Raw genomic sequence first — 72,089 nt, 5'->3', positions numbered from 1 at the left:
ACTGGAGTTATGTCTTCCGTCCCTAAGGGACTTATAGGAAATGCTCTCAAAACATTTTTTTTTCTGGTTGTATGAGGAGGGTCAACTGTTTTCCAAAATGATAAAATAACACTATTTTAAACATACGTTTTCTTACTCCTTCTGGCAAATAAAGAATATTTCTTACTAATGGTACTTTCACAGATATAGGGAATGACATACCTTTAAATACTTTATGCCCCTTAAAAATTCCCATGGCTACATCACCTACTCTGTTTCAAATGTGTACTTACTGAAAGACCCTAAGGCTTTAGGCTAAAAGCTATACTAATTTAAAAAAGAGTTTTCCATTTTTTTCATGAATAAAAAAATGTTTATGAGAAAGCACTGACTAAATTTGTGCTTAAAAAGAACTGTATATTAATTATGAAAAATTGGTACTGTATATAACCTAAATGTTTCTTTCAGCTCATTGTAAGTATTAGCCCCTTCTCCCTTCATATCTACTTTCCCACAGGTACATCCACAGACACTGGAAATTGAATTTGGTTCCCTGGCGATGTTAAATAGATCCAACAATGACATGGTTCAGGTTATCTAAGGAAGTAACATGTGAAGTAATAAAACCCCAATGAGTAACTTTCTCCATTAAAAATATTGCTTTTAATGTAAATAAAATTGCTACATTTTGAAATTAAAGTTTGTCTCAGAAAAACAGTAATATAGTCAGTTCTTGATTCACTGGGGTAATGGCTATAAGGGGGAGGTGGAATAAGAAGGTATAAGAAGGTAGGTATAAGACCAAATCAGAGTTAAAATCTGAACAGATTTAATGTAAATACATTTGGTTAAAATGACATATATCATTTCAAAATGCCTTTACAGCTCTATAAACATTACACCAAAAAATAAAAATAACATGGAAGTTTAAGTACACTCATTAACACAGAAATTATTTAAAAAATGGCCAAAAGCTGACTACCTTGTCACAACTATTCTGTCACCATTTTTTACTTTTTAGCTTTCTTTTTTTCCTTATGGGTCCTCCTTTGGTCCCAGGCAAAGTACCTTTCCTCAGCCCTTTCTCCAGAGCCTAATTCCCCTGTCCTGACTCTGTAGTGTTTGTATGCACAAAAACACAAGCTCTCCTTTGCCTTGAACACGCACTCAGTTCCAGGGTCTCCCAAAGATGGTGTTGGCCCAGAGCGGAAGCTGCTCAGCAGCTACTAATTTGGCCAGAGAATGACAAGTCTGTGCTGCGGTAAACATAATGTGGCATCTGTTGATCACTCTGTAGTCCCAAGCAACAGATACATCTTCAGTTATTGATGATTTGGGGTCTTAATTTTAAATGATGTGTCCCCAGATCATTGGAATTAAACCCCAAATAGTGCATTCCATTAATTCATTCATATGTTCATTCGGCATTTACTGAAGGCCTATCACACGCCAATCACTGACTTCAATGACTTCATAGGTAAATAAGAGACTCACACATGAATACTGATCATTTTAGGTAATGTAGTTTGAGCATCATATTTAAGGGTTTTTTGGTTTTGGTTTTGGTTGCAGAATAATGGCAATCAATTTCAGATAGCTCAAGCAGAAAAAAAAAGTGGTGGGAATTGATTGGAAGCATAATGAAGTGGCTCATAAAATTAAAAAAAACAATCTTGAACAAATAAGCTTAAGAAAGTAGAGAAACCGGAATATCCCAGTAATCAGCAGAAGTGTACAGATGTCCCTTTGAGTCAGCAACCTCTGCCTCTCATAGTTCAAAATATCCCATTTCCAGGAGAGAGAGGCTGATTATCTTCCTTGAGTGGACAAGGTCAGGTTGTACAAGCACAGCTGTTAAAAACTCATCTGGAGGACCTGGTTGTATCTGGCCATGATCCCTAAATGCAAAGTAGACACTTTAAGATCAGAGCTAGCCCTGGACAAAAATCAATACACAGAGAAAAGCCACAAACAACTCAGTCTGGGAGTAGGGGCTGGGGGCAGAGGAATTGGTTAGTAAAACCACTGAGTTTAGAAACACCACTGGTTGAGTAGTAGTTTGCTAGATGGTTCATGACATAAAAAAAAAAAAAAAAGCATTGAGAAAATGAAAAAGATAGCACTTCTGGAAAAACTTGGTTCATTGTATCTACATGGAAGAGTACTTGCTGAAAAAGTTGGGAGATCCTTAGGATGGATCATCATTAGGATGGAAGGATTCTGAATGCTATGAAGAAAGTCTAAATTATATTTGCACATCCTAGTGCATTTGCCCAGAATATACTTGAAACAATCCTCGAACCCATCCTCTTGGCAAACTTCAGCTAATCTTTGAAACCCAGCTGGAAATCCTAGAACTGTGTACTGGCTTCACAGATAAGCTATGTGCTACCTATATATATTATTCATTCATACCTTTTATTGCACTTATTTTGTTTTATTGTTATAATTTTGTTTATATGTCAGAGTGAACTATGGATATGTGAATGGCCCAGCATCCAACTTAATTTCTTGTATACAGAGGTACTCACCTAAAACTTTCTATAAATGAACTGCAGACAAATGAGAAATCAAAGGATTTTGAGCTGGGTCTGACAGTCAGATTTGTGTGATGTTCTGTAATCATAGATTAGAGCAGGGTAAGACTAAAGACATACAGGTTAGCGGGAGAGGCTGCATAAAAACGCTACAAGCAGCTATGAATGCAGTGGAGAAGGGTGAATTGTGAATAAATCATATTAAAACTTAAGAGGTAAAGAAATGCAGGCTTGAAGATGAGTTTCAGATTTCAGAATTGGTGAGTGGATAAAAATGGCAGTAACAATGTTTAAAGTAGCAAATATAAGTAAGGGGGAATGTTGATGGGGAAAGTAATAGGTTCCATTTAGGAAATGTTGTATGTGGGATATAACTGGGACATCATAGTAGATTCAAACCCAGACCGACTGGCTCCAGAGGGGGTGTTTATAACCCCTAAACTGTGCAGTTTAACTCCTAAGGGATGTTGTGAGCATTAAATGTGCTAACAGTTATAAAGGACTTAGTATAGAGTTAAGGAATTGCTTATTGAATTTGCTGTCATTGATCTTGAGTGGGAGGCTGTAAATCTTCACCAAAAATATCAAGATTGTGTTTCCACTGCTCAAAGCCAGCTTTTGACGACTTTGATCAACAAAGGGCATGATGGGACTTCTTTAAAATCTGGCCCCAGCATACAGCTCAAAAATGCTTTCTCTTTTACATTAAGTTAGATCCATCTTCAAGGACAATGAAAAGTTTATCAGGTCAGAAGTTGTGACCAGAAAAAGAAACTGTAGAAATGATGAAGTTATTTTTATAAAACTTTTCCTTACATGATATTTCTATTATATTCTAGAAACAGGAGTATTAAGCATTTAAGCATAAACATTCAAATATAAGATCTGGGAATGTGGCTCAACTAAAATTTTCAAACTTTTATGATCATTAGTTTGTACTGAGCTTCTATTTCACATTTATAAAATTCAATGACGAAAAACAAAATGAATGATTCAGTCAATCTTTCCTTGGAAGCAAGGCTTGTGTGTTATTCATATTAGTAATTCTAGTGTTGTTACATGGCTATCACATAGTAGGTACTCAAAAAATTGTTTTTGAATTAAATTAATAGTATAAATTAGAAATATTTGTGAAAAATCCTTTAAAAGTATATTTAGTTAGCTAATTTGTATGCCGTGCTTTTATTGAAATTTTCTCTGAAAAGTATAAAAGTTCAAATAATTTAAACACATAATAACTAATAGTATAACTTTGTTTGGCAACCTGCTAAAAATTATCTAGTTAACAGGCGACTCAGACAAATTCATGTCCTCCTGCCATTGCTGTGGCGCTCACATAAGAATAAATAAAAACAGGCAAAGAAATACTAAAAACTAATAAATGATAAATATAATAGGCCATGTCCAGTTTGGTCTGACATTGATCACAAAAAGAAAGAAATTTCTTTGATTTTGCTCTCTTCTTGCCCCACAGATATTAATAAAAGAAAAAGACGGTTAATCAAACTGGGTTGGCTTGATATAAAGGAGGGAGCTGAAAGCTATAGCCTTCTGCTGGGTCATATAAGGAAATGAGTTCAAAATCTACATTTGCAATTAATAGCTCTAGCAATTATTCATGAAACCTGAGTTCTGAACCACCTGAACCAAAGCCGGCACCAAAAAAGAAATAATCCATAAAATGTGATAAACAGGATTAATCTATTTTATTCAGCATAATAATTCTCTGAAGCATTTTTATTGACTTGCTAAGCAATAGGAAAAAAAAAAACTATTTACATCATTTCTAAAAAACCCTGATGTACAGTCCTAGTGATAGAGTCTGTCCACTCTGATGACCCAGATTTTCAGATCTGCAAATCTTAACTACAAGCTTCTGAGTTTCTTCAAAATGCAACTAAAATTTAAATAAACATGTAGAAATATGCCCTTTTGCTTTTCACTTTCTGCAAAGCACTGTGGTATGAACAGTCTAATATTCAATGCGCATTCATTTCACAATCTAAAATAGCCAAATGCAATTAACTCTAATATGTTTGGTGAAGTGTTTTCCCAAGAGAAACAAATATCATCCTACAGATTAAGGGATATAAAATGAACCACCAACCCTACACAGAAATATGCTGATTTGATTTTTTTTAAAGTTTAATGGCATTTTATTGCAACACTAATCCTTGTTCCTTTTATTACCTTTAAATATTTAACTGTCTCCCATCATGAGCTCTCCAATTTCTTTGAGCTTGGCCTCAGCACAGCTGGGCCACTCAAAGAGCTCCCAGTTGTATAACTAATGAGTAAAAACCATAGGAACAATGATCTCGAGAGTATGTTGGGCTGCTGAATAAAGGAAATAGTCTCAGGCTCTCTAAGTACCTATCTCCCTTCCATAGTACTTTCTGGACTGTTATGTAAGGAAGAAATTTAGGTTTAGAACATGGAGTTCAAAGGAATCCAGGCCAGGCCACTGTCTCAAAAAACCCTGCACTTCGTATTTGCCTATATGTATTTCTATCTCATGTCATCATCTCTCTATCCGTAGAACTACTCTACCACCAGTGTTTCAATATTTGACACATTCTGGGACAATGCCTATTATACAGACAGACAGGTATTAGGTAGATACTAAGGTAAATAAGATAGTCCCTGCCATACATGGTCAGTGTTTAATGTGGAAAACTCATGTAAAAAAAGTCACAATACTCTACAGGATGTAAATATAGCCTTTATTGTGTCCCAAAGGTATCCATCTTTCTTCTCATCCTAGAAAAACAAAACAAAACTAAACTAAACTAAACTAAACTAATATCATCTACAAAGTCTTCCTCATGAAAGAAAAAGTAAAAGTTCTCCCTAATCTAGTGACGGATCCACCTCTCACCAAGATTTTAATCACTCAACTAAACACATTGATATTCATGGCTTTATTAATTCAGCTCTTGGTTGTTTGGTTCTGTGTATTCTTTTACTCTGTAGGCTTTTTGGTCTTATTTCATAGTTGCTCACTGTGCATGTGGCAAATACATGTAGCATGACAGTTAAAAACTGAGTCTCTGAAGCTTTCCTCTCTGGTTTGAAACCCAGCTTAACCATTTACTGTGTTCCCTTAGGAAAGTGACAGCATTTCCATGGGTCCATGCTCATCTGAAAGTGTGTATAACAGCAATTCCTACCTCATGAGGCTGTGTGTTAATCGTATTCTAGAAAACATTTTCTGTATTTTATACTTTGACATCTTGGGACCTTGGGGACCCAGGAGGGGACTGACTCTTCTAAGGTTAGCTAATTCTCTGAGAGCAAACAACTTGCCTGAGAGCACAACTTTGATATGCAAACCAGCAAATCACAAATCCGTACCTCCACCCACCTCCTTTGATCAGGCTCCTGCAGTCCAGGGCACTATCTGCCTGCCTTAAAACACCACAGGGCCAGGTCCTGAACAACTAGGAATCACCCCTAGAGCCCAGAGCCTACAGAAATTATTCAAACTCTCCAATCCTAAACCTGCTCGGTCTGTTTTACCTTGCCTCGCCGATTCCTTCCTGTGAAAACCATGATAAAAGCTGTTGTTCATGCTTTCCTTGCACCCCTCTGCCTCCTCACTGACCTTTGTACCATCTCATATGGCCCTAAGTGGCATGTGTGTCCCTTCTTCCTGGGAACTGTGGGTAACCAGTTATATTATCAATGACAGTCTTCTGATCTGTTGGCTTCACAATACCTGAATAATGATAAAACCCACATTTTAAGTAAGTTGTTACAAATATTCAATTATATATTATATTCATTGCATATAAACGTCTTAGGACAGTGCCTCACATTATAAACACTCTAATATCAATTATTTTGTTTGGTCTTATTTCTATAGAAGTACACGCATATAGACATTAAATAGCCAGCACTTACTTCCATTTATTCAACTTACATTAATTCAACATTTCCTATTGCCAGAAATTATGTTAGACATCGAGGCAAAACATTGAACACAGAGTATGGTCCTTATCCACATGCTTACAATCTTGTTAACAAACGTAATACTCTATGCTGTTTCCTCTTGTTCTTCAGGAGTAATTACAACTGTTGGGTTGATAGCCTATGCTTAAAAACTTTTTTAAAAATCAAATCAACTTTAAGGCTTACATCTTTCTAAATCTTCTTCTTCGCATTATTCTAAGTACAGTTAGATTAATTTCTGTATTAATTTTCTGTTATTCATTTCTACATTGGTCTTTTCTCTTTTATCATTTGATGATAAGGAGAGGAGCCTAGAACATTATGGCAAATGATGACCATGGGAAGTAGTTACATAACATCCTCCCATTCACATATTTCAGACATTGAAATTTCAAACGGCGGCATTATACCACTGACTCACAGCTAGTCATTGAATAAAATCCAAATAATTTCAAGCCCTCATTTTTGCATGGTCAGTCAGTCTCCATCTGTATAGTTTGCTTTTTGTTCTTAAATGTCTGCTACATATCTGTGAACTTCTCAGCTCCTCCTATCTGGTTACCAACATGTTAAGTATACTTGAGAGTATCTGCCATTCCATTCCCAATGTCACTAAGTCTCCTGAGCGACTGTCACTCCTGCTGAGTAAGCCTCACACCCAGTAACCCTGACACCTCCATCAGCAGATACAAAAACATAATGCAAGAGTAACCAAATCAGAACCTTTCTCTTCTCTCTCCCTCGGTCTCACACATACAAAGACTACAGCCCGTTGGTTTTGGGTAATAATGGTGTGTAGCCCCTAGGCTGGTAACCATGTTCATTTATTCAAAAAGATTTACTGAGCGCATAAAGCAACAAACACATGAGCCATCCAAAAGCCTTCCTGGTGAAGGAGTGTGATCATAAGGAAAGAACTGCATGAGGAATTATTTCCAAATCTAGACAAGGCTTTCCTTTTCTATGACCTAGCACTGGAGAAGACTAAGAAGGGATGTAAAAGGACTGGACGTGGGATATGTTCTGCATTCATGCCTGTGTGTTTTGAGGGAAGGAACTATAGAGAAGGGGTCCCTCAAAGAAGTAACTCCAAGCTGCAACTTGAAAAATAATTAGTTGGCCATGCAAAGGCGGAGGGAATAAACAGTTTAGGCAGGAGGCACCAGATGTGTAAAACCTCTGAGATAGGAAGGAATTTGCAACAGGAGTAAAATGGAAGACCAGGAGGCTGGACCCTGGTGAGGAATGGGAAGAGTAGGGTGGACCAAGCCTTGAAGGCAGACAGGGGCCGGATCACGACCAACCTTATAAGCTATCATAAGGAACTGGAACAATGTATAAATAAAATGAATCAGTAGAAAGAGAACAAGGAAGAATGAAGCAAACGTAAGAGACCATGGGGCCCCCGAGCCATGCCCAGCTTCAGTTCCCTGCAACCTCTCTCCTCTTCAATCTACGCTCCATGCTACCACTACTGTGATCTTTGTTAATACACATTGTTTTCTTTTAAGATTTTATTTATTTATTTATTTGTCAGAGAGAGGGAGCACAAGCAGGGGGAACGGCAGGCAGAGGGAGATGCAGGCTCCCCGCTGAGCAAGGAGCCTGATTCAGGACTCAATCCCAGGACTCTGGGATCATGACCCAAGCCTAAGGCAGACGCTTAACTGACTGAGCCACCCAGGCATCCCTGTAAATATACATCTTGTTTTACCACTTTCCTGTTTAAAAAAGTATGATGACTGTCCATGTCTTAAGGATATAATCCCAGTATACAATATACTTCTCTAGAATCATCTTCTGCCATTTCATCCCATATACCCTGCACTTTAATCATACCAGTCTATTCATTGTTACTTAAAGATGGCATTATATCTCCTCATTTTTGCTTATGCCCCTTCACTTGTATGTCTTGTCTGCTTTGGAAATTATCTGCAAGGTTCAGATGGCCTCTCATCCGTGAAGTCTTCTCAGACTATATTTTCTGTACTCCAATAGCATTTTATCCATGTTATTTATATGAAATATAGCATTTTAATTTTTATTTGTGCATTCTACCCTCAAACTATGAGTATTGTATGTGTATTTCATGTTGATTTTTCACTGTACCTAGTAACTAATACATAGTACTCAAAATGCTTAATGAATGAATACAGATATTATGTTTTGGCTAAAACCAAGATATTTTATTGCACTCCCAAACTGAATTTTACATATAATTATGATTAATGGTCTTTTTTCCACTGAGTCATCCAGTCACTAGACATTAAGATGCAATAGAATAAAGAGAGCTCCAAATTATATATTACAAATACATAATTTTTACTAGTTATAGATTTTTCTTACCTAAACTATATGGCTACATTGAAACTATTTATATACTTAAAAAGATGAGGTAATATATGAAAACGTTAATGAATCCTTTTCTCTAAAATAAGTGGTTCAAGGAAAGTAGTGAAGCAGAAGACAGGTAAGAGATAAAGAAAATCATTTTCCTTTTACATTTAAGTGACAGAAACAACAGACTATCCTAGGAAACTTTAAAGACAATAAAAAGCTACCTGTCCAAAATAATCTTAGGAAACTTCTACTAATGGGAAATAAAATGAAATAAATAACCTTTAAGGAGTCCTAGCAGGCCTCTGATACTCAGATTGTGATCCCTTACAGAAATCAAATACTGGGGCGCCTGAGTGGCTCAGCTCTTTAAGCATCCGACTCTTGATTTCAGCTCAGGTCATGACCTCAGGGTCGCGGGATCATACCCTATGTTGAGCACCACGATGAGCCCCATGTTGGGCTCCTTGCTCAGCAGGGAGTCTGCTTCTCCTCTCCCTCTTCCCCTTCACACCTATCCCCCTCCCATTCGTTCTCTCTCTCTCTCTCTCTCTCGCTGAAATAAATAAATCTTGGGGGCAAAAAAGAAATCAAATACTATCAGAACCAGGAGGCCTTATTCTGGACACAGTTCTGATACATATAAACTCCTGGATCTTGGAGTTCACCCATCTTTCTTGGACCATTTGTCTATTTGCTAAATAATGAAGACAGATTACACAAAATTACTTATAGTTCTTATATAGTCTATGAGTGTACATCTCAAAGACAATATTTTTGTAAGACCCAAATATAAACTACTCTCCATTAAAATGCTGATAAAATTGACTGTAGAATATTTTGATATTGTCTTACACATATGGATGATATTGACACTACCCTTTTTTAAAATTGACCTTCTTTGGCATCATCATTCCACACTCTGCTAATGCCCACTGGTTGTAACATAAACAAACATGCTGGCACTTACAGTATGCTCGGGCAAGCTGTTTCCCTAGGAATGGCTCCTGGGAGCATTTGCGCCGGGATTATAACTCTCTTTGCAGCAAATTTTCCTTCCGGCTTAGCATCCTGCTGACCCAGTTTTCCACACAATATTGCCCGCAGCTCCAGACGGTCTGCTGAAATAATGATTGCACCTCTATCACCTTTCCCCTACTAGGCGGGGAGTTCCCTCTCTGTGAGGATGGCTGTTAATGAGAGGTAACGACCTGCACATGTGCTCCCACTTCCCGCAGCCGAGGCCGACATCTTTAGTCGATCTTTAGCAGAGAACTATACCAGACTCACAGTTCTCCTTAGCAGAGCCTTACATAGAGCCACTAATAATCAATTAGGGTTGGAATCTGAGATGGAACTTGCCACCCTAGGCCAGATGGTCTCAACATCCACCTCCTACCTTTAATCTAAAATAACCGGAGAATATATTTTAGAATCTATTCTAAAATCACTGAACAAGTTCAGAAATATGTAGAAAAAACTAAGCCTAATTTGAGCCGGTTCTCCTGGTTTCATTAAATGTGTATAATTAGAGCTTATAGGATATTAAGAAATTTTAAAAAGGACTTTCTTCTTTTCATCTTATAACCCAGACTCAGTATTAGAGGAAGATAAGATCCAATTGCCTTCATTTCCTTCTTTAATGATACTGTTATTGACTATATAACATGCGGGGTCCATAGGTCTAAGGCAGAACGTCTAAAATTTAGCAATGGCTAAGGAAAAGCTTGGCAAGTTTCTGATATCCATTAGGATCACAAAACAAATATCTCCATGACCTAATCCTAGTCATCTGGGGTATAGACAACTGATGTCAAAATTTGAAAGCGTTAAACTTAAGCTACCACTATTTTGTATTTCTTGTCGTGATTAATAACCTCTTGAGCAAACACTGTCTTCAGACAAAAAAAAAAAAAAAAAGATGACCAAAGAATCAAGGTTGCTCTCTAGCCTAGAATAATTTGCAAATACAGGCTATGCTTAAACCATTCATTTTTTTTAAGATTTATTTATATATTTATTTTAGAGCGAGAAAGAGAGAGAGCCCATGAGTGGGTGGAGGGGCGAGAGAGAATCTCAAGAAGACTCTCCCCCTGAGCAGGGAGCCTGACACAGGGCTCAATCCCAGGACCCTGAGATCATGACCTGAGTGGAAATCAAGAGCCAAAATCAAGATAATCAAATTGTCTGACTGAGGCACCCAGGGGCCCCTACATATAAACCATTTAAAAAACAAGTGAGCAACAAAAAAAAAGCCACAGGCTTTCCTAGCTGTATGCATTTTGGCTTAGTTTCTCTCAGCAAAATGGTTGAATAAAACCTTACATATACATCAAGTTGTTGACCAATGTTGTGGATAATCCCAAATATGAGATAAACTAACATCCTTTTACTTCACCATCTAACTACAATATCTGACTTCACAAAGAACTCACAGATTTGGAAATTTTGAATGAGTATGTGAAATAAGAAAGAGGAAAAATTATCATCGTCTTCTTGGCAGAGAAAAGAACCAATTTGGGGAGCTACCTATCTCTTCCTTGACTTATTCCAGCACCAGTCTAATGCTGGGCTGTCCAACATGGTAGCCACTGGCCATTTGTGGTGACTGAGTTCTTAAAATGTGGTGAGTACAAATTACATGCAGGACATATAAGATACACACTGGATTTTGAAGGCTTATTACAAAAACGAATATAAATAATGGAAAATATTTACTGAACACTTAGGTTTTAGGTTCATATGCTACATACTTGTCAGATCTTCTCAACAACCCTATAAGAGAGTGACCAGTGGTCCAAGTTTGTCTGCACTGAGGGGTTTTTAGGATGTGAAACTTCTGGTGCGAAAAACCTGAAAACATCCAGAGCAAAACAGGATGAGCTGGTCACCCTACCTATATATTAAATATCATTAACCCCATTCTACAGATGAAAACAATTGAGGTTCAGAGAGTTTCAGTAATTTGTTCAAATTCATACTACTAAAAAGTGGCAGAAAAGGGATTCATGTTGTGACTGGTCTGCATTACACAGTATAAAAAGTGTATTCTAGGGGTGCCTGGGTGGCTCAGTGGTTAAGCATCTGCCTTCGGCTCAGGTCATGATCCCGGGGTCCTAGGATCCAGCCCCATGGCGGGCTCCCTGCTCAGGGTGGAGTCTGCTTGAGATTCTCTCTCTCTCTTTCTCTGCCGCTCCCTCTCTCTCTCTCAAATAAATAAAAAAAAATTTAAAAAGTAAAGTAAATAAAAATAAAAATTGTGTTATACTCTCTTCCCATCAGAGAAGATTGTTATGTGGTTTTTTTATTCATTTCTCCAATTTACACATGTAAAACATATAATACGAAGTGTTATTTCAAAGTCTGAAGTAACAATAGCTAATGTCAGTGTCTGTTGACTTATTTACTTCTTATCAACTCTATGAGACAGGTACTGCTATTACCCCCATTTTACAGACAAGGAAATTAAGGCGCAGATAGGTTAAACAACTTTCTCATATAACCAGATTTTCAGCAACTGGACTTAACCGAGCCAGTCTGGCTTCAGTGTTGTTAAGCTGTGTTGTTAAGACGGCCCTTCTGAACAGCTTGTCAGTGAATATTGCCGGCGCTTCAGATTTCCTGGTACTGCAAAGGGATAGGAAGAGCTGGGGGAAGTACGGAGAAGTAGCATGCTAACCGGGACTCCAAATCCACCTGTAAATACTAAATTACACGGGATTAATATAGTCGGGCTCCACAAAGAGTAAGGGTCGGGCCCTAAATACTTTTCATGTAACCTTGTCATTTTTGATTTGTCTTCTGGTTCACTGATGTGTATTTTCCCGTTACTTTTAAAAATACATGGGTGATATATTTTCTGAGAATTTGCTTATGTAAAAAAAATTTTGCTGTCTTTATTCATAAAAGAATTGGTTTCCTATAAAATTTTTGAATTAAATCTTTTCCCCTCTGAGTTTTATAGAAAATTAGTACTAAGTTGGTTGTTTCATTATCTTTCTGCTAATATGTACATAGCAGAGGAGTCATCCGATGTCATCATGATTTTTTTTCTTTTTATTTAAAACCAATTAATTAACATATAGTGTATTATTAGTTTCGGAGGCAGAGTTCAGTGATTCATCAGTTACTTATAACACCCAGTGCTCATTACATCACATGCCCTCCTTAATGCCCATCACCCAGTTACCCCATCCCTCAGTTTGTTTCCTAGAGTTAAGAGTCTCTTATGGTTTGTCTCCCTCTCTGATTTTGTCTTATTTTATTTTTCCATCTCTTCCCCTATGTTCATCTGTTTTGTTTCTTAAATTCCACACATGAGTGAAACCATATATTTGTCTTTCATGATTTTCATTATTACAAAGGAGCTGCTTTTTATGACTTCAACGTTTTTGAAGTATTTTGTAAGTCTACTGGGATTTTTTTTTTTAAGTATTACCAAAATGTGCCTACCCATAGATTCCTTTGTATTGATTTTTGTCTGGAACATAGAGAACCCCTTTAACTGCCATTATCAACCCAGGACATTTTTCAAAAATTATCTTTTATGGGTGCTTCTGATCCAATTATTCTAGTCTCTAGAACATGTATTATCTTGAGACTGACTTTCCATTTTTGGCTTGTCAGATCTATTATTGCCCTCCTCATCTTTTTTTACTATTTTGCCTTTTTCTGTACATTCTGAGAGAGTTACTCATTGTTCACATTACTAATTCAATTTTCTGCAGTGTCAAATCTGTCTTTTACTGTCTCCAGTGTGAATTTTAATCCAGATATTGAATTATCATCTCAGCTTGCATATATATGAGCAGGGAGCCCGATGCGGGGCTCCATCCCGAGACCCTGAGATCATGACCTGAGCCAAAGGCAGACGCTTAACTAACAGAGTCACCCAGGTGCCCCTTTTTTCTCTGAGGTCTTTCTTTCCCAGGTAATTTTTCATAATTTCTAAGATGGATTTCTTTTTCTCTTCCGTGATTCAACACTGAGTAATTCATGCCTGTCTAGATTCTCAACATTTATTGATAGAAAACATTTAGTGATGGCAAATGAGCAAATTAACCCTTGCCCCCACCCTCAGCTCTGTCCTAATACAATCTCTCTCCTATGATCTATAATGTTATGGCAAGTAAATAAATATGTTCTTAGACCCACTCTCGGTATACTAGTAGCTTTTAATCTAGTGAGATCCCTCTGCATTGAAGTGGGACTTCCCAGTACCCATCGTGTTCACTAGTTCTCCCATCCTATTCACAGTGTTCGGACACTACAGGTCTCAGAAAAGACTGGTAGCAGGGCTCCGGGCATCCTCTCTACAGGACTTGACTTGTATGGAGCGTGGTTGCTGGAATGCAACATGGAATCTCCAGGAAATACTGTACACAACCACCATCCTCCTGCTTAATATCCCCTCCACTGCCTTTACCGCGTATGGGGGACTTGGTGGGAGACGATAAGAGCAGTGTAGTCCTGCCCCAGGTTTTTGTGGGTTCAGACCCTTTCAAGTGAGTGCATTCTTCCCCCAGAGGGAAGAAGTGACCAGGTGGCCTCAAGAAGAAAAAAAAAAAATCATTTTTCTACCCCTTTCAAGGAGATAAAATCATAGTAAAATATCATAAAAGTAGGAGTCTCTTTCCCGCACTTTAAAATCCCTTTTCGGACGCCTGGGTGGCTCAGTCGTTAAGCGTCTGCCTTCGGCTCAGGTCATGGTCCCAGGGTCCTGGGATCGAGCCCCACGTCGGGCTCCCTGCTTGGCAGGGAGTCTGCTTCTCCCTCTGACCCTCTTCTCTCTCGTGCTATCTTTCATTCTCTCTCTCTCAAAAAAATAAATAAAATCTTTAAAAAAAAAATCAGTGACTTAAGGAATCATTCTTGTTTTAAAACAACTATTTTAGGGGCTCCTGGGTGGCTCAGTCGTTAAGTGTCTGCCTTCGGCTCAGGTCATGGTCCCAATGTCCTGGGATCGAGCCCCACGTCGGGCTCCCTGCTCGGTGGGGAGCCTGCTTCTACTTCTCCTGCTCCCCCTGCTTGTGTTCCCTCTCTCACTGTCTCTCTCTCAAAAAAAAAATAAAATAAATAAAATATTAAAAATAAATAAATAAAATCCCTTTTCACCGTTCTTCGTTACCAAATCTTCCTCTCAGATTTTGGCACTAGGTTAAGTTTTGGTTTCATATTGTGGTGGCATTGTGAGAATGCCTCTTCATCTGCATCTTCACAGGGACTGAGAGTCAAGAGCATCTGCAGGGAGGATGAGCTAGAGAACTTTTAAACAAGAACAGCTTTAGTTCACCCGAGACTTTACACCTTCTATTTTTCAAGAGTTCCTGGTATTAATTATAAAATATTTTTCATTTGACTTTCTTCATGATTTTTTATTAATCTTTGAAGTTCAGTAGAATAACCAACTCACAATGCTTTTCATCTCTGATGTGGCTGTATAGTGACTCTTTGAACACGCTGAGCTAGGTAATTTACATATCAACCTAAAGAGCATCAAAGATTCGTGAAGCATTTTTGAGTGTTGTACAGGCAGTTTATGTGGTTTTGACACCTCTGCTGAGTCACCTAACAGGTAATTGGGTTACCTGAAAGCGATGATGGTGACATTTGACCCTACCACTGTGTTTCATAGGACAATCACATTCTACATTAAAGTCTTTTTCCCAACACTATTGAATTTGACCCAACAACGTTAAAGCAGTACTGTATGAACAAAGCCTTCATAAGCGGACTTCAGGAGTCTATTTTGCATTGGCAGGAGATGATGTAACAGGACATTTCCATCTCTGCCACTACAAATAAAATATTTGCATTAGCAACATTATACATGCGGATTCCAAAACAAATTCAGTTTAAAGGTTCATCATAATTGGAGACACGGTGTTATTAACTACTGTAATTTCCTGTAAATTCTCTATAATTCAGCCTAGATACTACTTCTTAAATATTGCACTTTTTCCTAATTCAGCTGTACCTCTAGCACTGCCATCCTAATGATCCTCTAATGAAATCTCTTCTTGAGAATATGTTTAAATATCTAATTCCTAGAATCAAGGTGCATTATTTAAAAATGTTTACTTTGTACTATCATTCTTATGTAGTACCTCCTTTGTGAGACCAGACAGCATTTTCTCCAACTTCTCACTTCACTAACATGAAGTTTCCATGAATTGAGATCCCAGTACCTCAACCACAAATACCAAATAAATCACGATAATAAGTCTATGATAAAGGTTTTAATTCTATTTTCTTCTAATTAATTGATTGGTATATAAATAGATTTTTGGTTTTTTGTTTTAAAGAAAAGGAGCACAGAGAAAAGCTCACAGGTTAATTGTGGTCAGTAGAGCTATAATATTTCTAATAATAAATGGAACAAAAATTCAGGTGGTTTTTGTAATATGCTTGCTGATGCATATCTGTTGCCAGTAAAAATATTATGAACATCATAAATTCAGAATTTTCCTAGCTACACTTTAGAAAATTGATAAATTTCATATGTATCACTACACTAAACAGCCTAGGAGGCTGAAGAACTAAATTTTAAACAGCATATACAATGCAAATGTCTGAATTTAGTTCAAAGACCTACTTGTTTGGAGCATTTTTCTGACTATATTTCTATTTGATATGTGGAATAAGTGTACCATTTAGAAAATCTGAAAAATAATGACAAAATGAAAAATAAAATCACCACAGGGAGATAATTATAGTACATACCTAAACTATGAATTATAACAGGTAAGACTATACAAAAAGTTCCCATTACAATAATGCACTTTTATTAACCACATATTTTATTTTATACATAGATATATCTCAGATATGTGGATCTGCATAAGGTTTTTAAATCTTCTAAATGTTTTGCAATGTTTGAAAGTCCTTTGTATGATGAACCAATAATTTACATAGGGATGAAATGGATGACTCCTGTGTGTTTATAAGTTTCAGACAAGCTTCCCACTCCTACCCAGCATGCTCCTTGCTTATCTACCTCTACTACCCAGCTGGTGGATACTTGGGAAATAAAAGTTAATTTTTAAAATTTACCTTAGCAGAGCATTATTGGAAAAAGAGATCTGCCAACAAATTCATAAAGTATGCCCAAAGAAGTTCTGAGTTACTCACTACTATTCAAATTATGTATTTCTCTCTTAATAGGTAATGTTTCCATTTTAAGACAACTGACAGCTTCTGGAGATGTAAAACATTGATTTCACATAATATTTTGAGTTTAAGTGGCTCATTTTATCAGCAAATCAAGATTATTTTTGCCATTAGACAATAAAAAAGAAGATATTTTATGGTTTATACAGTTCTTATCATTATTGTATAAACTCACCTTCTATTAAAATCTTACTTATATTTTCTTTTCAACATCTGCTTCTAGAATATGATCAAATTTTATTTTTGCCTTCATTCTACTAAGAAATTTTAGTGAAATGTAGAATATAAAAATGTTGAAGACAGTACAAGGGTATTACAGTTTTGTATTATTCTCTGGATTTTTATTTTCTGAATTTCTAGTGCTTTGACATCTTGCTGACACCGAAGGGAACTGATCTTTGAGGGTTAGCTAATTCCTAGAGATAGCAAACAATTTGCCGGAGACATGCCTTTCATATGCAAACGAACACATCCAGTGTCCACACCCTAACCACCTTCTCTATTGGCTTTCCCCAATTTTTCTGGGCCTCTATCCCCCCACCCTCACCGCAGGGGTGTCCCCTACACTTCAGGGCCCGCTAAAACCATTCAAACTAACCCATCCTAAGCCTGCTTACCTTGCCTCACTTATTCCTTCCCACAGAACCTAAAAAAGGCTCTTTATATATATATATACATATATATATATAAATTTGATTTATTTATTTGACAGAGGGAGAGAGAGAGTGAGAATGAGAGCACAAGCCTGGGGAAGGGCAGAGGGAGAGAGAGAGAGAAGCAGGCTCCCCGCTGAGCAAGGAGCCTGACACATGGGACTCATCCCAGGAAGCCGGGATTATGATCTGAGCTGAAGGCAGGCGCTTAACAGACTGAGCCACCCAGGTGCCCCATAAAAAAGGCTCTTGCCCACATTTTCCCCTTCTCCCTCTGCCTCCTGACTGACCCTGGGGCTTCCCCACGTGCCCTCTCCTCTTGGAAACTGAGTAATTATCCTTCTAATGACAACTGTCTCCTGAACTATTGGCCTGGCTATACCTGAGTAATAATAAAACATGCACAATTTGAAACACCTTTCACCTACGTGTAAGTTTTTGTCTATAAAAATTTCCTGTTAGTTAAGAAGCACAAAATGTGAAATCTGGCTCAGTCATAAGCGTCTGCCTTTGGCTCAGGTCATGGTCCCAGGGTCCTGGGATCGAGCCCCGCATCGGGCTCCCTGCTCGGCGGGAAGCCTGCTTCTCCCTCTCCCACGCCCCCTGCTTGTGTTCCCTCTCTCGCTGTGTCTCTCTCTTCTTGTCAAATAAATAAATAAAATCTTAAAAAAAAAAGATCTTCAAGGGGTCAAACATTCCCCATCTTAACTCACTGCCATCAACAAGTCTTAACATTATTTGTACTCCCTATCAAAACAGGTGATTGCCACTCTGCTGACAGCATGTCCTTACTCTAATTCAGATCTGTACACTAGAGTTTCTCAACTAGTGTGAAGCCAACGGGTTATGGTCTGGGAAGGGATCCATCTCTTTACCCCTCATGGCTCCCAGAGTGGCCAGGACTCCTATGCTGGTGACCTCTGGCTATTAACACCCTGCCCAGGCTCTCCCAGTTTGCTACATAAATATTATTATTTAATCTGTGTGTAGTGTCTTGAAAAAACTGGCAGCACTACTTTAAACTAATAATCATTAAGGAGTTTGGACTGTGGGGTCCACTTCCAGGTGATCCCCAGGCAGATTTAAAATGTAGACTCCAGGGGCGCCCCAGTGGCTCAGTCGTTGGGCGTCTGCCTTTGGCTTAGGTCATGAGCCCCACATCGGGCTCCCTGCTTGGCGGGAAGCCTGCTTCTCCCTCTCCTACTCCCCCTGCTTGTGTTCCCTCTCTCTGTGTTTCTCTCTCTGTCAGATAAATAAAATCTTTAAGAAAAGAATAAATAAATAATAAAATGTAGACTCCAGTGTATTTTCCATTTTCATTTTAAATATTGAACCACAATAATGTTTACTTACCAACACCAAAGCCCAACCAGATTTTTTATATTAGACTTAAAATCTCTCAGGATGCCTTTCCACATACAAGATAAACTAGAACTCCTTACCATGGCCCAAAAGGCCCTTCACAGCACCATCCCTGTTTCTCTTTGCAGACACCTTCCAGCAAGCCCCAGCATTTACTCTTTGCTTGACTTACACCGAACCCCTAACATTTCGTAAACATACCATGCACGCTCTTTTTGTCTTTGCTGCTCACTTCGCCTTAAATGCTCTGCTTCTTTGTTGACCTGACATTTTCCTATATATTTTTCAAGATTCAGTGTACACAGAAGTATCACTACAAAGGCTTCTTAGCAACAACTGCCCCCTCTTCCCTCCATGTACACTTCCTCTCACTTCCTATCTCCCTATTCCTAGGAAAGTTGGTTCACCTTCTCTAAGATCCCACATAACTATGTGAAAACTTCTATTATTGTACAAGCACACTGTATTAAAGGTGTCAGTTTATAAACCTGTTGTCATGAGATGTTCGGCTCCTTATAGGCCCGGAGTATGTCTAACCCACCTTTTTCTCAAAGCACAAAGCAAATGATGGAGCAGTGGTTACTTTTCGTTTCATTTGCTTCGGGCTCCCCTCCTTGAAATCAGCGGCACCACCACATTCCGCCACCATTGCTGAACTGCTTTCTTTCATTTCTCTGCTTTCGCGGCCACAAGATTTGGTTTTCGAGGACCTAAGATTCTCTTTCCTGGGATATAAATATTAGTCAATTAGAACACTTTCCTTTCTGTTTAAACTAGGAAGATAGAGTCCAGGAAGCTACTGAGAGTCATGGGTACACACACAAAGGATGGGGTAAGAGGATGAAGCATGGTCACAGAAGCAGGGATGAGAGAGGGAGAAAAAGTCCCGAGGCGCTGCAGACCCTGGTCTGGGGTCACTCAGGTCTACCATGAACCGACTTTTTTTTTTTTTTTAATCTGCCTAAGTTGGTTCAACTGGAGTTTTATCATGACCTCAAAATGCTAACTAGCAGAGAAAGAAAATCAACAAATGTGAGGTAGCTGACAGACAAAGGAGGGAGGGAAAGAAAATTAAAAAGTCAAATGTCACAGGAAATCCTTTCAACTTCACTCAACTCACTCAGTATGCAAGAGTTTTTCAAACTTCTCGTCAGAATTATTAGTGTTGGGTGGCAATCATGTGTCAAATCTCCGGGATGAAATATAAAAATCTTTGTAATAAACACAAGAATCTACTATGCAAATCATTCAGTAACAATGAGAAGAGAACTTTAAAACTCCTTGGTTTTAAGTTAAAACTTCTCTATTTATAAATTTAGAAATCTTCCAGAAAAAAAAAAAAAAGACTAATATTATGTGGTTATGTTAATTTGGCCACTAATTTCCAAAAGTTTGTGACATTATTATGAGATAAGAATAAAAGCAAAGTGCAAATTTTGCTCTCTAAATTGACCAACAATTTAAACTATTGAAAGGTTAATATAAAAGGCTTTTAGAGTCTGATGGATATTTTGCAGTTTTGAGAAAGATAATTATTCTATATTGATTTTTTAAATTTTAGAGTCTAACAAACCATGTGTAGGATTTTCAGATATAGACAAACAGCACCAACCTGTCTACACTTCCTTTAAAAAATACATATTCTTTAAATATTGGCCCATCAAATTGACAACCGATTACATTTTATCATTATGGAATATGCACTAAGAGCAATATGCTAGGTGCTGCCTAGAAGCTGCCGATCCAAAGTAATTTTTCAAATGGAAATGAATTCAGCAATCTAGGGAAATACTACCACAAAACAATGCCTTACTGAATCTCGTTAAATCAATTTGGAAAGGCATATGGGTGGAAAGGTAAAAATAAATCAACAAGATTAAAAAGGAAGTACATTGCTTTGTAACAAAGAGAGAGGAGGTATAGTATCTTGTTGCCAAGTAACAAGATTTTAAGTAGGAATTATTTGTCTTCCTTATAGAATAAGGCAATTTTGAAGATTAGAGCAAAATACTGTTTGCATATGGTCCAGTTTATACAAACGGCCTTTCCCTCAACAAGACCTACTCCATCTTTCAAGAGGGAGATGAGCTTTCACTGGAGGAACTATTGCCTAGCAACAAGATGCTAAGAAGGCGAGCTGAATCTTCTCTAGAAAGAGCTCCCTCTCTCTCCCCACTGCACTGCAATGACCTCTAGCACAGACTGGTGCCCTTGAGAGAACCACCTTAACCAGAAACCTACGGGAGAAGAGCTTTGCTAAGATCACTACAAGGTCTAAGCTGCTTCTTTTGTTTTTAAGCAGATCACACAGTGCTCATGCTTCTGTGCTTAGAGCTACACAAAGCATTTTCACAGCCATGCCTTTACTTCGTTTAAGCCCCTGGCTGTCATCGGGATTGAGGCACATGACTAACTACCTGACTAACTACAGGCCTCAGGTCTAGCCGGTCTTAGCTGACTGCCAAATGTTTGCTGAAAAGAACTGAAGGAACTCCATCATCTTTGCCAGGGGCTTGAGTGTTACACCCACAGCCCCACCCTACCAGCCCAGGGTCAGGGTTGCAAATCCTCTTTGAACCTCTTCTTCCCGGGGTGACTCGTCCTTTGCTCCTTTAACCCTTCACTCCCACATCCTTGATAACGATTTTAAGTTTTGTTTTTTTGTTTTTAAATTGGGCCCTAATAAACACACAGTGCTAGGTGCTGGAGATAAAATTAGGAACAAGACGTAGTTCGTGTGGGAGCTTATAGGATTCCATGGGCAGGCTGCCTGGAGATAATACCTCCACTGAGGAAGCTAGTGGGGCAAAAATGTGGGAGTGGCTGGAAAGTAAGGTGGAGTGGAGGTGGGGAAGAAATCGGGCGGAGAGAACAAAGGCAACAGGAAATAGGGATCCTGAAGCCAGGGGAGTATGCTACCCTCTATCCTTACCGCTCAGTATTTGTAAATTTTTAGTTACGAGTCAAATGGACTCAATAACTTCTTGCAACCTAGCCTACAACCAAAAACAGCTCACACATCTATTACAAAAGCTGTCGTATTTCGCCAGTCTCTTATTCAAATTACATTTAATCAAAATGTACATCCACATGTTTCCAAACAGGGGACAGGGCTTGGAATGCACTCAAAATAATCATTTTTAAGGCTATAGGACAGGAGAATAGAGTATTTACTTGTAAATCTTTTGTCACATTGTAAATACCTGAGAAAAATCAGGAAATGTATTCTGAGGCATCCAGGTACTACCCTTGCAAATGTCTGTATTCACATGTACTCACCTACTCCTTGATGCAGGTCTTATTTTTCTTTCAAAGGAGAAAAATAGGCATGCCAATTGGCTATGATTGTTTCAAAAATAAAACGTTTAATTTCTGAAGCAGTGTTTCTGAAAACACTACGCCCAGAATTAGAGTTTCAGGCTTCTCAGATTTGCTCTTTAGAGACGGGCGTCTACTCTGCCTCTCTGCTGCCCCCATGTGAGTTGACAGAACAAAGCAGCACAGCAAACCTTGTCTCAGAACAAACCTGCCAAGCCATAGAACTTCAAGAAAGGAGGGACGATGCGAACAACCCAAGCTTTTCTCGCAGATTCCAGGAATCTGGATTTGTTGTGACTCAATCACTGTGCAGATGGGTTTCTATTGACTAATATTTTCAAGACTTGTTTCAAAGAGAGAAGTTTTTCAATATCTGAAGACAGCTCAGGATATATATTTAAATCATATGAAGGTAAGAAAGGAGGATTTAATTGGCTAATTAAGGCTCCAACTTGTACAATTACAGAACAATTACTGCTCAGCCAAGAACTAAACTTCACTGTTTTTTTTTTCACCTTAGAAATGCTAAACCATTCCTTGCTAGTGGAATGGTATACATCAAGGAATTCATCTAGCTTTCTTATCTTGCTAAAGCTAACTATATGTATTTCCTTTAAAAATAAGCTATTTTCAGAAAGTTGTATTACATACAAAATGTGAAAGAAAATTTCTATTCTGGGGCTAAATTTCTAGAGTGCCCTTCAAATATGCCAACCCTCTCGTCTTTATTTCTATTCTGTGCCTTAGAGATTACAAGTATTCCTATACCTTCACCTATCATTCCTCAGCAGATGGTTTGCAAATGGTTCCCTAGCTTCTCTTATATACTAGAAATTAACCTTTCAATGTTTCACCCGTCTCAAATTAAAAGGATAACTTCTTCTGCCCCCAAACTTTCTTCCATACTGATTTTCCTATATTTGGGGGTTTCTTACCATCTTTCCAGTCTTAACACTCAAAATTTATTTTTGAATCCCTTTCCCCTTTCCTCTGTATTCATTTTCAACCCGTCAATGCTAGGAACCCCACCACAAGCCTGCTTACCACTAGCTGGAGGCTCCTGGTGAAAAGTAGATGCCTAATAAAGATTTATAGATGGATTTTTGATGGATGGATGGATTGATAAATGGATTGGGAAAAAAGATATTAGACAATCAAATTTTGGGTGAAAAAAGGCTGAAAAGATAGGTATGCTATAACAGGGAGATGGAATCTAATTCAAGGTACAAAAGGGATAGGTTATCATGGTGTGATTTTTAAGCTAATCTTTATAAGATAAGAAATGGTTAATCAAGTAAAAAGAAGGAGAAAAGCATTCCAGCCTGAGTGGTCTGTTCTTAACCTCTGAGGTAGGAATGAGTTTGACATCTTCATATAATTGCAACATGCACAGAGGAGAGAGGAGGGCAAGATGAAGTATCCAGAGCAGAGTGCTGGTTGAAGGTTTTTTTAATCCCCCTTTGGCATACTGATAGCTTTTTTTAGCAGGTGAATCATGCATTCATGCCAACTGCCTGTTCCTCATTTGAGATTTGAAATTTGAGATTGAAATTGGGTCTTACAGCACATGTGATTAGATTTTTATCCTAAGAGCAAAGAAAGCTGTGGAAGAGATTTAACCAGGGAAGTGACACGTTCTGACCTGAGCTTATAAAACACACTAGAACCCTTCCATAACACAGTAAGTGTGGTGCAAAATGCTCACTGCCACGAAGTGTGTTGTTGTGTTATGGTTAGGTTAATGAAGTGACCAGGATGAGCGAGCCTACTAGGACAGAGTGGGAGTCCAGAAGTGCTGTCCAAATTTCTCCAAGTCAGGGCCCACGTTCCAGCCTCATTCAGCACCACCTTGTGGCAGCTGTTCGTCTAGGTTAAATATTGGTAGGAATGATTCTGAGTGCTATAGCTGGGATTTCCAAGACAGTGGCAGTAATATCAAGAATCTCATGTCTTGCTGACACCGTGTAGGGAAACTGAACTGGAAGAAAATTGAAGACGTGAAAGTTCCTCATCTACTTCCCAAGACATGAGTTCCTGATATTTCCTCAATGGGCATTACCTTCTTTTCTTTGGGCCCCTCCACCAAAAGATGACAACTTTGGCCTCCTATTTGGGAGTGAGGGGAAGATAGAGAGTAACAACCAATCACACATTGCATTATATCCAATTTCTCTTAATTGTTGGTGGTTGTCATGGACTTTTAGGGTAACATTCCAACTGTTATATGGAAACTGGATTATAGGTGGAAAAGAGGTGGTTTGGTTAGCAGATCAGTAGGAGGCAATTGCAAAAGCTCAAATGAGAGATGAAGGTTTCTTTTATTTTAATGTTTTTGTTTTTTGTTTTTTGTTTTTTTGAGTAATCTCTATGCCCAACATGGGGCTCGAACTCAAGAGTCACGTGTCTTACCAACTGACCCAGCCAGGAGCCCTGACAGATAACAGTTTCTTAAACTAAAGTGGCAGCTGCAGAATGGAAGTAAGGGGGCACATCTGAGGTATTTAGGAAGCAGAATCAGCTGGCTTAGTGATTGATTGGATGTCAGGGAGTAGAGGAGTAAAGTGTCAAGAAAGACCTGTGATCACGCAGGTTTCCTCCATGAAAATGCAGGCAGATGGTGGCTTAGTATATCGACATACTTGGGCGGAAACATTTTCAGGAAGAGATCACAAGTTCAGTTTTGAACATATGAAGTGGATCTGTTGCTTAAGCAAATGGCTCTGCATGTCTTGATCTCAAGAACATGGGTCTGACTAGCGGTAAAAATTTGGGACCTATTGCTGTGAAGATGACAATTGATGTGATTGGAAAGAATATGATTGCATAGGGAAACAGGGTAAATTAAAAAAGAAAAAATAAAGGACTAGGACTCAAGAATGAGAAAAGTAGGGAGAATGTGGTGGTATCAAAGCCAGAAGAAGGAAAAGTCTCAAGAGGGGATGAATAGGAAACCATGCTGAAAGCTCTTTTGAGGTCAAGCAAATCAAGACAGAAAATGATCTGACCCATCGATTTGGAGAGCAGGTTGACCTTAGCAAGAAGAGTTGTGTGGAAGAAGTCAGAATAAAAACCAGACTGGAGTTGGAGTTATTTGCTAATTTATTGAGAAATTTTAAAAGGCAAAGTAGCATGTTTAATTTTTTATGATTGGGGAGGTATGAGCAGTTAGCCTAGATATTGAGAGGAAGGTGCCGATAATGATGGAGGGAGCAATGGCAGAGGACAGGGAAAAGATCCAAAATGTAAGATTCTTGAGGAAGTGAGAATGAATGGCATTGAGAATACAGGAGAGGCTGACCTTCGATTAGAGGAGGAAGAGTTCTACTGTTGCCTAGGACGGGGTTGCGGGGGGGGGGGGGGGGGGCGTGGTTTGCAGATGATGGCGTTCTCACAGATTCTGTGGTTGGAAGTTCCCACAGCCTGGGTTTACACTCTTTTGTTAACCTCCAAACCGGTCACCCTGAGTTGGACCACTTTCTACTCCACAACATTCAGCACAGTTTGGCAAATGACATATCATAAAGAACTACTTCAATAAGGTCACTTCTCCGCTTAAACATCTTCAGCCACTACAAAGAAGGATCCAAGAGAGGAGATGCTGGATGCTGAGTTAAAACCAGGTCAGTATAAAGGACCTGGCCTTAGCTCAGCTGTATATTCATGCAAATCTCTTCACTCCTCTGTCCCTGTTTTACAAACTCCTTTCTTTACATATCCTGACTTCCCTGAGTTGTTGCCACTTACATCATGACAGATCATCAATGATCAAGTCTCGGCTCCTTTTTATTTCCTCCACAACTTACACCAATGACTCTCTCGTAAGAAGCCTGAAACACTCATTTATACTAATTTATACTGCAGTTAAAATTCCCATGGCTTTACCCAAGGTTTCACAGACAGGCACCATTGGTGGTTATATCTAAGAGACACTAGCAGAGTACCTTTTGCATTTTACACACACACACACACACACACACACAGATTTGTAATATTTTGCAACAGTCATACAGAAAGGAAAACAGGAAACGAGACAAGAGGTCTTCAAGAAGTCACTTCTGCCACAGCATCATGCTAAAACCCACAGTCCCGTTTCCACACGAATGTTCAAAGCATATTCTCAATGGAAATATGCTCAAAAGAAGCCACTTCAGAAAGTCAGAAAAATTAAGTCAAGTCTAGTGCCCTAATTGTTTGACTTTGAGCAAGTCATTTCCCCTTTGGGTCACAGGGTCCTCATTTGTACAAAAAGGGGAGAGAAACCAAATAATCTCCCATTTTTCTTCTAGTTATAACATTTTATAAATCCCTTTTGAGAATGAGGCTGATTATGGGTGAATAGGCATTTTAAGATTACAGAGATAGCTGCCACAGAGTGATGATCTTACAATTCATAGTCCTTTCTTTGCATTTACTATGGAAGGAAAAAAAGTGCTGAGTGGTGTTTTCATTCTCTGAACCGCATCGTCTTTCCTAGGGAAAGCCGACTACCACATTTAGAATATGAAGTGATTAAACCATAATACTCTTCAACTGCTTGCAATTTGAGGCAATGTTTGATGATGAATGATTACACAGATAGCCCCCGGTACCACCTAATGTGAAAAATCTTCTTTTAGGTCAGACTCTAAGCATCAAACTATTCCCATAAAGAAAAACAATTCAATGTCCTTACTGTTAAACAGCAAATAATAACTCTAGCAACAGTAACAATTATTTCACCCTTGCAACTTAGAGCAATTTCTGTGTAAAATAATCAGCCTACATTTTACTGAATTTCTTGAAAAGAAGCAACACTTTCAATAAAACAGACATAACACTCAGTTTATTGATTACATGAAGGAATGGACTCTTGAATAAATACACAGAGCTAAACTCTATTCATCTATTCACTAATAAATATGTAAACAAAGATTAAGATTAGTAATTGTGTGGTTAGAAATTAAGGTCCTGGTTCAAAGAGCAATAGCACATGAAGGAGGAAGGTCATTCTTCTAGTACTGTAGGCATAATAATGGCCTTCTAAAATGCCCACATCCTAATTCCTCGAATCTGTGCCTATGTTACCTTCCATGATAAAAGGGACTTTGCAGATGTGATTAAATTTAAAATTTTGAAGTGAGGGGTGCCTGGGTGGCTCAGTCAGTTAAGTGTCTGCCTTCAGCTCAGGTCATGGTCCCAGGGTCCTGGGATCCAGCTCCAGGTCGGGCTCCCTGCTCAGTGGGGAGCCTGCTTCTCCCTCTCCCTCTGCTGTTTCCCCTGCTTAGGCTCTCTCTCTCTCTCTCTCTCTCTCTCTCTCTCTCTCTCTCTCTCTCTCCCCCTCTGTCAAATAAATAAATAAAATCTTTAAAAATTTTTTTTTGAAATGAAGAGATTATCCTGGTGGTTCCAACATATTCAAAAGGACCCTTATAAGAGCAAGGTGAGAGGGTCAGAGTCAGGAAAGGCACTGTACCAGCGGAACCAGAGGTCAGAGTGATGTGGGTGCATGAAACAATTATTTACCACAAACTGTTTTATTCTCCTTCTGTATCAATTCTGCACACAGCTTTCAAAAGATGTAAAGGAGCAAATGCAAAATTACGTGAATATATTTGTATTACTTTTTGAATGGCTCTGATAAGTCTTTTCATGGTTTACTTTTAGGTAAATATATTAATTTCCTCTTGCTGTTATCACAAATTGCCACAGACTTAGTGAATTATGAATACTGCTAAAATTTTCATGGAGTCATACTGTTTTTTACTGTGTGCGTATGTGTGCCTAAGTTAACTGAATAGAAAATACCTAAAGTTCTCACAAGTGTGGTTCAGTCCATCTCAACAAATTCTTTCATCGTTCTCATAATATCCTGAATTAAATCCTCCTCTAGATGTCGTTAAATAGAGAAAAATGAGCCATTCATATCCACTTCTCACCAATAAATAATACACAATTTTCTTCTGAATAGAAATAGTTCACAGCTATCAATTTCTGATGGGATCCCACGTTGTGGTTGGTGCTGCACACAGCACTGGGAACTCAGAGACAAGGTTGATGGCACTGCTAGTCTCCAGGAACTCAGGCCGCCCTCCCTACAGGAGGGGATGATTTCAATTGTTTTATAATTTTTTATCAGGCTAGTGTATCAGTAATATTTCAAGCTATTTCTACTCAACAACAGGTAACATTTTATCTGCCTCAAAATATCCTATGTGCCATTGTTTCAATAATACAAGTCCACTTGGACTATTTTATTTAGTATCTTTGAATAAAAGATTATAGCTCCTAATAAAGATATAATCTTTATAGAGCATTAATTTTGAAAATGCTTCTTAACAGTGCATGACTTTCTTGCATGGCTGGACATGGAACTCATGTTAAAGCCTCATTTAGTCTCCAAACTTACAGTGGAAAATATTTATTTTACTTTTTTCACTGAAACCATAAAATTAAGCATCGTTAAGTGTTAGCTGCTGAGAGATTCTTTTTACCAGATCACCCAAAGATAGGAGCTCTCTCTCATTTCCATGGAGCCAAGGGTCTTAGGGAATCCAAGAATCTGTAGAAGAGCTTCAAGGAATTTGTTAACCCCTGGAAACAGCAAGCAATGGGGTGTGTGTGTCCCTACGTACACCTGTGCACCTGTATTTTTTCAATTATAGGATCAGTAAATGTCCTCAGCACTTAAAGGGGTCTATAAAGAGAAATACTACCTCTTGGTGGGCTAACTTCAACAGGCTTCAAAAGGTTAGATATTTGCAGTTTCCATTCTTACCCCAGTTATACCACCCTCACTATACCATGGTCAAATCATTGCATCTTTCATTGCTTCACATTTTTACTTCCCAAAACAGGGCTAAAGCTGCTTCCCTTCAGCCCCATATTACTCAGGGCTCCACTTGGAGACAGAGGGAGGGAATAAATATTCAGACTTCACTCTCTTCTCCCTCTGACCTCATGCCAGACCTCTCAGCCGCTGAACCTAACTGTAAGCCAAAGTGCAAAGTTGCTTGGTGATATCCTCCTCATAGCTTACCTTTGCGCAGAAAAAAGAAGGGTGGAGATGCATAGAGAGTAGATCCTGGGGGATGAGGCATGGTGAGTAAAAGCAAGCTATCTGGCACATGCCCTCAGGTATGAAGTTCTTAAAGTGACATGCACTAAAATGTGGTTTTACACTTGCCCTTTCACCTCTTCAGGTTCTTATCATATGCCACCTCTTTGGTGAGACCTTCTCTCATCACCCTATTTGAAGTAGCAAGCTGCCTTATCCCTGCCTCTGACTCCCCATCCCCCTGTCCTGCTTGGAGTTTCATGGGAGCACTATCATCATTACACAGGCTGTGCACCTCACTTGGCCTTTTTTTTTTTTTGGTCAGCCTTTCCTCCACTAGGCCATAAGCTCCAAGAGCTTTTCCCTCACTAGGCCCTAAGCTCTGTCTCTTAGAACATTGGCTATCTTCAATGCTGGCATCAGCAATATCCTATACCCAGTAGATACTCAGTATATACTTATTAAACAAATGAAGGAAAGTATAAACCAACTTTGGAAAGAAAATCCTTATGCTGTGTTTTAAAAATGGAAACAGGCCTATTAATAATAAAACTGTTTTTCTTATTTCAAAAATCACTACATATGCCTACTGCTAGTTCTCACTATCTGAACTTGATTTCCTAAATCATTCCTTTTCCAAATTTCACTTTCTTTCTTTAATCAGTTCAGATATCCTCTTCTATGTAGTCTTTCCTGTTTTATCAAAGGTGATTGCTGTGTCTGATGAGCTGGGGAGGAGAGTATCTCTAACCTTTACAACTTTCTGCACAGTTATTTGCATGCATATCTTACCAGCATACCTGCATTCCAAGTTCTTCAAAGGGTTTGTGATTTGAGCAACGTCCATATTCTACAGCACTGAGCACAATCCGCTGCCTGCAACGTGTTGAAGTTGTTGAAGAGCATTAGCCCTGGAGTCGGGGGACCTGCATTGAACTCCTGCCTCTGGGCTCGCCGCAACACATGGCCGTTTAAGGTCTCTAAGTTATGTCATGGGGTAGCTACAAGGGTTAAATAAGATGATACATTTAAACCATTAGCCAATAAACGCTCAATAAAGCGCATCCATCATTAGCTTAGTGTGTGTTCAGTGACTGTTAAACAAATGAATGCTTATAGTAGGATGTGGAAGAATGAAATCCGTACAAGATATAACTTCCCATGGCCTTGTTTAGTGATGTATGGTGGGTCCTTTATGTGAACTAGAAAAGAAATCAGGGTCAAGAGTACAAGCTCTTGAGTCAGATTGCTCAGGATCAAATCCATCCTTACTATCTGTGTGACCATGACCAGGTATTTAACTTTTCCACCCTTGAGTTTTCTCACCTATGTAACTGATTGAGAACAGAGCCTGGAAGTAGTAAATGATCAATATCACTAATTATTATAGACACTAAAAAGGACACCACACTGAAAAAAAAAGTTTTCTTTTAATCTGACAGGCTGTTAGACATACATAAATGTTATGGATTTAGTTTACATGCTAATAAATAAAGAGTTATAATTAATCTTTTTGGAGCCTCTCATTGCCATGGTCTTTTCTTTTCAAGATAGGATTATACCATAGACATTTAAAGAGAAAATTACTTCAAAACAAGCAATGTTCCAAGGAGGTAAAATATATCTTCAAAAATCCTTTTATGTATCTGTTAAAAGTAATCCTCAAAGCAGCTGTTATTAAAACTTTCTACATTCTATCATCCAACAGGGTTATTTCATAATCATTAATAATTAATCATAGGCTTCTGATTCATTCTTGTACACTCTAAAAATAGATACCAGGAATAGGCTTAGAACCTTAGCAACAGAATATTGAGTATGCTATCAGCCTAACCTAGGTACCTACTCACATTTTGCAAACAGATCTGTCTCAGAATTGCTAAACTGGAAGGTATTTCGTGGCAAAATCAGACATGTTTTTCCTATTTGCAGTTATTTCAAACTCATCTCACTAAAAGCCTCAACATTTCTTCCGCTCTCTATTTGCCTGGCAGTAGAGAACAATGAGCTTGTGCTACCATCTTGAGACCCTGAACATGGAGCCCATCACATATGAAGCCTACTAAATCAGTACCAACCTGGCCAGTCACCTGATGGTGTTTCTGATGTCTACCACATGACAGGTATTTGAACAAGCTCTGATGAATGAGAAAATTAAATGAGAAAAAGTCATGAATACTGGTAGCATCTAATCTTTAATTAATTTTAATTTAACTTGTTCAATAAGCAGTGTAAAGCATTATTCTATATATTTCACAACTATGAGTTCATTTAACCTTCATAACAACCCCATGGGGAAACTAATACAAAAGTTAAGTATGTCTCCAAGAGTCACACTTCTAATAAATGGGAGATCCAGAATTGAAACTCAGGCAGCTTGAGTCCTGAATCCAAGAAACCTAGGCCTTCAACAGTCCAACAAACCAGTAAACTACAGGTCTGGTTAATAAATTTCTAGATAGCTCTTGGCTTAACTTCAGGACAAATATGGGGATGGATTTGGTGTGTGTTTCGTGTGAGTATATATGTGTTCCTTAACTTAGTTCCAACATGCTCAACCAACCAAGTTGGCAAAGAGTTAAACAAAGGTGGATATCATAGTCTGCTACAAAGCTGCAGAGGCAACAACTGAAAAGACTCAAAACTTTACAACAAGTAGTTCTGAGCTCACCTAAGAGTAGAAAATAGCATTTCCTCTTTTTTTCCTTATGAAAAAGTAGTCCCTTGCTCTTTCTCAGATAGATGGATAGATAGATACATACATAGATACATAGATGATAGACAAATCGATAAACAGATAGATAGATAACAGACAGAAAATCCTCACTTCCTCATGCCACCCAAATTTCTCTTCTGTTCTTTTATCTCCCCCATATAAGATAACTTCAAGCCTGAGCTCATGAATGTCTCTTTGGATACCTGCAAGTGCCCAATACAGTAGCCATGAACCACACAGGTGGCTACATGAAGTAATTAAAATAGGCAAGTTAAAAATTGAGTTGCTCAGGCCATTCACCGCATGTGGCTGGTAGCCATCATTGGACAGCACAGATACGGAGTATGCTCACCACCATAAAAACTTCTGCTCTCGAGAAAGATGGGAGCTACTGTCAGTCCCATCCCCTGAAAGTGGTACTGATTTATCTTTTCTGATTTACTTTATTTTTGTGTCCTCACAGAGCCACACAATTAAGTTTAAGAAACCATCTACTATAAGCGTTGAAATTATTTGGCAACATTTACTTTATCAGATACTTGGTTCAGTCTGCCAACATTCTCTGATCAAAATCATTGGCGAGGTTTCATGGATTTTTTTCTTTTTTTTCTTTTTTAAAGATTTTATTTATTTATTTTACAGGGAAAGACACAACGAGAGAGGGAACACAAGCAGGGGAGTGGGAGAAGGAGAAGCAGGCTCCCCACTGAGCAGGGAGCCCGATGTGGGGCTCGATCCCAGGACCCCGGGATCATGACCTGAGCCGAAGGGAGACGCTTAACGACTGAGCCACCCAGGATTTTTTTTTCTTATATGACATCTTTCCAAGTAGCTAAAAGTAGAGAGCTTAATATATGTAATTTTTTAACCAAAGAAAATACAATGCATAGCTTATTGTTTTCTTTACCTAAAAGTTTCATCTAGCCTCATTCATTATTAGGAAAAAAAATCACCTCTCCCATGTTGTCTATCCTGACTTGTGCTCACCTCACTCTGTCTCTCAGAATTTTATCAAAATGCACGAAACAATTTCTGTATTTAACTTCCATAATATATCACTGGTAGACTGGCAACAATTAAGCCACTGAGTTAGCAACTAATAAAATTTAGGCATGATTATTTTACCATAAATATTAGAGTAGTTCCTCCATAATTTCTTTTGCTAAAGTGAATTATAGTATCTATTAATACATTCCTCCATCCCTTATTATATGCCTGATAATGTATTAGGTGTGCCCTCAAAGTTCTTACAACACAATTCAACTCAAATTACTGAAATAAAAAAGTGGTGTCTGTTGCCCTTTGAGTTCCCATAGGATGATGGTGATTGCCTAAATTCAAATCTCTGCTCACTTTCCCCAAAACCACACAGATCCCAAAAGGGAGCAAATAAAACTAGCCATAACCCATACCTACCACATGACTGGGAGACAGAGATTGTGACAAATATCAATTTACATGGAAGTAGGGTCTAAGCATCCAAAGCTGGAGAACCACTCCAGGGCCTAGGCCAGATGAAAAACAAGGAGAAGATAGTGGGGTACAACAGCAACAGAACCCACAACGATATAACATCACTCCCAGGAGGAGAAAGTTCCACATGGACTGGAGAAATGCCGGGAATAAAGATAAGACCTGCTAGATCAGAGCACTGGCCCCTGGAGAACTGAAAGGAAGGGGCAGAAAAGTGCACAGGAGCAGAAGCAACAGTCCCGAAAAAGGTATAGCCTCTGGGGGAAAGGGAGGGCTCTTGGTGGGCGCATCCCTTGGAGGCTAGGTGGTAAAGGGAGCAGCAGGTGTTGAGATTAAGGAGAACTAATAAACCAAAGAAGATACACCAACTTGCTTCTCCACCAAGAGGAAATTGTACTTCTCTGCCCAACAGAATAAGCTATTCTCAAACCAGAAATCTCAGTGAGCCTCTCCAATATCTCACCTTTGCATGGGGAATCAGGGGATAGAAAACAACTTTAAACATGTAACAATCCAGAGAATACAGTCCTCATGAGCCCTCCCTGAGGAATCGACTAGAAGAAGAGCTTAAGCCAGCTGGATACGAATTGAAAAACTTCAACAAAAGGAACTTTGGTGAGCACTGAAGATATTTAATATAAATATTTAATTATAGACTTAAGACTATAATAAAGGTGGGGCAAAGAGATGAAAGAATATGTACCTGTTAAATATTCTGACAGAATTTAAAAATATAGCTAAGTAAATGGGAGGAAAAACAGGAAAAGGAAGGAAAAAAATGAAACACATTTTCTGAATACTTATCATCTTAAGATATCATCTTAAGCTGGCAAATCAAATAGTAGAAGCCTAAATAAGGAATAAAGGGACTAAGGTAATAAAGGTAATCATTAGAAAAACCACAAATTTTCCTAAACCAAATTAAATACTCTGTCCACTCCAGACCCCTTAAAAAAAAAAAAAAGGCAAGGAAACAGACCACATGGTGAATCATAGTAACTATTACAATATGTACAGTAAATATAAAAAAAATAAGAGTTCATTACTGATGTGACCAAACATATTAGTCATATCAATGTATGTCAATGAGGTTAATTTACTTATTAAACAGATTTTCAGATTGATTCACAAAGTAAAACCCAACTCTATGCTATATACTATCAACATCCTTAAGGGGTTTAAGGAAGGTTAAAAATAAAGAGATGGACAAAGTTTTATCAGACAAATATAAATAATAAAAATGCAGGGTTCCCTGGAATCATTGCAACCCTGCCGGCATGTCTCAGGCTGAGTTTGACAAAACTGCTGAGGATGCTAAGCACCTCAAGACCGAGCCAGCAGATGATGAGATGCTGTTCACCTACAGCCACTATGAACAAGGAACTGTGGGTGGCACAAACACAGAGCAGCCTAGGCTGCTGGATTTCAAAGGCAAGGCCAAGTGGGATGCCTGGAATCAGCTGAAAGGGACTTCCAGGGAAGATGCCATGAAAGCTTCCAACAACAAAGTAGAAGATCTAAAGAAAAAGTATGGGGGCACCTGGGTGGCTCAGGTCATGATCTCTGAGTCCTGGGATTGAGCCCCTCATTGAGCTCCCTGCTCAGCTGGGAGTCTGCTTCTCCCTCTTCCCCTCCCCTGTTTGTGCTCTCTTTCTCTCATTCTCAAATGAATAAATAAAATCAGAAAGAAAGAAAGAAAGGAAGGAAGGAAGGAAGGAAGGAAGGAAGGAAGGAAGGAAGGAAAGAAAGAAAGAAAGAAAGAAAGAAAGAAAGAAAGAAAGAAAGAAAGAAAGAAAGAAAGAAAGAAAGAAGAAAAAGTATGGAATATAAGAGACCGGATTTGGTTGCTAGCAGTGCATTTCATCTAAACTGCTATAATGCCTTGTTTTCTAATACTGTGGATGACATGAAATAATGAAAATAACCTGTTAACCTAGATCCTGAAGACTGTACAGGATATGGCCCTAACAGAGTAGCAACTGAAATGGTTACTGACCTTCACTGAGTAATTTTTATCTGTAGATCAAAAGTGCATTTGTTACTTTAAATAAATACATACATACATACATACATATATAAATGCAGGGTTGACATCTTGATATTGGACAAAGTATAAATCATCACAAAAAGTATTAAACGAAACAAGGAAAGACATGTTAAAATAATAAAGATAATAATTCATAACAAAGATAATATTCTTAAATAGCCATGACTACAACTACCACATTTATAAAACAGAAACTCCAGGAAATGCCAGAAGAAACAGTCAAAAACAAAACAATATTATAAGTCTTTAATGTATCATTCCCAGACTAAGAAAATCAAGCGGACAAAAAACAAGAAAGGGTAGAAGACACTTCTCACATCATCAATAAAGTTGATCTTATGAATCTATATTGAATTTTACCACCAATAATAATTTACATACCTTCTTCTCAAAGGCATATGGAACATTCACATAAGTTGAGCATATATTATATCACATAGAAATCCTCATTTTCATAATACAGAAATAATTCAAATAGCATCCTCTGATCAGAGCACAGTATTAATAGAAATTAACAGAAAATATCTAAAGTGTCTTTTCCAGCTGAAAATGTAAAACTTTCTATTGAACAACTCTTTGGCAAAAGGAGAAGGCTAAATTAAATTTCAGAATTTCTTTTAAAAATAATGATAATAAAAGCAGAATGTATGGGATATAATAAAAGCTGTGATTCAAGAAATTCATAGCCTTAAGCACTTAACATCAATAAAAATGAAAGGATAAAAATAAATGAATTAAAATCCCAACCTGAAATCCTAGGAAAAAACAAACACACAAACATCGTAAAGCATAAGAAAGGAAATGGTAAAAATAAAGCAGAAAGTAATTATTAGAAAAATATTAGAATTAATAAGTTAAAATGCTGGTTCTTTGGGGTAGAAATCACTTGGTAATTTATTGAGGGATAAAAAAGGGTAAAGGGAAAGCATAAATATACACAATAAGAAATAATCACTGAAAGAGAAGGAATTAAAATACTGAAGAGACTATTTTATACAACTCTATGCAAATAATGCAGAGATGAAATAGTAATTTCCCAGTAAGTTTAATTGATCAAAACTGATACCATTAAATAGAGGTGGCTTAAGTAGACTAATTTCCATAGGAAAAAAAAAATAGAAAAATTATCCAAATCCTACCCCCTTAAAAAGGCAACAGGCCCAGATGGCTTCACAAGAGAATTCCACCAAACCTTCAAACACCAGATGATTCTAATTATGCTTAAATTATTCCAGAACACAGAAAAAGAAAGCATACTTCCCAACTTTTTTTTTTATAAAGCAAGTAGAACATTGCTAATTAAACCTAATGAAGATGATACCAGAAAAGCACAGTTAAATCCCTCACAGCCATGAACATGAGATTGTACTTTCCCAGCCCCAAGGCTTGCAGAAGGAAAAGTATGGAGAGCTCTGAGGTCAGCTGCCCACAAGCACTATCTTGTACCTACAGGTATCTACACTGCCCTTGCTTGTCCTGCTGGGGAGACCTGAGCCAGCTTTCAGTTGCTGCTAGCACAGGGCCTAGCATTGCAAATCCCAAAGTAAATGAAGGGAAAAGTTTTTATTTTAGCCTCCTACAACCAGGCTGAGTTGCCTTCTGCCCGAGGCCAGAGCTACCATCCCACGTGTGTTCCAAACAGCTCCCTTTTCCCCATCCCTCGACTCAGGGCTTGCTCATTTTCTCCATATTTTTCTCTCCTTTGTTTTTCTGGGGAGGAGGAGGGATTTGGGAAGTGGGGGGGGAAGAGCCAGTAGTCCTACTAGGTTCACCTTTTGGGTGGAACTAGAACTTCAGCAGAAAGAGGACATTTGACTAGTTTGACTAAAACTCAGAGTTCCTGAAAGGGAGTGGTGGAAGATAAAGTTAGAAAGTTTTTTTCAAAATTAGGAAGGCAGTGAATGACTTGATTTGGGCTTTAAACTAGATTTGGGAGATCCCTGAAGGTTTTCCAGCAAAGGAAGACTTTTATTAAAATCATGTTATAGAAAGATCAATCTAATGATAATCATTTAGGGGGATGTTGCAGTATTCTGAGTCCCTTCCTAGTCAAAGCACAGGCTTCAAGCCAACAGCACTGGCATCACGGGGAACTTGCTACAGTGCAAACTCTCAGACTTAGTGAGTCAGAATCTGTGTTTTAATAAAATCTTCAGGAAATTTATGTCTATGTATGAGAAGCAGTGTCCTAGATATCATAAACCACCACCTGAAAAAAGAAGGGGTAGATGCAGGGGAAATTGTACTTCAAAAAAATGGTTAAGATCAGAGAAGACAATCAGGTTTCAAGATTGGGGCACAGTTGACTATGTGATTCCTGGCCCCAAGAGCAAATTCATAACGACTTTGACTGTAGTTAATGGCTTACAGCTGCATCTCTGCTTATTTTCAAAATAACTGAAATTGTTAAATCATAGTAATATTTCAATTTGGAAAAATCAATAGAAATCCTGCTATTATTCCTTTAACTCTTAAAGATTTTACACGGCTGTGTTTTTAATGAAGCTATCCATCTGATTTTCCATTTTCTCTCTTACATTCTGGTAGATTTAGAGTCTTCCCCCAAAGTTCCCTTTGTCACTAACCTGGGCATTTTTCCAAGCCCAAAGATAGTAGTGAAAATTATAGGCTCTTCCTACATACTTTTCTTTTTTAAGCAACTAGAACTGGGTTCCATATTAGCAAGACTCAATCTTTCCCTATTTGTAGAGTTTTTTTTAAAACATCTCCTTTTTTTAAGCACCTCCACAGTCTTGATCAAAACACAAAACCTTCAAAAGAAGCTAAGTTCAATAGTGTACAACTAAGGGTGTTGGTTTATATAGTTTCTATAATTTCTTCCTGAATATGCATGCAGTTTTATAAATATCATAATAGAATTATAGAAATGTGAAATCATCTTATACAGTCAAGAACTGAAAAAGCTACTCATTAATACAGAATGCTATCAATTTGGTTAATATGATATAAATAATATAGAAGTAACAATATAGAAATAGAAATAATAATCATGATGAAAGCTGAGTCCCTCTGTGTAACACAAATGTACTCTTGGAATGCTGTGCCTCCATGCTAAAGTTAAAATTAGGAAAATTGCTTGACCTCAGCAACATCCTGGTTCACGCTCAACAACAGAAGACTTTCCTACAGACATGTTTAATAATTAAATATAAGATCATAAACTGAATAGTAATAGAAAAAAACAGTTTTTAGAAGTATCTCAGTATTTTTAACGCCCTTCAGAAGAGAGAAAAATTTCTTGCAACCTAATAATTTTTATGTTTTAATAATTACATATTCTCTTCCTTTGGAAACTTAACCTTGCTCTTAAAGTGTCTATCCTTTTTCTTTAATTCAGTGTAGAAAGCTTTAATATGAAAGGTGATTCCCCCCTTAAAAACAAAACTAAAATTAAAAGTTTCTTATGTATTCTTCCAGAATTTTTTTCTATGCATATACTGGTGTCTACATAAAATGTCTATTTTTTTCCTCTGGAATTCACTATCACTTCTACACTCCTCTTAAGCCTCTACCCCTCTTTTTTTTCTCATTTTGTGTTCATGATCCACAACAAATACATTTTCATATATCTCTCTGATTAAAAACTTAATTTCCAATATTTCCAGTTTCAAAAACTCAAAAAAATAGGTGCATGGAGAGTGTTCAAAAACTCTGCTGGTCTCTGTAGTTCTTCTACATAATTAATTTTATCACTTGTCTAAACAAAGTAGGATACATGAGGATACATGATCTTTTCTCCCTGAGAAACTGATGGGCACAAACTCCTTCTTTATCCCTTATTCATGAATTTTTCTCAAAAGCGTACATGTGCACATTCCATTGGGATATACTGCTTCAGAGCAATTATGAAGACTCTACACAGAATAGCTCACTTTCCCTTATGCTGATTGCTCAGACTTTACATTGCTTTTGGACTATATTAATGTATTTACTTCACAAAATTCTTTGCTGTACAATATTAAAGAGACACTATCAATTCAAACATTTGTTATTAGAACTGCAATACTCTTACAGAATGATTGTGACTATACGGGAGATGGTTTTGAAATTACAGTTAAACAGCTGTTACCAGAATAGACTTTGCTCCTAAATTATGCAAAATAATTAACTTCGTCATATAAAAATCTCAGTGGATTCCAGAAGTTTTAATTGGTCAAGGCAAAGAAAAAAAATAAACGAAGCAATATATTCTGGATGGGAGTCCTGGGACTTGTCTGTAGGGTAATTAATTTTCAATTAAACAGAAAGCAAAAGGAACGCTATTGAAATCCAACTGGGTGAATAGGGGAAAGGATTCAAAGTGTACATTTATGCTGAAATATGCTATGATCTTAGAGAATGAGCCAATTATGAGCAGGTCATTTTTTACGGTCAGTGATGTAGGTATTTCATAAATAAATAACTTTTTAAAAAAAAGATTTTATTTATTTATTTATTTGACAGGGAGAGAAAGATAGTGAGAGGGAGAGCACAAGCGTGGGGAGTGGCAGGCAGAGGGAGAGGGAGAAGCAGGTTCCCCGCTGAGCAGGGAGCCCGATGTGGGACTCAATCCCAGCACCCTGGGATCATGACTTGAGCCAAAGGCAGACGCTTAACCAATAACTTTTTATCAATCTGAGTGGAATGGATCTAAATAGGAGCCACTCTCACTCTCTCTCTTATCCCAAATGAAGTATTAATCTCTACAACTCTGTGCCTATCATGAAATGTGCGTGGATGTACCCTCATATTCAAGCAACCTAAAACTTTTCCTTTTAAGTTTAATTTCCTTGGTTAATTTTAAAGATTTTGTTTCTGTAAAGAAAACTATGGTGGTAATTGTCTTTATTTCATTAGTTCTTATTCATGTTTCCTACAAAATTACCTTGTGAAAATGGTCTGAGGCTTAGCACTTTCTGAGGAATAATAAACATGCCCTTTTCAATTATGCCCTACTTGTTTTTTTAGGGCAGAATGAAATTTGAAAAAAAAAATAATATTAGCAAATGTAATATCCCTTCACACACTTTTTAGCACATCAACACAATTATATTAAAATAAATTGCATTTTAAGATCTTAAAATCAGATAATCTGTTTATTATTTAACCCATTCCATGCAACAGAAAAAGACAGTTCCTCCAAATTATTTTATGAAGATATGATAATCTAAATTTTAAAATTCTGATAAAGTAGTTTTCAAATGTGTAGATCAATGTCTCTTATAAATATGGATGCAAAATTATAAATGAAGCAATAGCAAGTCAACTCAGCAGTATGTTAAAAGACTAATATGATAAAGTAGAATTTCTATTAGAAATAAAAGTATTGTTCATAACTGGAATATATAACAGTACATACACCAATATAAGCAAAAAAGCTTATGACCTTCAGATTAGCAACAATTAAAAAAATAAAATGTAACACCCCTCCCCCCCAGCGCTGGCAAGGATGCAAGGAAATAGAATCTATTTACATCAAAGCTGAGAGTTTAAATTACCACAAACATTTTAGGAAGAAATAATAAATTATCTATTAAAATTAAAACTTCACATACTTTTGAACCAGAAATCCTATTTTTAATGTAGTTGACCCCAAGAAAAGCATCATTGTAGTGGTATTTCTATAATGATGTTTATTGTAGTAGTATTTATAGTGATATAAATAAAAACTGAACAATCAACCCTCTAACACCAGCCCAATCAGAAGAGATACCAGCCACCCAGCCATAAACATTTGTTTGAAACTGAGAAATATCAGCCCTTCCTAAAGCTTAAATATGCTAGCACATTATATCTTTTAAAGAATTCAAATATTTAGTGGGCACCTGGGTGTCTCAGTTGGTTAAGCGTCTGCCTTTGGCTCAGGTCATGATCCTGGGGTCCTGGGGTCAAGCCCCGCGTCAGGCTCCCTGCTCAGCGGGGAGTCTGCTTCTCCCTCCCCCACACCGTGTTTTCTCTCACTATCTCTCTCTCTCAAATAAATAAATAAAACCAAAAAAAGAATTCAAATATTTTACCTGAAAATCTTGCACCCCACTAAATCCAATATCCTACTAATGAATCACTTTTTTTTTAATGAATCACTTTTGACAAATGATTTGGTTTCCACTAAGAGCCTAGCTGCTAATGGATATGGCATCATAATATTTATTTGACAAAAATAATACTAATAGTAGAATTTAACTGACTTACAAAACAAACTGTTTTTACATATAGAACAAGAAATATATACATCTACTCCACAGATATTTATTAAATGCCTCCTACTTCTCAGGTAGGTACTCCCCTACCTTCTGAGCATGTTGCAAAACAGATTTGATGCTGGCTTTCAAGGAGTTCATGATCATGAGCAAGACAGACATCAGTCAAGTAAACAAATAGATGAGTGTGTACACAATTAGAAATTGTGAGCAGGATGCTATGGAGTAGAATAATGAGGAGGGGTTTCATTCTATAGTTTAGGTAGTCAGGAATGGCCTCTCTGGGAAAATGACATTTCATCCATTAGGGTTGAGAAGTCAGCCTTATAAAAGTAGGGAACAAGTCCTCCAGGCAAGTCAAGTAGTCTGTTATTTATTTATGAGACTGGTTGTTTTTTTTTAAATGAATCACAATGTCTAATTTGTACTTCATTAGTGCTCAATATTCACATACTGAATCCAACCATGGATGCATGCTATTCCATCTCTCTTAGCAAAGGGCTATGTGTTGATTCTGCGTGGAGCACTGGGTGTTATGCACAAACAGTGAATCATGGAACACTACATCAAAAACTAATGATGTAATGTATGGTGATTAACATAACAATAAAAAATTTTAAAAAAGGGCTATGTGTTGAATTATGGTACAACAGGACACATAAGAAACACTAAAATATTTTGAAAGTGAGTACCACATATTTATTTGCCACTCACACACTGATTATAAAAGATCTAAGGCATGCATACAAAAATTGACATAATTACACATATATACAATTAACCCTTTATATAGCCATGTCTTTGTGGCTCCCATCTCTTCCTTCCCCATGTCCTTAATAGCCAACGGTTCAAAACCTCCCCCTCCGTGTCATCTCTAACTACATGGAATGATTCCCATCTGGGAGGAGTTGTGAGGGTTCATAGAGGCCTGAATCAGAATGAGTGAGGAGCCTCTGAAGTTTGAAAAGTATTCCCCAGTTCTAGGGAGCATATTCTTTTTCCCCCTCCCTATTTAAGAATAAATAAGGTGTTTTATGATCACTATCATGCAACTCAGTTCAATGAGGAGAGTATTCATTGTGTACGTCCCACATGCTTAGCACTGTACCTGGCTCTGTGGGGAATCCCAAAGCATGTTTATTCTCAGCTCACCACAAGCCATGTTCTATGGCTCTTTGGAACCTGGCCTTCTAGTTGCATAATTCCATGTCTTACCTTTCCTCTCAGACCTCCTGTTAACTGAGCAATTTTGACCATGCCTTCCTCTTAAATCTATCTTCTCCCTTCACCACAGTCCTGGACACTTTGCTTTTCTGGCTTATCTTCCTCTCCTCACCCTATAAATAGCTTTCCCCAAAGTTTCATGAGTGGTCTTTTAATGTGGGCCATCTCAAACCCACTTGGAATTTCTACCATCAAGCTCAGATGGGGCCCAACTCTGCATCTCTGGCCCAGATCTCTCTCCAAACTCCACATTCTGATCTCCTACACCCTCTTGACATGACCCGGATGTCTTACAGACAGCTCATGATAAACCCAGACTCTTTCACTTGGCCCCGGATCTGTTCTTCTTCGGTTTCCTATACTCATAATGACTCCTTAAACCATTCAAGAATCTGGAAGTGATCCTAGTTTCTTCCCTCTTTTTCACCTTCCGTAACCAACTTGATCACTAGATCCCAACAGTTTTGCCCTCTTAATATCCCTCCATTCTTCTCTTCTTCTCCTTGGTTAGGCTCTGAGATCTTGCACGGAGAAATTCAATAGTAATTATTTAACTCGTCTCGGCCTTCCCTTTCACTCTCTCCACAAACCATCCAATGTATCCACCATAATTCCATCAAAACAGCTGTATTAGAATATCAAAGTACAGTATCAAGTTAAATGTAGTGTTTAATGACAATTGTAAGAGGTTAAGAAATTCAAGAAAGAGAAAAATATATCAATTTTCCTTCCCATGGACTCCCTCTGAAAGCCTTGGGTTTCTAAGAAACCATGTCACCCGAAATATCTCACTTGCGAACTCTCCAGAAATTTTAGCCAAGAAATTCGCATCACTAGGATTGGCTATTTGTAAGGGCAAAGATGGAGAGAAGAGGACAGTGTATCTAGTAATTTACAGGAAATCATACAGGTATGTTTCAGGACTAGTTTCCCCACTAGTTCCCTAATTTGGGTCCTGATAAAATGAGACACAAAACAGGAAAATTGGAATAGTGATAAAGAATGGCAAGAACAGGCTCTAGGAATGGAAATCAGGGTTTTACATACCCAGATATAGGGTTTTTCCCAAAGATACCCTTCAGGTAATTTACCAGTAACTCTGTGCTTGTCCTACTGGTATCACCTCCCACTTCATTTGATTGAGAAAGTTTCCATGGAACATCTCTTCTGTGTCCTATCGTGAGCACTGGAGGGTGGTAAGAAAAATTAATGTAAAACACAGCCCCTGTCCTTAGGGGCGTACATTCTAACTGCAGAGATAACACATGCAAACAGCCATGAAAATATACTAAATGAGAAGCTACAAAAATAAATGGCAACAGGGGCACCTGGGTGGCTCAGTCGTTAAGCATCTGCCTTCGGCTCAGTTCATGGGATCCAGCCCCGCATCGGGCTCCCTGCTCAGTGAGGAGCCTGCTTCTCCCTCTCCCACTCCCCCTGCTGTGTTCCCTCCCTCGCTGTGTCTCTGTCTCTCAAATAAATAAATAAAACCTTTAAAAATAAAAAAATAAAATAAATGGTAACAGAAAGTAGGCAAGTGCAGTAACATGGAGAGAGAAGAGGCTGGGGTAGGCAGGGTCCACAGGCAAGTCTTGGTGAAAGGGAATGGGGCCTATTGTTGCCAAAAGGTTTTGTAATAGGTACACATTTGTATGTGCAGCACGTTAGAAGTGCCCCCACCCCCAGAAGGTGATAATATAGGCCTGAAAAAAGTGCATAAAAAATGTACTTAAAAGCAAATCTGGGGCACCTGGGTGACTCAGTTGGTTAAGTGCCCAACTCTTGATTTCAGCTTAGGTCATGATCTCAGGGTCATGAGATCAAGCCCCACGTTGAGCACAGAGCCTGCTTAAGATTCTCTCCCTTCCTCTGCCCCTCGCCTGCTTGCTTGCTCTCTCTCTCAAAAAAAAAAAAAAAAAAAAAGCAAATCTTCACGTGGGGCTCTGTAAGGGATACATTTCAATTTTACACATCCTGAAAACTCAACCATGAAGACAAACAGCTTGGTCAAATTCTCTCTCTAAGGATTGGTGAGTCACATGGAATCATTTCTTCAGCTCTGTGAAGATCAGTCAGGGAATGGTGGGTTTCACTGCAAATATCTGAAGATTTTCCACACCCACGAAGCCCTCGAGCTACAGCTCAGCATTTTGTACAGCAGGCCCTTCAATCTTAAAAAAAGTAAAACACTGCCCTCTAGTGTCCAATGTCCAAAACTGAAAATTTAGCATGCTCCTTCCTGTTAACTCAACGGCCGCCGTGGCCTAGGCCGAGAGCAGTAGCCAGTTTTCAGGTTTTAAATGGGTTTGCAATTAAAAGGACTAGAGCAGCTTGATATGATACAAGTAAATCCTTCAGGAAATGAAATTCAGACTCAGACCAGATTACAGTGTTCCAAAATGGAACCTCATACTCTAATTACCACCATGACTCTGCATATATGCAAATTTTTCCTCTAAGGCATTCAAAATTTGACTTGAAATCCAGAAATCTTGATTTCTGGTGCAATCCTCACCATCTAAAGAAAGCATGTTCATTAAGACTAACTGTTCAGTAGGAAATTTATTAGAATCCACCTCTTCTTGCTCACAGCCTCATGTGTTTTCTCCTGCTCCGAATTCCAAGAAGACTCACTTCTACATTTGTTCAGGTCTTGTTTCCTGATGGTAAGCAATATTTTTAGTCCCTTTGTGGCCCCTGAGATGGGCATGGCATTTAAAGTGTGCTTAATAAATGTCTGAATGCATGAATGAATGAATAAATGGGAAGTGAATAATGAATAGACAGATGGATATGTGATAGGTGGTACAATAGTCACCCTTATTTAAAGCAGAGAAAAAAAAATACTATTCATTGTGCAAATACAAATACACCCACAAAGCTCACTGCAGGGGCTCAGAGGCCAGAGCACGCAACTAGTAAAAAAATATCAGGAAGGCAAGAATGGCTCCAAATCAAGCCTGGGAGCACTCCTGGACTCTGTGGCACCAGAAATGGACACTTGGGCTCTGCTGCTCCTGGTGCAGGCCCTGTAAGGCTTACACAGATGCTTGAGCACAAAAGCAGGAGAGAAGAAAACTTGAGAAAGTTGGAGCAGTTTCCTCACCCCGCTACTCTCAGGAAATGTTCTTCGGTGGACGGAGAACTAAACACACAATTCAAGGCCCCCTTGGAGCTGGGTAGAAGTGTCATAAACAATGGCTCCTGTCGGCACCACAGAATCAATCAATCCTTGAGTCTGGTTCAGTCACTATTTCTGGTTTAGGGGCTCTGTGAATGCTGGCTGGGAATGGTCAGTGATGTTGGTGGTTGAGATGTAAAAACGCAATAATATTAGATGCCTGCCTGGTTCAGACTCTTGAAATGCTCCCCTGCTTGCCCTTAAGGAGCAAGCCGAGGAAGTGTGAACCTATGCAGTAGGTATTTATAGTTGCCTAGAGACCTCTCCAGACAAGCTCCCACCTGTCCCCTCCAAGGTGAGCTGCTCAAAGCTCTCTGCTCTTCATTCCTATCCCTCCAAGCAGTGTACCTCCACTCTTGTTTTCTGAAGAGCTCTTTTACAGGTACCTTGACTCAGTCATAACAGGATAGACTTTGGACAAATGTTTGTATCTACTTCTGCCTTCCAGGACCATGAGTGTGAATAAGAAACTTACCGCGGTGCTCTGTTTGGGTACCCTAACAATTAGATGACAGGCCTGCCTTTTGGCCAGGATTCCATTTCCCTAGAGAATAGGAGGAAATGGAAGAGGTAGGAAATAAAAGGCAAAAATAAAGAAACTAAGGGAAAGTGGACTACACTCACAACACCTACAAAACAAGCAGCAGACAGACATGAGTGCGGTTCTAACTGCCAAACTCTCCTCTAAAGGATGTTCGAGACCGGCGCCATTTTCTTACCATGTACTAATTCCCTGAGCTTTTTTTACCACAATACTCAGACCTCTCCCTTAAAGAACTCCAGTGATCTCCTCAGTGAATACCAGGACCTTTTCTCAGTGCTTATTCTCTTTGGCCTTTTTCAACTTCTGACTTCTGATATTTTTGACTACCTATTCCTAAAACAGTCTCCTTCTGATTTTCTTCCCAAGATTATCATTATTTAGTGGGAATACAAGCCACTGCCTTTTTTTTTTTTAAGAATCCAAACATTTTGGAATGTTTTAAATGTGTACTGTTACTAAATTAAAGTTTTAGGGCGACTGGGTGGCTCAGTTGGTTAAGCGACTGCCTTTGGCTCAGGTCATGATCCTGGAGTCCTGGGATCGAGTCCTGCATTGGGCTCCCTGCTTGGCGGGGAGTCTGCTTCTCCCTCTGACCTTCCCCTCTCTCGTGCTATCTCTCATTCTCTCTCTCTCAAATAAATAAATAAAATCTTAAAAAAATAAAGTTTTAATACCTACTCACAAAATATGGTGATTTCACTTAGAGAGCATGTCAAAAAATCTAAACTTGAAGCTACGTGTGACTGTGGGGGTCTACAGTGGTAGAACAGTAACAGGCTTTTCCTGCCTCTCCACCTGGCTTCTACATCTCTTTCATCAACCCCCCTTCCTCTTCTTCCTGCAAGATTCAGTCTTCAGTCCCAATACCTCTCCACTTACTTTCCTTTGGCCTCCTGATCCTGTCTCCTAAGGCCAATTGTCATTTTATATTAATAACTACCCACCTGATTTCCCAAACCAATTCCAAGTCTGCTACCAATACCTCCAGTGTCCTGCAAAACATCTAAATCTTTCCATCTGCAAACTGAACACATCACCCTCTCTATGGGTAGCAGACTAGCTTTCCTCTTTCTCCTGTCTTAAATCTCATTTCAGCAGAAGCTGAGGGTTCCATATAGGCTAGCTGCAGAGAAGGTGCCCATCCTATTTGAACTTTCAGAACTGGGTATGATGGTCTGAAACTGAGGTTAATCTGAAGGAGTTTGGCAGATAAAGCTAGTTATAATGTGATGGATAATAAGCTGTTAATGCCATTCTAGCACAAGAAAGACCTCAAAGTAAAGGACAGACTCTGAGCTTTACACAGAAACTGGGGTATATGGGGCACCTGGGTTGGCTCAGTTGGTTAAGCATCTGCCTTCGGCTCAGGTCATGATCCCAGGGTCCTGGGATCAAGTCTCATCTCGGGCTCTGTGCTCGGCAGGGAGCCTGCTTCTCCCTTTCCCTCTGCCTGTCTCTCTGCCTACTTGTGCTCTCTATCTCTCTGTCAAATAAATAAATAAAATCTTTAAAAAAAAAGAAACTGCGGTATATGTTATGGGTAGAAAGGAAGTCTTTAAGGTTGTTCAGCTTAGACATTTCCTTCATGCCATAGATCTAAGTCTTATTCATTGGTTACATGCATATCATGGTAATAAGCTGAAAAATATAATTTTTAAGTTACATTTCACTTTTGTTTATTCTTCCATAAATTATTCACCTTGTGGATTTTTGTAGGTAATTTTTAATCCCAGTATTATAATGGTCTCTCAGGGATCTCTTTATGTTCTAAGATCATCCATAGCACCATATACAATCTGTCCCTCTATACATGGAATCAACCAGTATGGAACCATGGCATTGATCCAACCAGTGGATAGCTTTTCCTAAGCAAGTTACTACAGCCACCTGAGTGTTTTCATGAAAGACATGCCACGCATATCACAAGGAAGGAAATTATGATAATTTGGCAACTTCCCTGTGAAAAGCCATCCTTAGTTTAGACATTATGATTACTTGCATTCTGAGGTTTGTATTTAATAGAAAAATGTGTTCCTTAAAGTCCTAATGAGTACCCCAAAGGAAGTAAGATGATCATGATTAGACATCACCATTGGACCACAATTTATGTCCCAAGAAAAGTAATGAGAGAGGTCAGAACTTCCCCATTTTAGAAGAGTCACCCGGTCTTACTGTTAGAAACCCAGCTGTAGGAAGTGGACGCTCCTTGTAATCTGCCCCAAAAGTGGACTGTACTAAAGCACCAATGAGATAAGAATCCAGACTATTCAGATAATTGGTGACTCCTATTGTCACACAGGAGGCAGGAGCAGTGCATGAAATGTCTGAGAAGGACACGACGTTGCATTTTGGAGATAAGGGTCAACTGAAACCTTTGTAAAGTCTCTATCCTTCCGTGGACTGGAATTTCTTTATTCCATTGTAATAAAACAGATCTGAACCAGAGAAAAAAGTCATCCCAAATTTGGGCATTTCCTAAGGCACCTGGACTGATGTTCCCTAGCCAGGGAGGGCTACATCATCATCATCAATTGCTGTATAATTAAAAGCACAACAAACTTTAAGTATGAGCAAGATATGATTATAAAGGGGGATTTCCTTTTATATATGACAAATTAGTATGTTCTATTTCAACACTAAAGATAATTTATTTTTAAACTGTCCATGTTTTCATGCTCTGCATAAGTCTTCCTATAGTACAAAATTCTAAAAAATAAAGCATTGATTCTATTTACAAAGCAAATATACTACTATATTAAACATATATTTAATATGCAGGAATATGAACTGAATGAAAATCAAATTTCACTTTTATTTTTTAAAAGATTTTATTTATTTATTTGAGAGAAGAGAGGGAGACATCATGAGCCGGGGGGAAGGGTAGAGGAAGAAGCCAACTCCCCACTGAACAGGGAGCCCGGATCTGGATCCAGGATCATGACCTGAGCCAAAGGCAGACACTTAACTGACTGAGCCACCCGGGCACCCCTCAGATTTCACTTTTAGACAACAGATATTTTTCCAAGAGACTTATCAGGATTACAGAGAGGGCTAAGTGCCTGGATTCTTCTAGAAAATGGTGTTCTATTCTCACAAAATTTCTATCAAGGAATTTTTGTTTTGTCTTTATTCTAACCTTAGCAAATTTGTAACTCAATTTCCTTCACAAATTGGAAAGAAGCTGTGGTGGATTTGCCTTTTAAGAAGAAAACTGGTAAAAAGAAAATAGCATTATATAATGCATAATTTAACATTTGCCAGAAAAATTCCGTAAATTCATTCTCATCTGCATTATATATTATCAGCTCGAATATGTTTTTCTTTACTCTATTTTTTTTTCTATTCTTAATATAAGTTATTCCTACAAATATGCCCAAATCTCCACCAGCCAACCTAAAATGGTTTCTTGACACTATCTTGAATTGCCATTTTATCCTCATTGATCTCATCACATGCAAACTTTGCAAGGATACTGACACTTCAGGGGTGCCTGGGTGGCTCAGTCGATTAAGCATCTGCCTTCAGCTCAGGTCATGATCCCAGGGTCTTGGGATGGAGTTCCATATTGGGATGCCTGCTCAGCGGGGAGACTGCTTCTCTCTCTCCTCCCTGCTCATGCCCTCTCTTGCTATCTCTCTGTCTCTGTCTCTGTCTCTCAAACAAATAAATAAGATCTTAAAAAAAAAAAAGATACTGACACTTCACATTTCCTTCCTCAATTTCTACAGTTCCCTTATTCCCTGGTCTCCACTCTTACAATTCATTTGAAATTTGTGCAGAGTCCGACAACCTTATCTCTACTTTCATCTCAGTCAATTTTAATCAATATTTGACCCTATTAATGTCTTCCTTTTCCTTGACATTTTTTTTTTGGCAGTTTTATTCTGGCCAATCTCCTGCATCTTTCTGATAACAACCCAAATGTCCATCAATGGATGAATGGATAAATAAAATACGGCATATACCTACAGTGGAAATCACTCAGCCTTAAAATGTAAGGAAATTCTGGCACATACTACAACATGGATGAACCTTGAGGACATTATACTAAGTGAAATAAGCCAGTCACAAAAAGACAAGTATTGTATGATTCCACTTATATGAGATACCAAGGGTAGTTAAACTCATAAAGCCAGAAAATAGTGATGGTCCCTAGAGGCTGGAGGGAAAGAGAACTGGGAAGTTATTTTTTAAGATGGACAGTGGTGATGGCTGTACAATATGAATGTACTTAATACCACTGAACTGTACACTTAAAAATAGTTAAGACGCTAAATTTTATGTTATGTTTACCACAATAAACAAATTGGAGGAAAATTATTCTGGTGCCATATTACTCATCCTAGGACAAGTATGTATCTTTCCTTCCCAATGCAATGTTTTCTCATAATACCACAAAGTACTCATCTTCTCAAACACCCATTCACGCTGCATAATCCTGGTTATTTCAAATATAATCATTCCAGTGGTGGATGATAGTTTCAGTTAATTCCACCTGGTACAGTTGAAGAGGTGGTTTACCACACCTTCAGATAACAAAAGAAAAGCAGCAGAATCCTAAAAACCTAGCTGGTGATCACTTGCCCACCTGGTGTTTATATTTACTCACCTCACTGACTAGCCATCTGTTTTTTGTCTAATGAACCTCAGCCTTTTTAATCCACCTAGCAGTAAATATGTTCACAGCCGGCTCTCATCAAAAGGTGCTCCAGCTTTAACAAGGCAGTCTGCATTTGTACAGAGTGGTAGGAGTCCAGACCTATGCTTGTAAGCCACTCTACTATATGTGAGACACAAAAAACACTTTTAAAAATATAATTTATATTCTCAACAATATATTAATATTAGTTACAATTACATTACAAAGATTTGAGAATCACTAAACCTTTTTAAAGAAACATCTGAATCATTAAGATTAACTTCCTAAGGGGAAAAAATGTGTATATCAAATTTAGAAAGCAAACAGCAACAATGAACAGTAAATTGACTCCTTTAAAAGAAAAAGGGTGTGGGTGGGTAATTTGCAAAGTCAACTTGAGAAATTCTTTGAGAACTAAAAGGATAGAGAATGCGGTTGAAGATAATAAAGAAGTTAAGAACCTCGCTAGACTGTGGTATATCCATACTTGGGAATACTATTTAGCAATTAAAGGGAATGAGCTGTTAATACCTGCAACAATTCAGATGGATCTCAAGGACATTACGATGAGTGAAATAAGCCCATCTCCAAAAGTCACATACTATTTGATTCCACTTATATAACAATCTCAAATTACAAAATTATATCAGTTGAGAACCTGTTAGTGGTTTCCAGGGGCTAGGGATGGTAAGGGGTCAGGGGCATGACTATGAAGAGAGGGAGATCTCTGTGTAGATAGAATAGTTCTGTATCTTGATGGTGGTGGTGATCACACAAACCTATGCATGTGCCAGAATGGCATAGAACTATGCATACTCCCTGTGCCAAATTCCTGGTTTGATACTGTAATACAGTTAAGTAACGAATAACATCAGGGGCATATGGATGCAGGACACAGGACATTGCTCTGTACGATTTTTTTTTTTTAAGATTTTATCTATTTGACAGAGAGAGAGAGCACAAGCAGGGGGAGCGGCAGGCAGAGTGAGAGGGAGAAGCAGGCTCTCCGCTGAGCAGGGACCCTGATGCAGGGCTTGATCCCAGGACCCTGGGACCATGACCTGAGCCAAAGGCAGATGCTTAACCGACTGAGCCACTCAGCCGTCCCATATCTGTACTATTTTTGCAATACACTGTGAATCTATAATGATTTCAAATAAAAAGTATTTAAAAAAAGATATGTTCACTAAATGGAAAAGATCCAATATGCACATAAAGCAGAAAGAAGGGGAGGAAAGTAATAGTCAGGAAGGAATAGAAAAAAATATGCTAAGCCAAAGAAATATTTGTTTCTATTTTGAAGGGCCAATCAGGCAAAACCAATGTAGTATATAGCCCAGCTACAAATATCTTTGAAATTTATGGTTTTCAAGGATAATAAAAAGTCGTATAGGCAGAAACTACAAATAATATGCAAAAGGAAAAATAGTTGGAGTTAAAATTACACTTTCTTTTTATAATACTAAACTTTGGTAGTGTCAAGAGTGATTTCTATGCAAATAGTTCTGAAAATGTGAAATTACTTCAAAAGCTTGTTAAAAATGCGTATTCCTGGACCTTATCTCCACAGATTCTGAGGCAGATGGCCCAAGAATCACACTATTTGAGTAAGACTGGTCTACTGAATTTTGCAGAGAAAAGACTTAGGGTGAAAAAATCTTAACCTAGCCAAGCTTTTATTAAAGTGAGAAGGAATCAGAAAGTGTAAATCTCCATTGACCCTTTTTTGGGGAAAAAGGTACTTATATCTGAAAAAATACTACAACTGATGAAAAGAATACATAAAAATTATAAAACCTCAAGAAGAGATATGGTATTAAAAAATCGGTGATGTGTAATGCACCCATTACAATTAGCATTAAATTTTAATCAGTAGTTTTTAACACAGCTATGTTATACAATTAATCTATCAGAAATATTTCTTGGGGGGCACCTGGGTGGCTCAGTCACTGGGCGTCTGCCTTCGGCTCAGGTCATGATCCTACCCTGGGATCGAGCCCCGCATCAGGCTCCCTGCTCCTCGGGAGGCCTGCTTCTTCTCCCTCTCCCTCTGCCCCTGCTTGTGTTCCTGCTCTTGCCATGTCTCTCTCTGTCAAATAAATAAATAAAATCTTTAAAAAAAAAAGAAAGAAATATTTCTTGGGAAAAAAATACACAATATAAGAAAAGGAAGTCCTAATATCAAAGAATTTAAATAAACCTCAATTCAATTAATTAATACATGTTGGGAGGGAGGAGAAAAGGGAAAAGTAGGTATTGCGAGTCTCATCTAATACAGGAGAATCAAGAGTAATCATATTTTTGTCATTAGTTTAAAATTATACATATATATAGGAGACTAATGCAACAGTGTGTATCAATTATACTTCAATAAAAATTACATATTTTGGGGACGCCTGGGTGGCTCAGTCATTAAGCGTCTGCCTTCAGCTCAGGTCATGATCCCAGGGTCCTGGAATCGAGCCCCGCATCGGGCTCCCTGGTCCGCGGGAAGCCTGCTTCTCCCTCTCCCACTCCCCCTGCTTGTGTTCCCTCTCTCGCTGTGTCTCTTTCTGTCAAATAAATAAAATATTTTAAAAAAATAAAAAATAAATTACATATTTTGTATATTAACCTGTGTATGTATTAAGTTATACATGTATATATGTATAGAATATGTATACAATATATGTATTTATAACTATGCATATATTAAAGTTAAATACTATAGAACACAAATGAGACAAATGTACCATACATTCTACAAATACTTGTAGGAAAAGAATAACTAAAAGGAAAAAAGAAAATCCTCAATGATATATATAATGCATAGGGAGAAGAAAATAAGTATAAACCAGAAATTATAAAATAAAATGGCAAAAGATCGTACATCACTTTTTATGGTAAATGTAAATGACTTAAAAGGAAAATACCATCAGGTTGGATCATAAGGGAAATCAAAGTCACTGCTTCCTCAGAGAAGCATACACATAAACAAATCAACAAAAAAATGTTGGAAATAAAGAGGTTCAGAAAGTATCTCCAGTCAAAATGGATACTAAAAAGTCAGAGAAGCAGGAAGGTAGGAATTAGAATCAAAGAATCATGTATGTGGCAAAAAAATATGAAACGGAATAAAATGATTATTACACATCTATGAAAGTCACAATGCAAAATGCAAATACAACAATTATGAAAAACACATATAGCAGAGAAATATATAAAATATATTAGGAAAGAAAGGAAAAATTCACTTAAAATTTAACATAAACCTTGGGGTGCCTGGGTGGCTCAGTTAAGCATAAGGCTCTTGATTTCAGCTCAGGTAATGATCTCAGGTCCTGGAATCAAGTGCTGTGTAGAGAGCTCTGTGCTCAGTGGGGAGTCTGCTTGAGGATTCTCTCCCTCTCCCTCTCCCTCTGTCCCTCACCCTGCTCGCGTACTCTTTACAATAAATAAATAAATCTTAAAAAAAAATTTTTTAACATAACTCTTCAACAGGTACATGAAGGAGAGGAAACAATTTCAAAAGAATTATAAAAATTGTAAGAATTATAAAATATCATTCACAGGCATGCTTAAACTTTGCATTATATAGAGAATACACACTTTTCTACAACATCCACAGAACAAATATTAAAATTGACTCTATCAGTTTTGATAAAGTAGTATTTTTACTCAACCACCCCAAAGGGTATATTCTTTCCATATCTAGTATGCAATCCAGGATGTTAAGAAGTAATCAATATTCTCTAATTCTTAAAAATTCTTTTTTTTTAAAGATTTTATTTATTTATTTGAGAGATAGAGAGCACGAGAGGGAAGAGGGTCAGAGGGAGAAGCAGACCCCCCTGCTGAGCAGGGAGCCCAATGTGGGACTCGATCCCGGGACTCCGGGATCATGACCTGAGCCGAAGGCAGTCGCTTAACCAACTGAGCCACCCAGGCGCCTAATTCTTAAAAATTCTTAGCCCTATGGATATAGGGCGTTATACCTGATTTAGTCACTATCTCATAACAGTGTTAGAGACTTACAAATAAAACCTTCAGCCTCTCTACACACTTTACCTCACTATACTAGGCTGAGTAAAGGCCTCCAGACACGTTCCAATCCTAATTCCTGAACCTATAAATCACCCCATATGGTCAAACGGACTGTGCAATTAGGATAAAGGATCTTGACACGAGGAGATAATCCTGTTTTGTCCAGGTAGGCCAGAAATGCAATCCCAAGTGTTCTTATAAGAGGAAGGCAGAAGGAAATTTCACCACAGAAGAGGAGAAAGCAATGGGACCATAAGAGGCAGAGACTGAAGTGGTGTGGCCACAAGCCAAAGAATGACACAGCCACCAGAAGCCAGAATAGACAAGGAATAAATTCTACCCTAGAGCCTCCAGAAGGAGCATGGCCCGGCTGACACCTTGATTTCAGTCCAGTGAATAATTTCAGACTTCTGGCCTCTAGAATTGTGAGTGAATAAATTTGTGTTATTTTAAGACATCAGGTGTGTGTTTTACACCATCTGCCATAGGCACTAGGACACTGACATTCTCAGTATGCCCACCTAGTTCCCTCTCTGGGACTCTCAATGTAGCAGCAGTGGTACCATTATTTTCCTTGTCAGCCAATCACCATGAATTTCCCCCCTTCTTACAACTATATCCAAAATGTGGGAGAGGGAGGAAACAAGTCAATTTTTAGCTCATCTCCAAATTAAAGAATATCTTCACAAGAGAAGTATAACTACATACCATTTTAAAGTAAAATTACCTCAGTTTATATCCTTGTCCTCTCCTGATGCAACTGCTAGAAATGAAGACAGTATCTCAGCAACCTATAGGCAATGGAGATAGAAGAAGTATCAGAAGAGCACAGTGCCTGAGCCAAGTCTTTTAAAAAAGATTCCTGGGGGCGGCTGGGTGGTTCAATCGGTTAAGTGTCCGACTCTTGATTTCAGCTCAGGTCTTGATCTCAGGGTCTTGAGTTCAAGCCCTGCAAAAGAGCTCTGTACATCTCCTTCTCTTACCAAAACTTTAAGTTGCTAATATATTTTTCACCATAATTCCATTTTTAATTAGTACTCTTGGTGGAAAAGTAATGCATTTGATATAAGTAGAGGCTATAATGAAGTCATTTGTCCTAAGAACCATGCATTTCTTCCTTAAGGAGTTCTCCCACCTTGATTTACAATGGGCCTTAACTTTCAGGAGATTCAACATGACAGCTTCAACAAAAAAGTAGATCCTGTAAGTCCCTCAATATTTGACCCGAAGGGACATTAAACATTTCTTGTGAGGCCAACGTCCACTGTAGGAACTAGATTGCGCCAGTTAATGTTCCCATGCTTATGTTTTTCTTCCTCCGTTTTTAAAGCCCTTTCACTGCTCTTGAGCAAATAGGAAGTAAACTGTGGCCTGTCATGGTCTAGCTACGAAAATAGAGATCATGTCCGGTGTTCACAGAAGAATGGAAAGCACAGGTGGTCCATGGAGAATGGAGAGGCTAAGAGTTGCACCAGGAACTGTAAAATAACCCTGGACGTTGGTAAGAGCAAGAAGTCCTTGTCATCCTGAAGCTGGGGGGACCATGGGAAAACATGCAATTACTGGGACCAAAAGGCCTGGACAGCCCTACGGAAACTAGAGATTGCTGTGCATCTGGATATAGAGGTGGCTGGAGCCACAGAGCAGATAAAGCTGCAAGAGAAGCCATCCTAGGCTGAGGGGAGAAGAGAGTGTCTTGATCTCCCCCTCTCCCTTCTCATGCCCTCCAGCCTCCCAAAACTGACTGAATCCTGCTGACACTAAGCCTGGAAAAGTCAATCTGCAGAGGCTTATCTGCACCCTCATAGTACAGAGCAGAGCAGGAGAGAAGCAAAGGACAGATCTGAGGTTCAATCAGGCCCAGAAGCAGCACACTCTCAGATAAGATGATTTTACAGTGTTAGATAATGTGAAATATCATTTAATTCAACCTTTCCATCTTACACAGAGGACATGAGGTCCAGAGAGATTAAACCATTAACCTAAATGCACACACACAGCAAGCTTTTAGGTCTCAGCACACAGCGTGCTTTTATTAGGATCTACTGTTTATTGTGAAACCATTCTCTGTTTGATTTAAGCCACATTATGAAGTGCGTGGTAGCTGGGTCCATTTCATATTCATTCCCAGTGTACAATTCAGTATTTGGTGCCTGGAAAACACTCAAGAAAATATATATCGAACTGATACAAGTTGAAAGAAAAAACATAGACCATAAGTGATTTAAAGTAGCTTTAAATAATTTCCAGTCAAATATGGATCACTGAACATGTTAAACAAAGGAGACTGCTAAAACAATGTCTCGTAAGCGTTTTAAAAGAAAACACACTTTCTCATTGGCCTGTGATGGTCTACACTTGCTACCATTCAAACTGAGGTAATGATAGGATCCTCTTTCAACTATCAGACTGTTCTTTCATTTGAAATAATTGATAAACAAGGCAATGCAAGGCCATACACGTTGTATAGAACAGATATACAAATAAAAAACTAATAAATAATTTACGTGGTTATGTGTGGAAGGCATTGCCTAGAGCGTTTCCTCTACAGTCATGACTAGGGAGCAGAAAAGGAAACACAGGAAAAAATATACCCAAAGAGGCATATTTAAATAGCATGGTGGGCAGCTGGGGGAGTGATGACTAATCCTGCCGCTAGTAGCGGTTTAGAAACAAAAGACACAAGTTGGCTAGAGATCTTCTGTTTTCTTCTATTACCATTCATTCCTCTTTAAAGCTAATGCAGGAAGGGAGGGAGTGGGAGAAGGATAGATTGGAGGAGAGAAATCAGGGAAGGGTGGGCACTAGAGAGAATGCAAGCCAAAAACCCAGGTCTTGTCTTTGCTAAACAGAATATACATGCTTAAAAGCTCGTTTAGAAGACAACCCAACGGGAGCGCCTGGGTGGCTCAGTTGGTTGGTAAAGTGTTTGCCTTCGGCTCAGGTCATGATCCCAGAGTCCCGGGATGGAAACCCTTGTCTGGCTCTCTGCTCGGTGGAGAGCCTGCTTCTCCTTCTGCCCCTCACCCTGCTTGTTGTTCACTGTCTCTCTCAAATAAATAAATAAAATCTTTAAAAAAGAAAAAAAGGAAACCCAATGTAAGTGGAATTTATTAAACTTCTACATTACTTAAAATGTGAACATTAGCTCCCTTCCCTTATCCATAAAAACTTAACATGCATTGAACTAATTATAATAACATCTGATGGAAGTCAAAGAAACTACAGTTCAAAATTTAAAGGAAAAGAAACTATCAAATAATTTGAAGTGAAGAGAACCTGAAAGATGAAGAGAGAATGGCTAAATAAATAGAAAGGGTTTCCTTAGAAATTTACAATTATTGGGGAATATTTTTCAGGAAACATCCTAGGGATGAGAGAAGTTTGACTCCCTCCCCCCACCCCCATCACTGGCCACCCAATCAAAGGCTGCTAATTTAGGGGTGAGTGGAAAAGAAAGAAAGAAAGAAATATGTAAGAAAAACACTAAATTTTTTTAACTGAAGACTATTTTTTAGGTGTCTAAAATAATAGGAAATTTTAAGTAGTTTACATGTTAAGTAAGTTTGTTTTTAGCAATTTGTCAGTGGATTTATGTCAGAAGAATATACATAAACAGAAGGATTAAACAGAAGGACATTAACATTAGACCTCAAGGTACAGTACAGGAGATGAGTAACTTAGAGCAATTTCAGCCAAATCAGAAAGACTTTCCCTTTCTTTTCTTATGAATAAGAATATAATTTTATTATCCTGTACACAGGTAAATAAACTTAAAAAAAATCAGGAGAGAACATTCAAAATTTGCATAAGATAGAATAAATTCAAGTAAAAAAAAAGTATGTTCATATTTCGAGTGCTAACCAAAAGATAATGGCATTTCTTAGAAGAAAGGCAATATTAAAATTTAAAATTGTAGAAGTCTATATTAGAATGATACATCATCATTGTAGTATTTTCACCGAAAATATTTTGTCTAAATGTAATCTTTAAGAAATAACCAGACAAATCCAAATTAAGAATTATCTGTAAAAGGAATAACCCAGATTCTTTGTTAATATAAAAAAGGTAGAGAAACTGACTCCCGCCTGCCCCCTCGAATCCATATGGTAGGACTGAATTCCCTTGGCTCTTGTGTGGGTGGGGCTAATCCTAGCCAATCAGTGATGAGTAGAAGTGACAAACCACTTCTCCACCAGAATATTTCATTGTGGAGAAATCCACCAGTCTTCTGTCTTCCCCACAGTAGACCTGTAATTCTCTAGACCTGCCCTATCAAATTGGTTCCTGATTAGTTCCAATATATCAGTTCTGAGCAACTAGAAGATATACTATTTAGGAATATAGTATCTCAAAAGGAAAAGGAAAAGTTCTATTTTGTAGAAGGTATTAGTCCCTTTGTCGATCAAACGAAGATAAATTATTCATTAGAGTTTAATCTAAAGGAATCCAAGAATTAGAAGCTAATGGACAACATGTGACTAACGAATAAATTAGCTGAGCTTTATTCCAAGAGTTGCCACCAAGAATTGTAATTTTAGCCAGGTCATCCAAATGCTTTGAATTTTTTTCATGTGTGGATAAGATTACTTCAGGACAACGAGGCCTAAAAGAAGGATCAAATCCTTGTAGTCTTTTTACCTAAAGTGCAAAATTACCATGTTACTTGGATTATTTATTTATACTCCCACTTTGTTTCAAAAAAGATTTAAAGTAGATTCCATATTATTATTTTATTAACACATTAAAAATCCCTGAGTAAATCCGTGAGGATTATAGAGGTTTCCCCCTTTATACTTCTCAAGGTATTTTAAGCATATTGTAGAATTTATTCTCTCATGAATTTTATACAAACTGAAGGGAAAATCTCTTCTCTAGAATCCCATAGTACATACTTAGAACACATAACAACAAAGAAAGAGGAAGATCATAATTAGAGGAAGGAAGTGTGTGTTTGACGTCCAACATGACAGGTTTTCGGATGCCCTGTTATAAATATCAAAATAGTTGCATTTACTCAAATATAAAATACTCAATCTATGTAAATTAAGGATTATGATTTGATTGTATGTATCTTAGATTATTATAGAGTATGTGTGAATTAATGATCTCTTTTTTACCAACTAGTAGAAAATGTTTAATATCTGTTATGGTTTTAGCCTTCCAACGTATATGAATATGATCTAAAATATAAAAGCATCATCACTAACCTTACACTATAATTAAATATAAAAGTTGATTAACTTTAGCCAAATACATTTTAACAGCCTAATTTTAACTCCTCAAAAACTAGATAAATATTTGAAAATTATTCTTTTTTAAAATACAATTTTATAGGGTGTTACTAACTAAAAATCTTTCATACTTATGGATTTTCAGAGGTCTTCATAAGTATCAAATCATAAATTATTGTGGATTTCCCAATTGTTAAATGTTTCCTTTCATGAGATATTTTGTAAATTTTGACCAAAAAATTGTATTGGATAGAGCATGGGCTTCAGAATTAGCCAAGTCTGGGCTTATCAGTGATGGGGTTCAGGACACACTACCCCAAATTATGGCATCTTGGCATATTGAATATCTTAAACTGAAGGAGTTTGAGAAAATGGCAGAAGCAGGAAGGTACTTGGATCTCCCCACCACCTCACCCTTCTTCCCCGAAACAGGTCATAAAACTCCCATGTGGAAGGTACCCTCTCCCTGTACCAGGAAGAAGGAAGACATTCTTATCACCAAAGATGGGTAATTGGGGGCTGAGAAATCCATATAAATGAACCTTGTTAAACTAACCGTTATCTTCCTAGTTACTTCTTTACCATTTGTGAAGACTCCCATGTACATGTAAAAATTCAATAAAACACATATGGTTTTCTCCTGTTAACCTGTCCTTGTCAGTTTAATTTTCAGACCCAGCCTGGGACCCTAAAGTCCAGGAAAACTTTCCTGTCTCCTACACCAGCTTAACTAAGCAAATATTGTATAACCCTGGATTATTTACGTAAATTGAAGAGCTTCGTCACCATTATTTCTAAATTGGGAATGGTATTAACTACCTTTTAAAAGATATTGTAAACAATAAATGAGGCTATTCAATTGCATTCAATAAGTGAACAACCACACTGTGAAAAGTGCCCATGATTCAAAAGTCAAGTTATATAGGTAAAGTGCCTACCAGAAATCAACCAACTGCTAATTAGGTGTTACTTCCCCTTTCCTCAACCCAAAGTTTTAGTAAATGTAAACAGAAACAGGCACATTTAAAGAAATTTTCTTCAACTAATATAAAACAAAATATTTGAGGATTTGTTCATTTACCTTAGTCTATAGCTTGTCCCACAACTATTTTCATGACTAAGGATACCAAAACTAGACATTGTTTTTATTTCTAAATTTCAAGTCAGTTGTTAAGAGTTGTGATTAGACTACTCAAGTCAAAAATCTTGGAGGAATAATGAACACTGACTACAAATTAAACTGATGATCACATATTCTATCTGGTGATTTGAGAGTCCACTTCTCATTGTACCCTTTAATTCAATGAAAAGATAGAGTACAAAACAAAACGAGTACTTAGGAATAAGAAAAATTCAGACTTCAAACAGGCTGTCAGTGTAATGTGCCTTGTTAGAGATGAATAATAATTAAAATGTGCCTCAAGGGCTCTTTCCCTCCCTCTTTTTTTCTGTTGAAAATACTACAGAGGAGGGTTTTTGTTTTTTGTTTTTGTTTTGTTTTTTATAAACAATTCATTCAAAATGGCCAAATCATTGATGCTTACAGGAGTTTCCTGTTCTTGACATCTAAGCCTTATTATAATGTTCTATTTCCTGTATTTCCTTGCTTAAACAGAATCTTGCTTCAGGCAACTTTTTATCTGAACTTCTGTGTGTAGAAACCAGGGACTCTTATTGAATTGTTTCTCACTGGCTACTTGATCTTCACAAAGCACTGAAACGGGACTGATGCCCTGGGTTGTGCAATGGGGTGTCCGAGCCTATCAGTTAGCTGCACACCGCACACACACAGCTCATGTGCGTCAGGGCTAAATGCAATTAGAGGACCCAGAGCTAATACACAGAACACTTCTCTTTTAGCAAATCACCTCTGAATACATTAACCCTTCACTCTTTATAAAGCAATAACAAAGTAGGAAACAAAGACAGTACCTAATATGTAGTTCTCCCAAAATAGATACTGGTTTAAAAAGTGCATTTTTTTCAAAAAGTTACCTGGAAACTTCTCATGAAGGGAGAGAAGTCTTGAGCAATTGTTACTTTTATCACAGAGCTAAAGTTGCAATAATAAGCAGAAAGAAAGAACTGTAACAAAACACTAACTGAATAAAACAGAAATTCAATAAAATGATACAGAAAAATCAGTATTTTAAATTTATCCAGATTTAAATGTAAAGAGAATTAAATTGAGCATGAGAACATGTGGTTTCTAATCTTTGTTCTGCCACTAACTACTAATGTCACCTTGAGCAAGTTGCCTGGAATCATATCTGGGAAACATGAGAATGAACAAGTTCTCTTTTAAATTCTTGAGAATTAGTTTTTAGCTCTCCCCTTTGACAACTTGCTGAGTAAATTCTCTCATCAATATGAGGGAGTTATTTAAACTTAACTCAAATCCTTTATGAGCTATATTTTCTGTATCTAATTTTGTAAGTTCAGGAAATATTTATTGATATTTTTTGACAAATCATAAATTCTTGTGGATTTTCCAATTGCTAACTGTCTCCTTTCGTGAGATATTTTATAAATTTTTGCGATGGTGTCTTGGACAGAGAATTAACTTCCAAATGAGCCAAATCTGGGTCTACCAGCTTAACTAAATACATTTATATAATCTTGGATAGTTTATCTACTTAAACTGAAATAGTCTTTTTAATTCCTTTTTTAAAATTCTGGGTCTTTTTTATTGTGAGTACTGTAGTTGGGAAAAATATTTTGAAAGGTACTTCATAAAAGAAGATATGATGCTCAGTATCATAGTCATCAGTAAAATACAAATTAAAATCAAAATGAGGTATCACTTTATATCTACTAGATTGTCTAATATTTAAAAAGCTGTCAATATCAAATATTGGGGAGGATGTAGAGCACCTGAAACACTCATGCATTGTTGATGGGAGAGTAAAATATTGCAACATTTTATAAGGCTAAACATACATTTACGATATCACCCAAAATTACCAAGTGTTCACTAAGAATAAACAACTGTCTACACAAAGACTTGTTTATGAATGTTCGCTGATATTCGTAATAGCTGAAAATGGGAAATAGCCCCAATAATACAAGCAAATAGATAAATTGTGCCCTATCAATTGAATGGAATACTCTTCAACAATAAAAATGAATGAACGAATAATACACATATTGATATGGATGTATCTCAGAATCATTATCCTAAGTTAATGAAACCTGGCACAACTAATCACATACTATATGATTTCATTTGCAGGAAATTTTATAACAGAAAGCAGATTAATGGTTGCTTGGACTTATGGGTGGAGGGACACTGACTATAAAGGTGCACAAGGGAATTCACTGGGGTGATGAGAATATTCTATATCTTAACTGGAAAGATGGTTATAGGATGTATATCTTTTTCAAAACTCATAGAGCATAGACTTCAAAAGTGGACCGCCAGATTGCCAGGAGCTTCTGAGGGAGTAAACAACCTTTGAGTAAAATGATCAGAACTTGAACTGATGAACTCCACCAGTGATGTCAGAGTTTTCAGAATCCATGTTACCAACTCACAAGAGAAACAGAAAGCTTTCATCTTTAACTCCATAGAGCAGAAGCTTGCTTGCAATGACACCAGTCACTTATGAGCTTGAAAGAGGCCTTTCCCGGACTCTTAAGTGCCAGAGTTGCCAAATTCTGGGTGTAGCAAAATAAAGAGGGCAGAGAGGTCAAGGAAGAGAGAAAAAGCCCACCAGTGCTCCCGCAGCCTCCCTGACCAAAGGTGCCCACCACTTCCACGGCAAGCTTTAATTACTGAACGAAGACTCCTAAAAGTCTATTACCTAATTGTTATGGGAGCTATTGGAAATGTCATTTGGCAAGAGGGGAACATTTTCTACTGAATAAATGCTAAGGGTAGATATAAGAAACAAAAATAAAATTGTGTTTTAATTACAGTGTCCTTGCTATGCCAATGCAACTTCAAGACAAACAAGGTACCAGCACTAACCATCCCCAGCAACTCAACCTCTTTATTACTGGTCCCAATCAGATTGCCTAGAAAATCTTGAAGCTTTCATCACCTAAATCAATCAGTTATGACTGGCAACAGAGTCATTTTGTAAAAATGCAGGTTCTAATGCTCTTTTCTTTGAAGTGTGTATGGAGAGAGGGGTAGATACTAAAAGTTAAAATGATAAAGAGGGAATCTTAAAACGAGCAAATAGAAACTATGCACATGAGTTAGGCTGTGGGTAGAAACAAATAGTCTTAAAACGAATTAGCCTTTTTCTTGTTTCACTGTGTTCAATGAGAGGGACCTACGTTCTCCTACTGAGAAATAGTAGACTCAATACAAGTCCCTCCAGAATGGAATCTAGTCTCTGGGAAAAGAAGAGGAAGAAAAGATGGAGGAAATTGGTTGAGAGATGTTTAAAAAAAAAAAAAGAAAGAAAAGAAAAAAAGGAAGAAAGCAAGGAAAAAAGGGAATTAACAGATTTCTATCTGAGGTAGACTTCATTTGGGCTGGCTGGTGACATGATGAGAAAAGTTTCTAAATGTTTGCACCACCTTCTGGTGTAGCCAAAGTAACCGCCTAGAAGGTCTGAGCTCCCCACAATATTGATCCCAGGACATGAGCTTCCTACTTCTTTAAGGACCAGATCACTGGAAATGAATAGTGAATCATTTAACTACTAAGGACTATGTTTCTCTGTCCGTGAATATTTTTATAATCACTGAAACTACTGAAGGAGTTAAGTTGCAGCCTTCGAATCTTTATCAGCTGATACATCACACACAAAAGGATTTCAGTAGCATACCAGAAAAGTGACCAAAGATAACCTGAACCACACAGAATCTATCAGGATTGTGGAATAATAATGATTTCAGAGTCCGTTAGGTTTTCCATTTCATTTTTTTACACTATTTTATAATTTACCTTTCCCCATTAGTATTTGGGGAGTAAATAACAAAAGAGACATATAAAAACAAGTATGTATAGTCAACATGATACTTAAAACAGAAAATTTTTCCAAAAACGTACAAATTTTAAAAATACAGTTTTGTTGTTGTTGTTTTTTCCCCTTTAGCTGAATCAGTGGTTATGGTGCCCTGCTATCTGGCTATTTAAGTTAAAAGAGAAAAGTGTACATGAGCTAGTTTCACTTCCTCCAACATGCAACATGGAGTTTGGCGTGTGTGTGGGCGGGGGTGGGGGAGGTTGGGAGGTATGTATTAAGCTTATTAGATTGCTCTTATTTTTTTCCCAAAGTGACCTGAGGGGACATTCCTACAGGCTTTTACGTAGGATATACTTGACACCAGAAAGTTCTCAGATTTTTATGATTACATTTCAAAACCCATGCACACACACATACAAACACACACAGTATGTCTTCTTATGCCTTATTTACTCTAGTTGTTGCTACTATTCTTTAAGTCCATGGTTTCCACCTTTTAGATAATTTACATTTTTAAATGCAGTATGTTTTATATTATTTATTGACATTTTTTCTGCCTTTTGTAGCGAGGACATTTAAGGTCAGGCCAACATCATGCAGGCAAAAACTCAATAAGGGCTTCACTGCCCTGTATTTCCCACCACATCTGGGTCAGGTCCCAGCAAAGCGAGGGCGTGAGAATGTGGCTGCTGTCTGCTTTGCTCCTTCCCTAGTCCTCAGGGAAATGCAGGTCATTTTGGACATGAGGTTGAAGAAGGTAGTAGTATTCAGAACAAATACACATAGATTCTTATCATTCTTGTCCATACTATTTTAAAACTACTTTTTATAATAAGGCTGAGTTCCTCACTGGCTGTGTGGCAAGAGGCCACTTTGTTCACACTGACATTTTTCTAGAAAACATCTTACATACAGAGTGTTGTGGTGAGAACAAGATAGGTTCAAAAAGCTGTGAGAAGCGAACACAGCTGGGGAAGGGAAAATGAAAGTGAAATGAACTGAAATTAAAAACAAATTTCTTTTTTAAAAAGGGGGGAAAAAGAATCAAGTAAAAAACAATGTTTGCTTCATTCTTGCTTTCACTTCATTTTCCCACATGGCTTTCTATATAGAGAAATCAGCCACCAACGAGAATGAAACCGCTTATTACAACATATTATTTTAATTTCATGAAATACTCATATATTTATAATATTTAAAAAAAGTATTTTACATCTTTGTAAATTGAGCACCTCTTCTACTTTCTGTCTAGTACTACCTCATGGTACCTGCACAGTTAACAGGAGGAAAGTATGTAGTAAAAGGCAATATTACAAACAAAAAGTAATGAGAAATAATAATAAAACTAACTGGAAGCTACCTTACTATTTCTAAACAACCTTTTCTCTTTCTTATTTTATTTAGCTCAGAAATACATGTTTCTTAATACCCATCACCGGGCTAATCTCTCCCCCTATCCCCTCCCTTCTAAAACCCTCAGTATTAAGGAGGGCACGTTCTGCATGGAGCACTGGGTGTTATACGCAAACAATGAATCGTGGATCACCACATCGAAAACTAATGATGTACTGTATGGTGACTAACAACATAACCAAATTTTAAAAAAGGGAAAAAACACATGTTTCTGCCTTATTGCCCATATTAAAAATTGCCATAACCTCCCCTCATCGTACTTTCAATGATCGAGGTCCAACTCAAGTCCTACATAGGGTGATGGAATTAAGGGAGTTACAAATTCCAAAAGAAACTTAAAATCACTTAGTGTTTCTATATATGCTAGTCATGGTTCAGGCCACTGCCCCAGGCCCACTTTAGATCAAACTGCTTTCCTCGACCTTATTCCCCAAAGCTTGAGAGGAAAGCCATAGTAGCTGGTCCACTGGTCAGGCTATTGACTGGATGAGAGATTGGAACCTAACCCAAGGAGATTGCATCCCTCTGCTGGCAGCAACCCAGGAAGAGGTATGGATCAAAGAGCTGTGCTCAAGAGCTGAAAGAATTTAGCTGAGCATGTCAAATTCACTTCCTCTAGAATTTGCCTTGGAGAATTGAGTGCCTTGCTGGTCAGTTGCCAGAGAAGAACGGATAAATCCACAGAGAGAAGCCAAAATTCTGTGAGATAAAGATTAAGCCGGCCATGATAGAGAAAGCAAATGTCCAAGGTTATCTGGAACCTTGCCAAGTTTTCTGGTCCTGGATCCAGTATATAAATTTTTCTAACAACTACCCCTCCCCATTCCTAAGGAAGCACAAGTTAAGTTTCTGTTACTTATAAGCAAATCACACACCCAGTACCTTTCCTATCCCTCATCATCCCCTACAAAACTCATAGTACATTCCTGCTCTTTGGTCATGCCTAAATTTAAATTACCACACAAGTTATCTCAATATATTTCTAGGTAATGAGATTCTAAAGCTATTTCTTATATTGAGTAAACCCTTAATCCCTTGAATCTTAGATTCTCCAACTATTTAAGCTTCATGAAACCTTTCAACATTCTGATTCCTCCCTTCTGAAAATGTTATAGTTTATCTGTAAATTTTCCAAATTGTGGCTTCTGTAGCTGAAAATAATAGTCCATGGTGATGTAACCAACATAAATGGTCTGAACTACTACTTTTCTTGTTCTGTGTAAATATTTCAAGTACTGTTACCCAGGACTGCAGTAGACTTTTTTCAATTACACTGTTGAATCATTTTCAACTTATTGTTAATTACAAGCTAACTTGTTTTGAAATGAGTTTCGGACAACCCACATGTTCCCACCTTATACATATGTAGTTCATTTTTTAGATCTAAGGTTAGGATTTAGGTTGACATTTTAAATTTAAATCTTTGCTAGGCTAAAACTTTTTCAGTTTCTGGTCTTCCATCAAATGTCCCTCACCACCAACCCCTTTGTGATCACTCAGTCTTCTGAATTTCTTTAGCAAATGTATCTGTTTCACTCATTTGTTATATTACTTATACTACCTAATCAAGTTATTCATCTTTTAATGAAGGTTGGTTCCAAAGTACAGAGTTGATATAGCTTGTTCTCACAATCTATAGTGTGCAATACACAAAAAATTTACTTGTAAGTAATAATAATCAATAATCAAGCAATGAGAAAAAAAGAGTATATCCAGTGGATCATACACTCTTTTTCTAGTCAGTACTTGTGAGCTCCTGATATGTGACCAAAGTAGGGCTGTGCAGTGCAGCCTGGTACATTCTTTCCTGTCCTTATATAGGATGAGTGGACAAGCCTCTTGAAACATGAGTGGATAATATGTACCTTCAACTTTTAGTATTTGGGATATTCTTGGAATCTTTAAAAAATATTTCTAATAAACATTTGTGGTTTTTTTAAAGACTGTATTTATCTGAGAGAGAGAGAGAGAGAGCACAAGCAGGGGGAGGGGCATAGGGAGAGGGACAATAAGACTCCACACTGAGCATGAGCCCAATACCGGGCTCGATCCCATGACCCTGAGATCATGACCTGAGCAGAAATCAAGAGTCAGATGCTCAACTGGCTGAGCCACCCAGGTGCCCCTCTAATAAACATTTGTAAGACAGACAGTGCCTGTCACAAGTTGACAGGGTCATTGGCTTGAGTCTTCAAATGCTTGAAGAGTCTCAGATTTAGACCCTAAATGAAGTTATGCACACAGTTACAGACATACACTAAAGAGATTAAATCATGTCACTAAAACAATTTTAAACTCATGTCCCATTAAAACACCACTCCATTGTTACATGTTACGGATAAATATATTTTAATATATCCTATAATTACCATATGAACAGCAGAATGGTATTATACTGTAATGGGGGATTAAAATCAAAGCATTAATTTGTTAAATGAAAACATTTAAAACTGTGTGACAACTGTGTGTCACTATTTTCTATAATTTCAATATTGATTTGTTATTCACATTGAATATCAAATCAATATTATTTTTAAATATCCTGATTGCTATAATAAATGGAGATGAGCCAGGCCTTTCTCAGTTTCTCAGAAGCCCTACCAGCAAATGAGCTTCATAATCTCATTACTGAAATGTTCCCTGATGGCCCTTATTTCTGGCCACATTAAACTTATTCTCACTTAACCAGGATTTTTACTAGCTGATTCCTCTTGAGGTTGTTTCTTTTATTTGGGACATGTTTAATGAGCAGCAGTAATTGTATGAATCACTGTGCTAAGTTCAGTGAAGAAAAAATAACATCATCAATAGAAGACTATAAATGTGATCCTTCCCCTCAAGTAGCTTCCCGTTCCTACAGACAGTCCACAGTTACATATAGCGCAAAGTAAAGGAATAGGAATCACATTTTAAGAATAAACAAAATTATCGAAGACGAGAAAGTAAAAGGATATAGTCGGGTTAAGAGATGTGGAAAAAGTTTGCCAGCCCTTCATTTCTACACCGTGGGCAATCCTGACTCTAGTCACAAAGTTCTTTTTGGTCCCTGTACTCCCGTTTCCGGATTTCAGCCCCACTTGCCATTCTTTGTGACAAAGAGTATTTCTGGCACACATCACACATGAGAAGGCAATGTTCCAGCTAGGAGAGGATACACAGTCACAGTTGTCCCTAACGCTTCCCCTGCCAAGGTTCCACCCCACTCTGCTCCAGTTTTGCAAGTTCTTGAGCTGATATAGTTAAGAGCACTATCTTGCCGAGGCTCCGCTCTTCCTGGCCAGCCTACCCGAGGGGTACACAATATCATTTCTCCCAGTTTATTTCAACTGATCCAGGGCTTCAACATGGCAAATGGAACTTCATTAAAACAAAACAAAACAAAACAAAACAAAACAAAAAGAAAGGTCAAAATAGGTAAATGAGCTCTTACTTATTCTAGGGTAACCACCATCAATTACCTTGACTAAAAGCACTAAAGAGTACACACCACTCAATCTCATTTCTTCAACCCTGTCACCTTAGGCGTGCTTGGGACCATTTATGAAACCAGTGCTATCTGAGAATAAATCATAGCTCGCTCACCTAATGTTTTGCATCATGTTCACATGATCGTGGGCATGAAGTGACTTAAGTTGTAGTAGCCACTAACCTCCAGCTTCTGGAGCTTGGGAAGTGGTTCTGATCTTACAAAGTAAATATTATAAGCTGCAAACATGAAGGACCAAATTTGAATTTATATGCCCCGTAGAAATGTGTTTTCCATAGAGACATAAAAGTGCATTCTGTCTCACATACGCAGAGAACACAGGCGGTAGGACAGAAGATATTGAAAGTCACCTCAAGTCAGAGTCAGAGCTGCAGTTTTTCTGGGTCAGCCCTCAGGTTAATAATCAAAGACTAACTCTCTGTGATAAGTGATGTAGACCCCAAAGCAAGACATGGGCAGCCAGTGCTGACCAGACACCTAAGTATCTAAAAATAAGACCAACATGGGACACACAGAGGGAGCCCACATCCTATTGACAGAGAGAGTATTCTCCTAATCGTATCAGTCAAGGTTCTCACCAGTTCAGAGTGAGGCATAACTAAAAATAGCAGAATCTAATGACTTTTAGTTTTTTATTTACGAATATAATAAGAAACTGTATACATTTATAAATACAGAGTTCAAGCACAATGAACTCTCTTCTGACTTCCACAAGGGCCTCCATTGAAGAACCCCTTCGATGCTGATGTATATAAACATCTGAATTGGATGAATCCTATTTGACCATTAGAGTCACAGTTTTGGTACCCATAGGACGTTTGTTAATTAATAAGGATTAAATTTGTCCATAAATGACAGAAAACCCCCAAATAACAGAAGCTTAAAGAGGACTACAGTTTATTTTCTACTGATACTACCTGGACAATCCAGATCTGACATACCCACCAGGGACCCAGACCCCTTTGTCTTGTTACTCAGCCATCTGCACTACAACTACAGTTGATTGTTCTAGAATAAAGTTCCAGCTTCCACCGTCATGTCTCTGTACTCCATCTAAGAAGAAGGTGCAAAAGAGAGGTAAAAGTAGTACCCTTCTCTTTAAGGACATGCATTCTACCTATATCCTCCTGGTAAGAACTTAGCCACAACCAGCTGCAAATGAAGATGTGAATTTTATTCCTTTTTCTAGGTGGCCATGATCCAGACAAAAATCAGAGGCTCTATCACGGTAGAAGAAGGGAAAACAGCTATTTAGCGCCAAATAGCAGTTGCTTCTATAGTAACCAAACTCCCTCCATATTATACAATTTGCCCTAACAAAGTTTTTTAGTTTTTAAAAATATTTATTTATTTATTTTTAGAGAGAGAACACAAGTGGGAGGGGCAGAGGAAAGAGGAGAGAGAATCTCAAGCAGACTGTGCACTCAGCATGGAGCCTCAGGTGGGGCTTAATCTCAAGACCCTGGGATCACAACCTGAGCTGAAACCAAGAGTGGAATGTTTAGCTGATTGCGCCACTCAGCTACCCGCTAACAAAGCATTTTAAAATATCATTATGAATTGAATGGTGACCCCATAATAAGATATGTTGAGTCTTAATTTCACTATGGACTCAAAATGTGACTGGACTCAGTACCTCAAAATATG

At 37.9% G+C, this 72,089-nt stretch overlaps 1 protein-coding gene across 1 annotated transcript; it reads left to right on the top strand.

Moving 5' to 3' along the window:
* The first annotated feature begins 34,805 nt into the window (after positions 1-34,805).
* Positions 34,806-71,697, top strand: LOC113920361 (acyl-CoA-binding protein-like). The gene is made up of 3 exons (XM_035726849.1): positions 34,806-35,064; positions 66,109-66,299; positions 71,632-71,697. Exons 1-3 carry the CDS (start codon positions 34,806-34,808, stop codon positions 71,695-71,697), a joined length of 516 nt encoding a protein of 171 aa, XP_035582742.1.
* The last annotated feature ends 392 nt before the right edge of the window (positions 71,698-72,089 follow it).

The sequence above is a fragment of the Zalophus californianus genome, chromosome 3 (genome assembly GCF_009762305.2).
Source record: "Zalophus californianus isolate mZalCal1 chromosome 3, mZalCal1.pri.v2, whole genome shotgun sequence".
Taxonomy (NCBI): domain Eukaryota; kingdom Metazoa; phylum Chordata; class Mammalia; order Carnivora; family Otariidae; genus Zalophus; species Zalophus californianus.
This window is presented reverse-complemented; position numbering and strand designations above follow the sequence as displayed.

Excerpts from the sequence above, each read along its gene's own strand:
- LOC113920361 (XM_035726849.1), top strand. The coding sequence starts at position 34,806 with ATGTCTCAGGCTGAGTTTGACAAAACTGCTGAGGATGCTAAGCACCTC. Across the intron at positions 35,065-66,108 it reads TCTAAAGAAAAAGTATGGGG|CGAGGACATTTAAGGTCAGG; the intron begins GCACCTGGGTGG and ends TGCCTTTTGTAG. Across the intron at positions 66,300-71,631 it reads TGGACATGAGGTTGAAGAAG|GTGGCCATGATCCAGACAAA; the intron begins GTAGTAGTATTC and ends TCCTTTTTCTAG.